At 37.1% G+C, this 72,089-nt stretch overlaps 3 protein-coding genes across 3 annotated transcripts; all 3 read left to right on the top strand.

Moving 5' to 3' along the window:
- The first annotated feature begins 27,518 nt into the window (after window positions 1-27,518).
- On the top strand, window positions 27,519-43,959 carry LOC140237184 (uncharacterized). Its single transcript, XM_072317125.1, has 11 exons — window positions 27,519-27,652; window positions 28,726-28,971; window positions 30,406-30,523; window positions 33,427-33,599; window positions 35,461-35,624; window positions 36,752-36,923; window positions 37,673-37,788; window positions 39,255-39,429; window positions 40,221-40,331; window positions 42,064-42,212; window positions 43,599-43,959. Exons 1-11 carry the CDS (start codon window positions 27,520-27,522, stop codon window positions 43,845-43,847), a joined length of 1,806 nt encoding a protein of 601 aa, XP_072173226.1. The 5' UTR covers window position 27,519; the 3' UTR covers window positions 43,848-43,959.
- A 3,826-nt stretch (window positions 43,960-47,785) lies between these two features.
- Window positions 47,786-53,282, top strand: LOC140237187 (uncharacterized). The gene is made up of 3 exons (XM_072317129.1): window positions 47,786-48,106; window positions 50,833-51,011; window positions 51,936-53,282. The coding sequence occupies exons 1-3, from the start codon at window positions 47,915-47,917 to the stop codon at window positions 52,471-52,473; spliced, it is 909 nt and encodes a 302-aa protein (XP_072173230.1). The 5' UTR covers window positions 47,786-47,914; the 3' UTR covers window positions 52,474-53,282.
- Window positions 53,283-56,531: 3,249 nt separating this feature from the next.
- Window positions 56,532-64,779, top strand: LOC140237186 (beta-1,3-glucan-binding protein-like). Its single transcript, XM_072317128.1, has 10 exons — window positions 56,532-56,617; window positions 57,086-57,231; window positions 57,910-57,984; window positions 58,712-58,772; window positions 59,359-59,541; window positions 60,243-60,320; window positions 61,246-61,363; window positions 63,042-63,116; window positions 64,099-64,243; window positions 64,531-64,779. The coding sequence occupies exons 1-10, from the start codon at window positions 56,563-56,565 to the stop codon at window positions 64,777-64,779; spliced, it is 1,185 nt and encodes a 394-aa protein (XP_072173229.1). The 5' UTR covers window positions 56,532-56,562.
- The last annotated feature ends 7,310 nt before the right edge of the window (window positions 64,780-72,089 follow it).

Below are 72,089 nucleotides of genomic sequence, written 5' to 3'. Positions count from 1 at the left end.
TTTTTGTTTGTGTGTGTGTGTGTGTGTGTGTGTTTTGCTTGTCAGCAGATGAAACCCGGAAGTGGCACGAGAAACGAAACATTTGGGCTGAGGGGTTTTGTTTTTGTTTTCGTTTTTGTTTTGTTTTGTTTTGTTTTTGCTTGTCAGAAAAAAAAAAAGAAATATTTTTGAATTCCTTAATCCGTCCCTGAAAGGTATGAACTACTCTTTCCCTGTGTTAAAATCACCACGTCAGACATGTCTGTTTTGGAACTAAAAAAGCCTGGAACGAAAGCCAAAGCAATACTAGTTGAGGTGATCGCCGAATGATTGACAAATGTTGTATGCGTTCATGGCTTTTTCATTCAGAATTAATGAATACTTAATGTACTTCAAAAACATCATTAGTTGTCAATTATATAAACCAGTTTTCATAATTTGTTTTATGCAAACATCTCAACAATGTTTCTGTCAGTTAATATGGCTACATGACTACATTGTTCTCTTTTGTCAATGCAGTTGAATAATGGGTTTTCCAACCATCTTGTCCACCCCTTCTCTCTTTCTTTTTTTTCAGGCATGGTGTAGAAAGTCAGATACATGGACATTTAAAATGAAAGGAATTGCCCTGACACTACAAACGTTACGCTTTTCCGAGAAAAGAGTGAAGTGACCTGACTCACTTTCGTAGTCGTACGTAATACTGCCCTCCTGCAGCTAATCGTCTCTGTGGGCTTTGACCTTTGATGTATGCATTGATCTATTTTTGTTTTGTTTTCTCTTATTTTCCTTCCTTTTTTCACCCCTCTTTCTTCTGTTTTCCCGCACTCTTTGTAGTTGTAAGCGCTTCACCACCCTTTTTTCCCTTCCCGCTGAGGTACCCACAGATCATACAAGCATAGTATTTTTAGTGGGTGTATCTTGTGTTTTTTCTCGCAGTGTTTAAAATGTATGCCTCTCCTTGTACTGATCATAAGACAGGAACACGTTGCTATTCCTGGCTGTTTGTGTTCACATTGGACAAAATGCATGTGAGCTCACTTTCACATATTCGTTGTAGGTCCTACATTCTGTTGGAAAAAAATGAAAATAAAGTTTGAATTGAATTGGATTGGATTGGATTGAAAAAAAAAAGAAGACGCTTCTCCCTCTTTGTCTGTCACGTTTCACTCCAAACTAAGACTTCAGTAAGTCAGCATCACCTTTGGTTTAGCTGCCTCGTGGCGGGTTCCAAAGATTACCTAAGCTAGGAAACACAGCCAGAACATTCTTGCTTTGCAGCTAGCACCCGGGTTACGCCAGCATTCTACAAGTGACAGATTAGAAGTTTGGAAAAAAAAATGTGTTGTCCCAAACATGTCAGTGAACAGCGGGCAGGGAAAATTGAATGATTTATTTATTTAAAAACACTTTTGCAGAGCAAAGTTGGTATATCCTCAAATATGTTCCTTAATGACGGTTTTATTTTTGGTTTCCTTTGGAGAATTTGCAAATATTTTAAAGATTTACTATAGTTGTAAAGGGGAAAAAAACTTCTTACGATAAAACCCGCACTTACAATCAAATTGAGATTGAAAATTAGCATGAATAATAGAGATAAATAATTTGACCGTTACTGTTGGCACTGTAAAATGGACTGAGGATTTTCCTACAATATATATGCAACCCTTACCTCCTCTATAGGTTTAGGCTATAGATTTGGTTTAGGTTTTGGTTGGTCTGTTATTGCCTTAATTATGAAAATGTGTAGAGTTAATATGTTTACCCTAGTTGACTGGTCATCATTATTAATTCTCTCACATAAACCACCACCACATCCATCACAATCACTCCAGCATGCGCTATATAAACTCCTTACACTAAGTAATGAAGACAACAGACATTTGATTTATGTGGATGCCACATCATATTAGGGTCTTGCAAGTCTGATAGGTTGAAACCATCAATTTGGTGTATCTTAATTATTTCCTTAATTACTCATGCAAATTATCAAATTAGATCAAATTAGATAATTTCAGCGAAACGCGAAATGGGAGGAGGCGTCTCCATGGTTTGGATCCTCAATGTTAAATGGCAGCGGCGCTCCAGGCTTGGCTCCAAAAAGGGGTCTAGAGTGTTCGTCGGGACGTCCAATCTCCATCAAATTTGTTCGGGTACTCGGTGTCGACTTTGAATACGCACTAGGAACATGGGCACGACACGATGTAAATCAACGTCTTTTGTCGAAGTCCAAAAGCATCAATTGTAACTGCTGATGCGACATAATCCGCTCCCGGGGTCAGGAAAATCAGACAAGCATCTCAAGTGTACATAAGATGAAAATAGGAGCTGTAGAAAGTACGTGCAAAGTCTCAGGAAGGTAGCATATTGAAGTTTCACGTTGCGAGACTGATCCCCTTTGGAGATTCGTAGAAGTTATGCAACTTTTAAGATGCTTGGAACATTTCTGCTCCTCTGGAGTCCCGAGAAGAAGTCTCAGAAATGCATTGCTCGAAGTTAGCAGGGTTAGGGCAATATAATTGCTCCCTTCAGAGTCTAAAGGAAAAGTTGCTCTGGATTATAATGATTTGGGAGGCATGACTGCTCCCTTCGGAGTCCAAAGGAGAAAATCCATCCAGTTATCATTTTCTCTCACCTCCACATCTCATATCACCTCCATCCTAAACAATCTTCATTAATATTAAAACCCTCTCTCTACAACTCATATGCTAATTGGTTAACTTTACATGTCAGTCATTGGTGATTGTCAAGTACCATTGGTTGATTACATTTTAGGTTGGGCATAAAGTATAAAACAAATTCTGATTGGTCGAATATTCTTTGGCTCTGCCTATCTTCCTTCCAAACTCTTCCAGAAAAAATGATTACTAAGCCATGACTTGCCTTGAACTGTCCATTGATGCATCTGGTTTATTTACAAACCCTTCGAAGTGGTTGCTATTGTGGTTGGGGTAGAGGTCTGCATAATCTCCCATTTCTTTACTTTCTCTTCCATTGGGTTTCTCTTTACTCTGACCTCAGTCATTAATGATTCCAAGTTTTAGGACAAAGGTCGCCATTTACTGTGGGCTTGGCCGGTCAGTGGCCTAGACTACATTATTCACACAAGAAAGATAAACTTTGTTTTAGATTTTGCTATCTGTGTAAATGGGACAGCCTGTGGGAGTAATATGGGGGAATTCACATTGAAATATGATCTTTAGGTGTAGTAACAGACTGAGCTCAGAAACACTATGTGAATGGGCAGTTCCTGTATGATTCATAGATAAGGGATAATTTATAGTTTCTGAACCCAGTAGGGAGACCGCATGACCTCTAGTGAGAGCGCATGACCTCTAGTGAGAGGGTGTTGGTCCTGAATGAACATATTGAGAGATAGATGGAACAAAGCAATAGCTTAAGTCAAATGAATGTGCTTCCAGTTTGTAAATGGGCACAAAGGATGGAATAAAATCAAAGGACTACATAAACTGGTATTTGGTAAAGCCCCTTTAATAGCAACTGGCTGGGCTATATATAATTATATTTGTATGCCTTACAAGCTTCCTGTTTGAAGACGGACCTTACTCAAATTTTGTGCAAAGTTTGAATATATTCTTGAAACAGGCCAAAGTGAAAAGGTTCCGCGCCATACACGTTAAGCACTGGACACTATTATGCTGGTATGCCAGACTATTTGACTGCTCGATATAACGTTCTAATACTAATCATTAAAGTATCAATTTTCTTTTGGACACGAGGTCACTGATGGAACACACAAAAATCGACACTGGTCGCTAGCCGATTTGGCTTGGTCTCATTCACTTATCAACGAAGGGTAGAAGGAAATGATTGACTTTGATTAGTATTGATAAAAATCGGTACTAACAGATAGGTAAGGAGGTTTGTATAACGTGCCCTTGTGAATTTTCATCCTTCAGGATGCCTCTGTAATAGGGTACACGTCACGTCACGACACCGACACCCTCGAGTCATACAGCCCACGAGTTATACTACAGCTCACAAGTCATACAGCCCATGATTTAATACAGCTCACGAGTCATACAGCCCATTAGTTCGACACTTTATTAAAGCCAACAAGGCCCACGAGACCAACACATTGCACGCATTAGAGCATAGCAGAAGAGCCCAGGAGCCTGTGAAGTCACAGAGGTTGGATATATTATGATATTAAACATTCCAATCAACTTTCACGAGGTGATTAGAGAATGTAATAGTCATTGCGACAGACGGTAATGATTATAGTGGGAACCGCCATCATGTTTTCAATCGAGTGCGATTCAGGGAACTGTGTCCGTGAAACAAATAAGGGGTAAAGACGGAATTGCTACTTGTAATCAGGATAGAGGGAAATGAAACAGCAAAAAAGAGTCTTCTGCAGAAAGGAAATCAATCCTTATGACAGCAGAAACTAGCTTATAGCTTGGCGGCACTAATTTATGGACAAAAGATATTTCTGTGTGAAATGTGAGTTTTATAAAAATTCTCCTCAGAAAGTTAAAAAAAAAATAAAGACAGTTATAAAATTCAATTTAGCCAACTTTCCAGGGTACCATGTGTAGATACACTCTTCTGCCATAATGAAAGCTGGCAAGAAAAGGGATTTGAATTGTCGAATCTGCAAATATATCCTTTTTGTCACAAAGAGACTAATGAGGAACTTTTCATATTTTGTTGTTGTCCTTATACAGCATATATAGAATTCAACATATCTATTGGCATTTCTAATTGAATGAAAGTGCACAGCACTTGACTTACCTCTGTTAGAAAGCAGTGAAATAGTGTGACCCTTTAATGACGTGCTCCAGTAACAAGTCGACAGGTCTGGTAATTTTCGTTAACAAAAATGAAGAAATGTCGCATTCAGTTCATCCACACTAATATTTGGATGAACTTGTCATTTAGTGCGGTGTAGTGTGTGTGTGTGTGTGTGTGTGTGTGTGTGTGTGTGTGTGTGTGTACGTGTGCATGCAAGATACTCTACTGTGCGAGCTTAGTGCCGTAATGGCTGTTGATGCAGAAATTATGGGTATTCATCTTCCACCAAGGACGTTTTTGCTCTTCATTGTCGTGGATTCCATGTCGCGTGTAGGGTTTCGGTGATGAGACCTTAATTCATGCTGTATGTTCAATGATGTCAGATTATAGACATCAGAGACAGTGAAACTTATGATCATACAGTGCACTATACAGGTATAGCAACAAGCATGACGCATAATCAGTTGTTCTCCCATTCCCTCTCTCGAACCACCTCGATGCTATGTGCTGGCATCTTTTATGTTTTCCTTCTTATTTGGAAACATTCCCTCAGCTGTAAACAGTATCTACAATTAACTTTGTACATTGTCGAGTGGCCTACAGTTCTTGATGTGATGTCTTATTGATAACACGCACTCTATAACACATTTTGTGATATCGCGTGACTACGAACCTTCCTCTCAATTGCGTCCAAACTACTCCATTAGTTAGAATTGATAAAAATGTAAAGACCACACCTTCAAAACCGTGCTTCCAGGTTCTGTGATATTCAAAATCACTAGTAGTCACTTGTATAAATTGCTAAATTTTCATTTTCAAAAGAGCAGTTACATTAAAGGTTGTTAATTTTGTCTCGGAATTGACTTTCAATGCAATTACTATAGTTCCTATCGAACAAGGGCGATAAATAATGCAAAGTATACATGAGAGTAAAGAAGTAAAGAAGACAAGCTATATAAAGTATAATAGATGCAAAAAGTATGTAGGGTCCTACAAATGAATGTATAATAGTAGAAGACAAACAATGTACATGCGTACTTTGTAGGAATGACTTGAAGAAGTAAATAAAGCGACAGAAAAGAGTGATCAAATAAAAACACAGTTTGCAAACGTGGATCATTCGGCAAACAAGATTCAAGAAACATAACTATTTTATCTAATGTTGAACATAAGCATACTTAGTATTGTCAACCATCATGTTACAGAAAATTTCAGTAAGAAATTAAAATTAGAAGCTTACAAATTAATAGAGATAAGGGTCTGTAATTGTTAATATATGAGTAGGAAGAACTTTTGCAATCTTTATTTTGTTTAGCACAAGGCCAGCTGTATGCGATAGGTTTGTAATAATGTACTAGAGGACCTACTATTTGAATAAAAAAGAAGAAGATGAATTTATGTTTTTGGCTGAACAGCGTGCAGATATTTCATGGTTACGGGAGTAAATGTCGCAAGAGCAAATGTCATGGAACCCTTGCCCTGCCCCCCATTCATTGAGCCCTTTCTAATTCCCTTGGAGACCCCCAAATTCACCATCTCGCACCAAAATTATAGCATCGCTATGGATCAAAATGACTGTTAAGCGAGGATAACATCAGATTTTAACCATAAACAATTCGCGTCTATATCTGTCAAACAAATTCTTCCAAGTTATTAGTGAATACGCAGAGAATCATGATATCTCCCAACAACGTACATGTATGCATGTCAATGTACTTTACCACATAATAGATGTAGTAAAGCGTAATAATGACCAACTGAATATATTCCATACCTTCCTCGAAATTAAACAAAAAGAAGTTCCTACTTTCAGAATCCAAGCATAATGTCTTGTTTTCGTTTAGTTTCATTTTGTTTTATTTAGTTTAGTTTAGTTTAGTTTAGTTTAGTTTAGTTTAGTTTAGTTTAGTTTAGTTTAGTTTTGTTTAGTTTTGTTTTGTTTTACTGAGCATTTCCCTGAGGTATTTGTGGTGGCGGTCTACTGTACAAAATCGCTCGAACTGTCTTACCCCCATTCACTCTCGGAACGTGGAATAAACGGACCACGCGCGCACTGCGCCGTGCGCTGTGTTTTGCTTTGTATTGTTCTGTTTTTTATTCGTCTTCACCCTATTCCCAGTCGATATCAGGCCAAACGATTTCACGAACAGGGTACAGAGTTCATGTTATTATTTCGTCTTCGCAACTCTTACGCAGAAACGTGTAAAGAACCGTATTCCGACGGACAGCAGACAGACTGGAAAACTGGGGTACAAGAAAAGGCAAGTGTCTGTAGAAGCGTCGTATGGCTTTTATGTTTAGTCGTGTTTGTTGGGCATTTTCTGGTCCATACATTGTATGAGCTTGCGATTGATTGTAGGGATAATAAAAATTGACAGTTATAGGAATACATATACTTGTCATCCATCGATCATTGCAATGAGGTGTGCTATAGGGACTGACACAAGAAAGAGAATGTGCAATAATGCAGCGGGAACACTAGCTAGATATGCTCACATAATAGTGCTCTCTGGCAAACTCATTTCCAATGGGGATCACCATTCTATAGATGTTACGATTTTCTCAGTCATTTCCGTCAGCTTGTGTGGTTTCAATGTGCGCGATGAAGCATAGGCGACATTGTGTCGCTTAGCACATGTTTTTTATGGTTTGAAAGGAGATATAAATATGGACACATCAGGACAGCTCAACCATGTTTTTCTCCCGTTCCTGATGGATAAATTCCCCCTTAAAGATTCAGACCTTGCAGAAAGATTTGCGAGCGAAAGTTTCAGGAAAACTGCGAACAGTCCGTTCCAAAATCACAAATAGTTATAAGTTTTGGGTGCCGCCCTCTCCACCTGGGAATTTTACAACTCATCATATAAAACATTATACTTTTAGAATATAACGAAAAAACAAGTATAAATGGAACTTTAATTGAGAAGAAGAAGAACCCCCCCCCCCCAATTAACCCAATGTTAATCTTTTGACATACACATTCCCTCCAACTGTAACTTTCTGTGTCGGGAATAGAAACCAGGAATATTGCCCCCTTCTTCCCCGGGAACAAGATGTCCCTAATATTTTTTTTTTTTTTTTTTTTTTTTTTAAATAGAACGGTCTCTAATGAGGTCTCATGCAGGCAAAACAAAGTTGATCAGCCTGAGCAACACCAATCCCGTTCTAAAGATACTAGAATTAATCTGTAAAAAAAGAGAGAATCTTTTGAAACTAAATCATACTAGCCCGTTAAAAGCTGACTTGGTAATCATGCAGTGTATAACATACCAAGCTATTAAATCACGAGGATGTCGCATCTTCAAAAATAGGTTCATACACTAACCTTTGATTAATCACTCGGGGGACTTCCGTTTTTTAATCTTTTATTTGCTTGTCTATGTCAAGTTTGCTTTCTGTCCCCTTCTCCTTATCCCCTTCCCACTCCCGAAAGCAAAAAACGAAAGTTCATATCATAAATTTCACAAAATCGTGACTAACAGTGCTCTATGAAAAGATTAGACTTTTAACTTTTTGCGAGATACCAAGAAACCAATTATGAAATAGTACAAAATCAACATACCATTCGAAGAGGAATTCAAAGCTTATTTCATAAAAATTGGTTTTGGAATGGACGAGACATCCGAAAGCAATGTATAACAAAGCGATAGTAATAAAAGCTAGTTGGGTCCCACTTCTTTTTAGGATCACTCCATTTTGGATATCTCAGCCATTTCAAAACTAATTTCATCAAATAAATGTTGAAATCATCTTCAAATTGCATACTCTTTCTTAATTTCTGAGAGATTCCTGATTACCTCACCAAAAATGTTAATGTTAATGTTAAATTAACCTGAAGTTAGGTTTCCATCAAAACTAAACAACCCCTTTAAATTTGCCCATAGCGTAGGGCATCTATACGTATTTAATAGGCTCTTCAGAATTTTGCAATACACGGAGTTCCATCGGAGGCAGTCTCGTCTGCATGCACTGTGATGGGGAGAATGAGCACACGGATTTCCATTTAATATGAGGCATTCTCGGCTGCGTGCACTGCGTGAGGAATGAGAATGGCTGTGTAGCATGATGTCTGCTTACCCTCAGTAAGTCAAATTTACAGATCGGTCTTCCAGATGTCAGTTGTTAGTGGGCGTTTCCTGTATTTCAACTTTCACTCTTTATACCACGTATACCATGCAACCAATTTCAGTTACCAATTATTTGTGGAAAAAACCGAAATCATCACTGAAATACAATTATAATAAATAAATCATTTGATATGAAACTCGGAATGACTTGGTTTAGGTGGAGCTGTATCCAGTATCTCTGAAAGTGGTAAGTCAAAATCTCAGTGAAGTTCGGTCTTGAAATGGGGAAGTCTACTGTGACAGGGTCATTTCAACTGTGTTTTCTACGCCATAGCATATCCTAAGCAATTTACATTAATTTCATGTGGAGAATCCACGTATTAAAATCATCACAACATGCATGGAAAGATAAGGGTTATACGGTCAGGCTTTGTTTTCGTGTTCTCCTATTACAGGGAGCATTTCAAGTACATAGAAATAAAGATGTCATTCTCATATACTATACCCATTTGTAGCTACTGAATGATCTATACATATACGGGTGTGTTTTAGATGTCTAGTTTATGTGGCCACTTGGGAGACTGAACTCCACATCTGAAATGTTTTAAGGTCACGTCCATGTCAAAATTTGATGTGTATTTTTTCCATGACAACAGCAACTACAGAGCAAGCCTGCCTCCACGAACAGTAAATGGGCAGTTTTACTCATATCAAATTTAGTTGCTGTTTGTTCTTATTGTCCCCGCCGAACGAGTTCGAGCAGGGGACTATGAAACGGGCTCCGTACGTGTGTGTGTCCGTGTGTCCGTCCGTCCGTCCGTGTGTCCGTGTGTGCGTCCGTGTGTGATCAAAATCTTCAATTTGCTACTTCTCTGTCATTTATGAGCCAATTTTGATTCTGTTTGCTTTATATGATAGCACTACATGGGAGCTTTGAAACTTCTACACAGAATTTCAGTCGTGACCTTTGACCTTGACCTTTGACCTATATTGTACATTTTGCTACAAAATGCTACTCCTTCGCCATTTCTAACCCGATTTCGATTCCGTTTGCTTTATATGATGGCACTAGGTGAGGGCTTCAAATCTTCTACACAGAATTTTGACCTTTGACTTCTTTGACCTTTGACCTTGATTTTTGACCTGTATTGTACATTTTGCTACAAAATGCTACTCCTTCGCCATTTCTAACCCGATTTCAATTCTGTTTGCTTTATGTGATGGCACTAGGTGAGGGCTTCAAAACTTCTACACAGAATTTTGACCTTTGACTTCTTTGACCTTTGACCTTGATTTTTTACCTGTATTGTACATTTCGCTACAAAATGCTACTCCTTCGCCATTTCTAACCCGATTTCGATTCCGTTTGCTTTATGTGATGGCACTAGGTGAGGGCTTCAAAACTTCTACATAGAATTTTGACCTTTGACTTCTTTGACCTTTAACCTTGATTTTTGACCTGTATTGTACATTTTGCTACAAAATGCTACTCCTTCGCCATTTCTAACCCGATTTCGATTCCGTTTGCTTTATGTGATGGCATAAGGTGAGGGCTTCAAAAATTCTACACAGAATTTTGACCTTTGACTTCTTTGGCCTTTGACCTTGATTTTTTACCTGTATTGTACATTTTGCTACAAAATGCTACTCCTTCGCCATTTCTAACCCGATTTCAATTCCGTTTGCTGTATGTGGTGGCACCAGGTGAGGGCTTCAGAACTTCTACACAGAATTTTGACCTTTGACTTCTTTGACTTTTGACCTTGATTTTTGACCTGTATTGTACATTTGCTACAAAATGCTACTTCCGGCGGGGACATATATTACGCACCGCGTAATTTCTACTTTTCCTTGTTTTCATTTGAGATTTAGCACAAATTTAAAGAACAAATTGGTATCTATTTTGTAATGTTTTTCTATTATATTTTTATTTTCATTTTAAAGTAGGAGTCTTTACAGTGTCGCAGACATGCAGATCTAGAATGCTATAAAACTGTTTCAAGTGTAATAAGTTACAATACACTCATAAGTTCTGTTACGATTTACATTATTTACTCATGATTACATGAACGTGCATCTCTAAATGAGAACATGCAAGTAAGTTCACGAAATATGCGGATTCAGTAAATGCAGAAATCTTTGAGCTGAAGACAATTGACCAAATCTGTGTAAAGGATATGAGATCCGGAGAGTTTGGTAATTATTCATGCCACACTCTTTGTTGATAACTCGTTAACAATGTGTAATGCCAAAATAGAAGAGAATTTCACAAATCTGTTTTTGCATGAACGTTCCAGTCAGCCACCACCTATTACTTTTTGATAAGTCAAGGCATGCACGCCTTCACCCCTTCTGGAAAAACTATATATCAAGTGATTTTTTTCCCTGCTGTCGCTGAAAAATAGTGCAAAGAGGTTCTATATGTAATAGAGTAAGCGCTCACCATTCAGTGCGTACAAATGAAAACGGGGCCAATTGAACAGTGGCGCGCGCGCACGAAAGAGGTCGACTACCAGAAGCCCGAACCCGGAAGTGCCTATAGTAATACACGTAAAGTACAGTTTCGAAGATGGGGTTGGGTTGGAAAAATCATTCTAATTTTAAGGAAAATCAATATTTGTCCATATCCCTCTGGATTTTATAAGTGAGATACATTCTCAGCACAGTATGTGTGTTTTGATGAAAAAAGGACTTGCTCTAATGTGTCAAATGTGCCTTAATATAAAGCCAAAATTGCCAAACAGGCATTCATGCATTCATACTACATAATTATAAAGATTGCAGAAAGGTACTAGTGTATACTCTTTGGTATGGGAATACTGATTTCACATAATATACGTCACTTAGAAACATCAGACACACATACCTACAACACACACTCCCACAAACATACAGCACACACTCCCACACACATCCACAATAAACACACACACACTCACAACAAACACACACATACGCACACACATGTACACACCAAACCACATTCTTTTTCAAATTCCAACACACGCACACACACACACACACACTCACAACACACGGTGTGTTGTGTGTGTGTTGGAATTTAAAAAAAATGTGGTTTGGTGTGTACATGTGTGTGTGTGGGTGTGTGAGTGTGTGTTTGCTGTGGGTGTGTGGGTGTGTGTGGGAATGTGTGTTGTATGTGTGTGGGAGTGTGTGTTGTATGTGTGTCTGATGTTTCTAGTGAAGTGACATATATTATGTGAAATCAGTACTCCCATACCAAAGAGTGATACACTGTACCTTTCTGCAATCTTTATGTATTATGAATGCATGAATGCCTGGTTGGCAATTTTGGCTTCATGTTAAGGCACATATTTGACACCTTAGAGGAAGTCCTTTTCTCATCAAAACACGTATACTGTCTTGAGAATGTATCTCTCTTATAAAATCCGGAGGCATATGGACAAATATTGATTTTCCTTAAAATTAGAATGATTTTTCCATCCCAACCCCATCTTCGAAACTGCACTTTACGTGTATTACTATAGGCACTTCCGGGTTCAGGCTTCTCTTTGAAAATGGCGGCGGGTCGTTCAATATCATTGGCCCCGCTTGCTATATGCGAGCGCGCGCTATAGAACCTCTTTGGGTCAGCTATAAAGAAGATGCGCAATTCAGTGACGCAATTCAGTGACTGCTATCTAAACATTCGTCTGCAAAATATAGCTTTACCAGTTATAACACCACATAGTGAATGAAAATTGATTTCTTGATTACAATGAAAATAGATTGTTATACCACAGATTGTTCTCGGCTGTTTCTTGTTGTTATTATTATTACTTATTATTCTTATTAGTATCATTATTGTTATCATCATCATCATCATCATCATGATGATTATTTTGATTCAATCGGCTCTTCGAAACAAACCCGGTGAATTACGGTGATAAAAACAAGATCTTACTGAGTGAAGTTAAAATGTACAATTGAGTGGCGGCTCTATTGTCTATCTTAACATTCGTCTGCAAAGTGAAAAAATAAAATAAAATAAAAACTCCACCCATTACCAAACACCACATTAAATGAGTTTTTATGACAGGATACTGATAGTTTCAACACTAAGGTATCACGTACCCTTGATCATGATATCCGACTGTTTAAGGCACTTCCGCATTAGTATTAAGATATCATTGGTCTAATGTATGATCTAATACAAACACACACACGCACACATACACAAACAAACAAACAAACAACTCATGAATATACAGAGCAGTATTATTCGTCAGTCATAACCAGTCTTCAAATATCGTTTTTTTTTTTTCTTCTGAATATGCGGGTGGCATACTAATAAAACAGTACTAATAAGCACAGTGATAGTCAATGTGGAAACAATGTTCTAGATGTGGGAAAACAGAAACCAAGGATGAATGTGACAATGCTTCCAATTACTTGTTTGCCCCCAACTGATCTATAGTTTCCCTCGAGATCTCCGGATAAATTACATTCAACTATATAGTATTGTATATCTTTTGTAAAATTGTCGGTGAAAACAGTTCGAACCTTCCTGCTTTTACCTGATAAACTTCGCATTCATCTGTTCTACTGATGGATTTTGGCATTTTGTGTTAAAACAATTCTTTAGAATAAGATTCGGAAACTGAAAAAAAAATGAAAACATCAATTCCTCTTTATTTATAAAGAGTTTTATCGCAAAAGGAGGTAACTACCTTCTTGTTAAATTGAGATATTTGTGATTAAAGCTGCTAAAAAAAAACAATGATAACAAATGATCTATCTGATGATGGACTTACATTGAAATGTTTGAAAATGACGCTTTTAGCTCATTCTGCAATAAAACTCTTTATATATATATATATATATATACCATGTTTCATATTTTAGATTTTATATCGGGATACAAAACAACCTTTAAAGGCCCGGGACGTCATATCCTGGTCCTGTGTCCTCAGCTGATGTGAATAGATATGGGTCTTCACTTCACAAAATCCAGGAATTGATTCCGTGAAATATGAATCAGAACAATGTCATATTCTTCCCGCCTTTCCTGATGACATCAGCAGTAAAGGTTAAAGAAAATAAGCGTCACATCAACTGATGGTTTGCAGCTTGTCAAAACCACGTGAATCAGCTAAACAATTAGCAAAGCAAGTTTCAAAAAAAAAATCCACACTTTCTGTTGTTCTGCTCCCCCCCCCCTCTCTCTCTCTCTCTCTCCTGGAGCATCATGCACATTACAATGACTATCTCATACCATCCATAGCACTATTATGAGGCGTAATCGTTTGAGACCTGTTTTGCTGTTGCTTTTGTGAGTTCATGCATTTGTATAGGTAAGGTGCATACAATAAGGCATTTCAATGCTTATTTCAGTTAACTTTCGTATTGATAGATTAAAAAAAAAAACTCACAAAAGCTTTTGTAGAAAAGAAGATTGAAGGTGTCCTTAAAAAAGTTAGAAGTGACATGAATAACAAATTTTCGCTATATCATGTTCTCATGAAACACTTCAAGAATACGTAATTCATAAAGCTATTCAAAACAGCAGAAGTTAACTACAAATGGAAGTCAAAGTAGCCCGTTAAAGGGGAAATCGAGTCCAAATATACGTTTACCTAATAAAAAAGAGTAAAATCTTACCAGTTCCACGGGAAAAAATTGACTTAAGTCAGATGAAAAACAAGGCGGAAGTTATGACATTTTAAAAGGTATTAGCCCACATTTGTAAACCTGCAGCAATTGGTCTCATAGTTAGTATGGAGTTTGGGTATGATTGCAGTAACACCTGTGCAAAATTTCGTTCCAATTAGTCCATTACTTTCATAAAAATAAATGAAAATGCACCGTAATCCGTATGCATGCGTATAACGCTCGCTAGCTCCGGTCCACGTACGTGTTACATGTACAATGTACGTAGCTATAGCCCGCGCTCGTAATTCGATTTTGGGTCGGGTTGACCCGGTTTGAAAATTGATTTTAAAACGATGATTTTCTCTCTTTTATCGAATGGTATAGACAAAGAGCGACAGGTGAGGTATGTTACTGTTATAACTTGTACTTGAAGTCATATTGAACCTGTTTTATGCAGTTTTGATTTTCGCGGGTTTGCAAATGTGGGCTAGTACCTTTAAGTAATACTAATTTCTGTGAAACAGATCTTGTACAGTGGATATGAATATGCAAATGAGTGAGCTACCCATGTCATAACCCCACAATTTTCCATTAATCGTGTATACAAAAAAATGACAAAAAGTCATTTTTTTTTTTTTTTGAAAACAGAAACATGATGATATTCCTGATTGAATAACTTCAGAATAGTGATCAGTTAGATATACGAACATTTGAGCCTCGGGCATAACTGTTTGAATGAAAAACCGAAAATGTCAAAATATTTGGTTCAAAGTATATGCAAGTTGTGAGGGGATGACATGCTCACTGAATTGCCGTCTGCATATTTGTATAATTGTTGACCGTTCAAGAACTGTTTCCTGAAAAAAATGGGGAAACTTCAAAATGTCATAACTTCCTTATTTTTCATCCGATTTTGATCGGAATTCATTTGATTGTCGTGGATTACAGACCTTTATAGAGGTGTCCTGTAGATTTTTGAAGTTGCAAACTTGGAAAGAAAGTTGCTCATTTTTCAACAAAATCTGTCTTTAATGGGATACTCCATAGCTACATACCCCTTATGCGTAGCATTTCTTTTCAGGGTGAGAGATGCCTCCTTTCAATATCATGTATTCCGCATTTCCATTATCTTTTACACATTTCTGGTTCAACTATAGCTCCTCCGTTCCTTACATTCACTATGATTACTGCTGTGAATGTATTCCTACAGAAATTGTACAATATCAATATTGCAATATTGCAATATTTCAATTTGCAGAAGCCCTACCCTATTCATTCTTTATCCCTGCCTTTTATACATATTTGTTCTTGAGACTCTGCACATGCGGGACGCACCTGCCTGTGCCCATTCTGCACTCCTCCCAGTATACGTCTCTGTCTCTGCTGTCTGTTATTCTTGTTATGTCGGGCAAGTTATGCTCCTCTATACGCCCTGGTAGGGCGCTGAACTGTGAACACTTCTTAGGTCTTATTTCTCTTCTATTCTTACTTCAATGTAACCTTTATTTTGACAATAGGAATATTGTATCATATTATTATTATTATACTATATTTGCGTGAATACGTGAATACATTACTGTAATCTATAATCATGTACACGTGCATGTATTTATTGTGAGTTTGATCTGGCAAGACTGGTATCGGAAGGTTTCTATCACCCTCTCTATCTTGTTCCTTCTGTCTCTCCTATTATCCCCCTTACCTACGAGCATCATGTTGGACCCCTTCTTTTATTGCATTAAGGTATTGTATCATCGGTTGCCAAAGGGTCAAGCTTTTAGCTTATTATTGGCGACCGTTTTGTATGGTAATTCATAACATATGTTTATATGTCACAGATGTATTCGTAATCAAAATTGTTGAAACTGTAGAAACTAGCTATGTATATGTAATGAGTATCATTTTTTATATATCATGTTTGTTTATGTCATGTTTAAAAAATGTAAATGGTGCCATACGGAGAATAAATCAATCAAATCAAATCAAATCAAATCAAATCAAATCAATAGAATTAAGTATAGTAGAGAGAGACTGATACTAGTAAGCACATACAAGAATTTCCGTGTGGACTTGTCTGTGACATTAGTTTAAGTGTAATAATAACTAATCATAGGAATGCATATTATACGCTTTATAAGCCTTCCACATACACACAGATAGATAAATACACTCAGCAAAAAAAAGAAAGTAAACACTTTTTCAAGTTCATCTTTCTCGTAGATTATTTGACTAATAGTAATGTTTTATATACCATGTTAAAAGTAATTCAATTGGGTATCAAACTAGTAGGCCAATAATAAGGGAGATTTTACGCATGAGTGAACACATTCGTTTTTCTCTTCCAAGGCACAAAAGTAAAAATTGCAAAAATGGACAAGTTGTTATTCATGCGTATGTGCGCTTCCATGTAACCATGAGAACAAAAGACAAATTCATCACAATAAGAATTGCGAATTAATGTGCAAAAATCAACCTATGATCTCTATAATGTCTCTGCAACCCTCTAAAGATAAAGAAAGGGAGAAATAATGGAAGGTAAATGAAGAATCTTCACTCAAATCCATAGTTAAAACACGTAAGAGAAGAAGCAATGGTAACAAAGATGGTAGAAATTTGTAATGTTATTCAGAATTAAGAAAAATTCATTTTTTTCTTGAATTTGTCTCTTGAAATTCCTTGATTAAAAATGAAATGATGAAATTCTGTCCATTTTATGACCTTTGCGGCTTACTTCCTATGTCATTCAGAGTTTCAGTTGACAGAAAATTCATAATGTTCCCCCTTCAGTTTCCCCACTATGTTTTTTTTTTAAAGAATAGAAAGAGAAACAAGGGAACGGAAACTTATTTCTGCAATTTCAGTCATGTCTATCATTACCTTTAATTGGTCTTTTGTTATCATTGCTATCTTGGGAGCATTTGCAAACGAATTTCAATTTGACAATTTCTGCAATTTTTACATTTCTTCCTTGGAGGACAAAAGCGAATGTGTTCACTCATGTGTGAAGTTTCCCTTTCTATAAACCTACCAGGTTGATAGTCAATTAGATAACCTTTCATATGGTATATTACACAATGATTTTTATCTATATCTTCTATGAAAAATATAAACTGGAAAAATTGTTTACTTTCTTTTTTGCTGAGTGTATATAAACACACTGATGAAATGCAAATACACTCGTGTATTACTTTAAACCAACTTTCGTAATAAAGTTACATATTGCATTCAGTGTATATGTATTGCATATCCGGTACGAATGAAACTCACAAAACCTGCATCTGGTTATTGCATTCATATCTATAGAGTATTCATACTTTAATCGAAAAGGATAGCTGGTTCCCTCCTCTCCTGGAAAACGGCAATGAAAATAACATCTTTCCGCGATCACTGTGAAGGAAATGTTGCTTTGCTTTTTGTTGTTGTTGTTGTTGTCGTCATTGTCGTTTTTCTTTTTTTTTTGGAGGTGGGGAGGGTAGGGAATTCATGCATTCATCCTCTACGCGTAATAGTTTTGTATATTGAAATGTCTTCCAATTTAAATGTAAAGAGGTAAATTCCTTGTAGTGTCAGAGGCTACTTGATCTAGACCGAAGTAATAATAAAATGCATGTGTTCATTTGTCTTTGCATCGAGAGGCCATTACTATAATTATACTACAGACAGCTAATTATCGTGCACCGGAGAGAGACACAGAGAGAGAGAGAGAGGGAGGGAGAGGGGGACATATGGGAGAAACTCAAACGTGATGATACTAAAACTCATCAAGGAAAGATGGTTCGAGGTGATTTAAAAGTGAAATGTCCCCCACGTAGCTCCATACTACAGATCGGTAGCAGTACACACGTAACAATACAAAGCGCACAGGTATTATAGGAAATCATTGGATTATGGGCTTTTCCAATGTTTCGCTAGGACACACTCCCCAAATTTACTTGGGCAAATCTTTGAATAATCACCGAGACCCAGTTACCCACTGTGATGCACAATAGGTGTGCTCGATCAGCAATCTCTTTCAATACTTGTTTTGAGACATGATGCATAATCTATTTGATTAATGTGCACGCAGGGATAACGATGAAAATGATTCAGATCACTTGTGCGTGATGTGACTTTACGCGAAATGCCGTCAATACTCACCGAGTAGAGTGGAACTCTCCGCGCAGATATTGAACAGGCAGTCGGTGTCATTCTAATAGCGCAGTATTATCACACACTTTTTCATCATGAGACTTATCATTCTTGATTAACTTTCATGAGAGGAAATAGACTAATCTTAACAGTTCATAAATCTGCCCAGAAATTTGTGTCTGTCATGAATTAGTACATGTATAGTTTTCTGTGTTCAATCATATAACTAATTGATATTGGCCTCTTTATTTATTATATTTATATAAATACATATAAATATATATTTTTTTGGGGGAGGGGAGGGCGGTGTGATTCGGGAATGATATTTGCGGAGAATTATGATCACCATTATTCCTATCATAGAAGATGATGACAATAATAATACTATTGTAATTCAATGAAGTTTACGTCTGTCAGACAAGGACGCTTGATCATGACCCTGACAACAACGCGGATATTGATAACAGTACATTTACGTATAGAGGTAGGCCCTACAGTGAGATGCTGAAAGAAGAAGAAAAAAAAAGTATGATGTATATGCTACAACCATACAAAACTTGATGCGCATTACGTATAGAAGGAGGCGAATACCATTTCAGAGTGCCAAATTGGTTACAAAGTCCCCCAAGAGTAGGTTTTGATTGCATCGTTTGATTGATTTAACCAGCTATCCGGTAAGGGATACTGTATCAGTGAATTTTGAATGTCAGGAGGAGCACTCAGCAAGGTCACGATTGGCACGTAAGGTGAAAAGATATCATTACCTTAAATGCCATGCATTTGTTAATTCTTATCATTATCACTATTATCATTTTCATTCATTTAATTTTATAATTTGTTTTTGCTGAAATCAAGCGTAGTGATCTGTGAACGGAAGTCAAGTGAAAGTTCTTTTCGTGCTATCTGTTTTGCGGTCCAATTTTTGATTTACGAAAATTTGTTTCAGGGTAGTCCCAGAAATGACAGCATAACAAAATTCGACACGAGGTGAGAGTAATTCGTGGACCACGTGTTTGGTTGCTTGGTTGATTCATGTTTTTAGGGTTTTGATTTGATTTGATTTGATTTATTACTGCATTTTTTACAAAGCATATACAACATAACAAACAATTTTCCAGTACTATAACATAATAATAATTATATTCAACACAAGATGAATAGAAATACAGTCACAATGTGCCAATAATCAGATAATGAAATATTGTATAGGTGGATTATAATCATACGAAAACAATTGGGAATTCATTGATTATTTAATCGAGTTAATTCATACAAAATGCAGGAGACCGTCATCTTAAGCGGAAGCTTGAGTTTGATGGCGGCCTCAGGAAAAGCATAAGGCTTATATTTCTTTACAAATTATTTAATACACATCAAATTGTGTAACCGCCTAGGGTAGCGACAAAATGCACCAGTGCATTTTGTAGGTACACAGAAATTTTGCATCGTATAAAGCTGAGAGTAAAAAGACCTTTAGATATTTGAGAGTTGGTCACCGAAAAAAACATATGACTTTCAGAAATAATATTATTCCTTTATTTCGTACTTTCTAGACTTGATTAGATTATTATAAAATTATGTAAAAACATGCATTACCCCAGGCAAGGATTCCATTATTTCAAAACTGTAATAATTAACCTGGATAAAGTGTCATTCATACAAACGAAAGAAGATGATATCTCAACCTACTCGTCAAACCTATATTGCCCCAAATAGATTTACAAGTATTATTGGTATTGCATGTCCCTGAAAACGTGTATCACCATAAAAAAATCTTAGAGTTTGATTAAGGAAATTTCTTCCGGGGAAGTACCACAGAGCGCATTATCCAGTGCCTGGAAGTCTATTTAAATAGTAGTTAAAAACACATATTTTGACTTTTCAATACCAAACAATGTGCGTAAGTCCACTTCTGTCTTTTTTTTTTTAAGAATTGTATAATTCATTATTGACTGTTCTTGTCAAAACATTCGGGTCAGGGTAATAGTGAAGAAAAGGTTATAATGTTGTTAGCGGTGAATGATATATAAGAGTTTTTCTGAGGACCTATGAACAAGTGACCGAGCAAGCTTCTATTAATACTTTGTATGTTCAAGTTGGCTAACAGAAAAAGAAAAGTTTCATCGTTAGTATTCATAATTTTATGAATACGTGTTTATGCTGGTTTACTGTTAAGTAGACGCATGGTGGACTCTGCAAAGGATCATTTGAATCGAATTTATGTTCGAATTCTAGTGCCTAGATATTCTAATTTACTCGATAAAACTTCACCATAGGGACTTACATTTTTGTTTCGATGATCAGAGTCAAAAGAGTATGTTTGACTGTATCATAAAACACATCACTATCCCCAGAGTTAAAAGCGAAAGTGATACTATATCCCTGGTTCAAAAGGAAACACTTAGTACGGAAGTTGGCGGACTTTCAAACTGACTTTCCATCTGGACTTCATGTACATAGGAATACATATGCCTTGAAAAAAAAAACGATACACACAAACACAATTATGACACATACACTACAAAACACGGGAGACAGCTTGTATATAATCTATCAGATGAGAAACAATCAAGGAAGCTACGTTGGGTACACACAAACCTGGCTGGTGTCTGTACTGTAATATAAAAAAAGACCCAACACATACAAAAAAGAACAAACAAAATAAACAAAACACACACACACACACACACACACACACACACACACACACACGCACACACAACAAACAAGAATAAACTGTACCGGTAAAGCATTTGCCAAATGATGACATAAAAATATAACCTGGCAATTGCCCAGTGGAAATAAAACCAATCGTCTGAAACACCCCTCTTTTAGTTTACCCTATTATGCCATACGAGACGAGCCTTTTCTATACGAGAGTATTCACATTCCACATCCAAGTAAACCAACTCTGTTTCATCTCTGTCCTAACATTTGCAAGGGGATTGTTTCCTAACCTCTACTCCGATGTCCTTAAAAAGAACTTCGGCTTCATCATTTCAATAAAATTTGCACGTAATTGATGAATCTATGCTGAAACATGTATGCGCCACCTTTACAATTCAAAGAAAGGATGACGTAGATTTTCAAAATGTATTTGCACGTGCGGGTGTTTTAGAGGAATTTAACCCCTTCATTTAGTCCTCTATTACCGGTAGTTTTTATTAGGGTGTTATTTATAATTCATCATGCCGGTCCCCCCCCCCCCCCCCATTTATGTTATGAAGTACGCAAAAGACGAAATGATGTGACGGCTGGCTAAGGATGGTCCGTTGATTTCACAGAATGAATGTGTCACCACGAGCATGTCACATCAGTCACCATGATCACGCAAACTTCTGCTGTATGGGACAGGGGAATTTCAAACGAAGAAACGATTTGCACAGGTGCAAAACCATATCTGAAGCGAAGATTTATTAAAAAATAATAAAAAAGTTTCATTGTCAGAAAAAAGCCTCCCTAACGTGAGCCATACTACTGTGACCTACTGAACCTGGTGAATAGTGGTAACGATTGTTTTTCTCTTATGCTTGTATAACAGTATGGTTTTTAAGAGGATCATGACGCGCCATTTCCCTTGTCTTCTGTGTTGCTACTGATCGACAGCGGCAAATCTTTTCTTCTTCTCCTTTTCCCCATCCTTCTCCTTCTTATTTCCGTCTGATTAACAGTGTTTTTATCTCTTTTCTTTTCTGTATCTACAGAGCTCCGAAATATGTTTTCAAAGTTTCTTATTTCGTCACAGTGAAACGTTTCTTTCTCTCCTCTTGTTCTTAGCAGACTTATTTATATAAACCTACTAAAATCGTCAGGCGCCAACGGCATACCTCCATTGCCCCTGAACAGTTTCTATTTTCTTCCACCATCATGCGTGCTGTGTTTTCCTGTTTTTTCCTCCTACTCAACACAGTCTGCTGTGGAGGTAACAGCTCGTCAGGTAAATCATCCCGTATGTAATGTAAAGTAATGATTTATATCCTTGCTTCAATGTCTCTCGCACATGCAAAGACAATAACAGAGAAAGGAAACCCGTTAGAAAATCCATTCACGAAAATAAGGAAGATGAAATTAATGGTTGAACTTTAGAAATGTTTATTTCATTAGGCAAAAAAACTGTCAGCGTTTCTAGTTTATGGCTTTGAATGACCCTTGTGGAAGTGACTTTCGCATTTAGAGGGAACGCTGGTGCATGTCCTCACTCTAGACATGCAGCACTGGTAGGAGTGCTGCAGGAAAAAAAAAATCCATTAAAAACAGGGTGATAAAATTCATTTAGAAAAAAAAAAAATTACAAAACTCGGGACCAAATAAAAGTCGGTGTTCCCCTTTAAGAGTAATGATACACATCTACGATGTACCCGACTGTTATTCCTGGAACGCCCTCTGCACTCAGCAACCGTGCAATTGTGAGTAGGTAGAATGTGGGTAGAATCAGTAATGAATTGCATGTAGATAATGGGGTTTCACTCTTGCAAGATGGATACAGCTATGGTACAACATCAATTCCGTTACAAAACATTAGGCAGCAGTAATTAACCCGGAACGCGACGCGATTACAGGAATTTCCGCTATACTTTTTTTTTCTTGGTAATGTTATCAGTATCCACCGATTTTTTATCAATTTTTTAGGAATTATCTATGTTTTGCCTTATTGTGAAAAAAAAATGATTTTCATTAAGCTCGCTAGAATATGCAATAGTAACATTGTACTTTATTTTTTGTTGTAAATGTTATGTTGTAATGCATATATTTGTCGGAAATAAAATAAAATGAATGAAATATCTTACACAACTGCTTGCGATACATAAGCAGGGTTTCATCTTATAGATATAAACCGTTTCAGATACTGAACTACTCCGCTACTCCACAAAACTTTTGACCGCTTTTAGCCACTTTCCACTTAAGACACTTCGAGTGTGGGTTTAGATATCAATATAAAATGGTGGTTAAACATTACAGAGTTTACATCTTACACAGCCTCTTGCGATACATAAGCAGGGTTTCATTCTATAGATTAAAATGTTTCAAATTAAAAAAAAAATTACTGGACTTCTCAAAAATTTTGACCACTTTTGGCTACTTTCCACATAAGATACTTCGGATGTGGGTGTAAATATCAATATTATAGGATGATGGTTTAGCATTACAGAGTTTACAATATCTTACATCTTTACATACACTCTGTTTCAAATACTTTTCAAACATAATCGACTACTCCTCAAAACTTTTTGACCGCTTTTGGCCACTTTCCCACTTTGAAGATGTTTCGGATGTATAGATGTCGACTTTCATAACTGGTGTATTTTTATCAACAAAAAAAAAAAGAAGAAAAAAGCGAAGCTCTTCGAAGCAGCTGTAGTTGTTTTTGGTGCAATTTCGATTTCTGCAGCGGCATCAAATTTAGTAGATTTTAGCATTATTTTTACATGTTAAGGATGACTTGGTCGATTTCAAAGTCGATATCTGCATCAAATGTGACCCTTCATCACAAAAACAACGAACAGAAAGTCGCCAGAGATGAAATTTTAGTTAAGAGCATATTCTGAAAGAGCAGACTTTAAGCTTTAAAATGATGTATAACTCACATCAAATGGACTCTTCTAATCTATCTGAATACTGGAAAGAAAACACACACTCAGGAAAATTGCGAACTGAGAAAAGAGGCTCTGAAGTACAGTGTCTATTCAAGCGCTAAATCTTTACCACGCCGTGCTGGCTGTGCGATGGGACAATAAACCGGATATAAACCACCGGAGTATCAACAATGAAGAGATTATCAGATTAAGCTGAAATTAGGCATGCCTTATTAACACATTTTGTCCATACCAAATACCAACTTTCAAAGGGGTAGCATTATCCTTTCAAAAGTTATTTTGTTGTTCATTTCCATCTGTGAAGATGGCTGGATAACCCATATATATTCAGCTACACTAAGCTGGTCTTCCATGGGGTCCAGTTGGATGTAGGGTGGGATGTGGAAAGTGAAGAGTGCGTACAAGGTTTTTAAGAAATGAAAAGGGGATTCTAAAAACAAACCTAATCACACTATTCTACCAAAAAAAAAAATGTTCGGGATAAACTGCTCAAAAATACACTTTCCTACCCGTTTTATGATCCCAAATTATAGCACAATGGAGAAGAAGAATTGCTCTTTCAGAAAATATGACAAAGTCAAGTTCGGCTGGGTTGACCCATTTCACATATTTTCAGTCCTCACACAAAATCAGTGTATGCGACTTTTTGTTCGTTTTGTGATGCACGGTCACAGATATAGCTCAAGTGCATGTAACCCTGTTTGAAGTGGTCAAAGTTTTGACGAGCAGTCAAGTAGTTTTGAAAGTATTATAAGCATTATCCATCTGTAAGTTGCAACCCTTGTTTGTGTTGTGTTGGAAGTGCTTCTTTAGAGATGTTTTACTTTGTAAAACTGGTAATGCATTATTATCACTGCTCTGTGACAAATTTGTATTTAAAGCGATGCAATGTGGAAAAACAAAAACAAACAAAAACAAACAAAAACTACACAAAAACACCTATTTATTTGAAGGGGGTAGGCGATGAGGGGGAATAGGAGGGGGAGGGAAAAGGGTATGCAGGTAATTTCCAAAACCGTCATTTAAAATCCCGATCTCAAATCCTTTATCATTTGGTGTCATTTGTTTGTCATTTTATATTTGATCAAACACAAACACAAAATAATTCTTGCAAATGTTATGTATATCTATGTTTCTTTTTTTTTCAGATATAAGAAGAGAATTTCAGAATTTGAAGATTGAAACTGCAGCAAATTGTCATGGTGAATTGCTGCTCAATGTGTCTTGGAACCATCACAATTGCGAAACTCCACACTATGACGTGAATCATACAACAGGAGAAACATTAAATTCGACGGTGCGTACATTATCACATAATGAACTTGACTTGATACCACACACACATTTGAAGTAAACTAAGGCAGCTACAATCACAATGACGAATACTATCAACGCTGCGAATTATGAATACAACAATTTGATGTTGAGATAAACTATAATGTGTCGCTTCAAATAGTCTCGCTGATTTCACTAATGATTTGTAAACTCAATTTACCAACCAATATGCTACATCGAATTCCTGAAGTTTAGAAATTGAGCCGATCCGAGATTTGGATTATGGGTGGTACTGTTACCCTTGTTTATTTCCAAATGCTATGTAATTGTCCGTTTTCTCTCCACTTCTTGTGATTAGTCTTACCTTTCCCTCTCTCTGACTCGTAAAGAAAAATGTCACCTTATGAAGATTAAATGAATACAACAATATTCGTAGACCACATCCATACATCATTGAAGTTTGAGGAAAATCGAATAATAGGTTCAAAAATATTGTTTCCTTTTTAAAAAAAATTATTTTCAGTGCCGCCACCACCGAATAAAAAGACTCCAAGAGATTGTGACATCACTGCAGTGCAACGATATTAGGAAAATTCGAAGAGAATTCCACATTTTTTTTTTTTTTGACTGAAAAATACATTCTCGGTCGACGTTTTACTGGTGCATGTTAAAGGCGATGGCTAGTAACTGATCAGTGGGAATCAGTGGGAATGCTGGGGGATGATTGTTCCAATCTTTGTGGATTCATTTAAAGGGAACGCAAACCCAAAGAACAATGTGGATTGAGTGAAAGCAACAACATTAGTAGAACATGTCAGTGAAAGTTTGAGGAAAATCGGACAATCGATGCAAAAGTTATGAATTTTTAAAGTTTTGGTGTTGGAACCGCTGGATGAAGAGACTACTAAAAGTTATGACGTACGAGTGGACAACAATATAAAGAAAATATAAAGAAAATTCCACAAATATTCATTTTTCATGAAAATTACAAATTCCATCAACTTGATACTGACATATGTTAAGGGTAGCAATTATTCCCCCTGCTTTCTGAAAGCGGTTAGTCAAGTGCTCTTTCATAATGCTAGAAAAGTGGATTTTTGTTAAATTTTCTTTATATTTTCTTTGTATTGTTGTCCACTCATACGTCACAACCTCTAGTAGTCTCCTCATCCAGCGGTTCCAACACCAAAATTTTAAGAATTCATAACTTTTGCATCGATTGTCCGATTATCCTCAAACTTTCACTGATGTGTCCTACTAATGTTGCTGCTTTCACTCAATCCACATTGGTCTTTGGGTTTACGTTCCCTTTAAGAGTACATCATATATCTGTTGTGTGAAAATTGTTTGCTTCAGAACGGTCTCATATTCAAGTAATGTGCAGTTTAATGCCCCGTCACTGTACAGGCATGCTAGCCTGGAAACAGTAAACTGCACATTACTTGAATATGAGACCATTCTGAAGCAAATATTTTTACCACAACAATAGATATGATATAATGTACTCTAAAATGAATCTCACAATGATTGGAACAATCATCCCCCAGCATTCCCACTGATTCCCACTGATCAGTTACTAGCCATCCCCTTTAAGGGCAACATCATTTCTCCACTTTTAGAAAGAGGTCGGTCAAGAGTGCTTTGATTTTGCAGGAAATACTAAGTATGAAAACATGTTCAATTCTCCTTATCATTTTCTTTATGTCGTTGCCCTGCAGTGACGTCACAAACTGTTGTATTCCTCCCATCCAGGGATGGCGGCACCTAAACTGTTATAAAGATTCATAACCGATTTTCCTCGCTGACGTGTTCTTCTAATAATGTTGCAGTCATTCAATTCACACACACACACACACACACACACACACACACATATATATATATATATATATATATATATATATATATACATATATATATATATATATACATTCGGTGATTTGTCCTTTTAAGTGTTTTCCAGCAGACTTCTTTATTGGACCAAGACCACTTGTTTATTGTTGTATGACGAGCATTGCCATGTCTTATGCACAACTAGTTAACATCCAAAAAACAGATTTCACTCGTCTTTCTCCCTGTCACTCCTTCTTATCTGACAGACAGAGATGGCCTGGTCTTTAACACAGCCCTTCATTTTGATGTCAACAAATCTTCCAGATGTGCAACATTGTGTGAAATTGACCTGCATGGGAAAGGAGACCTGGTCTCAAAAAGTGTGCACTCTATATCCACCCAAAGGTAAGTTTTGGCTCGAAAGCCTGAAGGCTCGTGCACAAATGCCTTTACGAATCGTTACGAACGCCGTAAAAACGATTTTGAAACCATTTCGTAAGATCTTCATAAGACGGTCGTACGAAAACAGCGTTCGTAAACTTTTCTTAAACCGTTCGTCGTTCGCAGCCTGGTTGGTGGTCTTGTCCAAGATTTCTTTCCACATATCGTACGAAACCCCCGTTTCGTAAGGCGGTCGTGCGAACGACGTAAGAACAATGAAAGAGCTCCGCAGGATTTTTGAAGATTTCGTGGGGTCGCGAGATGATTCTGGAAGCCTCAAATTCTTGAGATGATCGTAAGAACGCCGTAAATTGTTCACAGAAATCTCTTACAGCATTCGTGAGAAAGCCGTAAGAACGGATATTCGTACGGCGTTCATACGAATGACTCATAATCTTCATAAGACGTTCGTAAGAACGACCTTCTTAAGAAGATCTTACAAAATGCTCTAACAATCGTTCTTACGGCGTTAGTAGCAGTTCATATAGGCATTTGTGACCGAACATTTCAGATCACGCCGTCACTAGGAGTTATTGGGAAAGTAATTTGGATCAACCAATTATAAAATATTGTGTGATCTGCGGAGAGAGCGTTTTATCACAAAGCCTAGGTAGTTTTTGACGGGATTGGTTTTATGTAACTAAATTAATTACAGCAAGAGAGGTTAGACATAATCAAAGTTTGTAATTTGCCGTAAGAGCCTTATGATGCTGTGAGTTTTGGACATTGAGTCTTGTTGAATATTGTGCATTACGAATTCTAGTATTCTAGTTGTAGTGATGCATAATTCTAATAGGCATTAGCACAAAAAAAAAAATGACTTTGATGTTGAAATGTCTGATATGAAATAATGTCTGTACGAAATCAAGCGTATTCTGGGGGTATAGAACTGATATATGTATGTATGATATCCAACATAAAAAAAGCAAAGTATAGTAGCAAAATATTATTTTACTACATTTTTTGGTTCTCTTGATTGATTAAGAGTATGTGTATGATCTTTTGTCATACGTCAATATTGCATCCATATCTCACAGAACTGTATGTTGCCTGTGAGAGAAACCAAGAGTTGCAGCTGAAGTGTGTGAATGAGTCTTCGGATCTCTCAGCTGGATCCCGCGTGATCTGGAGACACAACGGCACAGAGGTTTATGACGGAGTCGATAACTCGGGAAACGTCTCAGTGTTGCGTATACCAAACACCACGTGGAAAGATGCCGGAAGCTACTCATGTGATTCAGAAACGAACGTGACAATTAGGTCGTACAGTGTGCGTATAGGCAGTAAGTACATGTGAAACAAACAAATATACGAAACAAACTTATCAGAGCAGGACTGCGAAAGGCATAGCTCTATGGGGCGCCAAGTGTCGCATAGTCCCTTTCGTTACGAAATTAGTCATTTCGTCCACGAAATCGAAATGTTCGTATCCTTACGAAATGACTGTGGATTTCGTAACAAAATGATGATTTAGCCCATGAAATAATCATTTCGTCGACGAAATGTTCATGTCTTAACGAAATAGCAACGTTGCGAAATGACAACAATGCTTTAGATATACTGTAAGGAAGAATATGACGATTGTTTGTTTGTTTGTTTTCTCTTGTTTATTCATGTCGAACCTCATAGTCTCTCTTGATGTGTTAGTCTTGTTTCCTGTAGGGGCGTATCGTCGAGTCATTTTGTTGTATTTCCCTGTAAATTGTCTTGTTGCTGTCCCATTATTTGTTCATGTTTGTTTGTTTGTTCTCTTTGTCTATCTTATTTGTTTTCTTCGTCTCTTTGTGGGATGTCAACATTTTTGTTGTCCAATTTGTCTTTTGTTCCAAACTTCTTCTTGTTGTTTTGATGCGGTTTGATCAATAGTTTCAATGGCGTTCTTTTTTCCAAGTGGGGCTGACACTTTACAATCATTGTGTGTGTGTGTGTGTGTGTGTGTGCGTGTGTGTGTATGTGTGAATGCGTGTGTGTGTCTGTTTTAGTGGGTCCATCCTTTTTTCGCACAATGTATACTCATATTTCATATTTAATTGCTTCAGTCTCATTACGTTGTGTCGTTACTGTAAGTTTTCAATTATTGTTGTTTACCCCTGTCCAATCGCACAATGTGTACACATACATGCATTTTTATTTCTTCAGTCCCATTATATTGTATCGTTTCTGTAAGTGTTCAATTATTGTTGTTAACCACTGTTCAATCCATATTGTTGTTTTTTTTTACATTTGATTTCTGCCACTAAAGGAATTAGTAAAGTGCATATTATGTTATTGTAGAAAAATGAAATTAAATTCATGAATTCAATGAATTAAGAGGAACAGAATTGAAATAGATGAAAATATTTGACATGCCGTTTTCATGAACATACATAATATACTGTAGATTCTCATGAAATTATCGAAGAGCTAATGACTACAGGAGAGGACAATGATCATCGCAGAAATTAGTGAAATCGATGTTAATTATTCTCTACGGACATCATGTTACCTCTAAAAGTACGATTTCAGTTTGTCAAAATTTTGCATTAATCCCACTATGACTGTTAAGGTTGATTATCAACGTGTGTCAACGTGTCTCATTTAAGCGTAGGCTAAACTGGGTGTTGCTAGTGTTCTCGCGGTGAATGTATGGTGATAGGGTGTATCATAGAAGAGAACTTAGGATACAGTGACAGATGATGCAACTATAAGACATACATAAATAATCCTCATCTTTGCAGTTCCACCTCGAGGATCTTCATTGGAATGCCACTGTAATGACTATACAGTTCTCATCTGTACATGGACCGTGCCTGAGACAAACCTACCGACAAATGCCAGATGTGGCTATTTCCAAAGGTACAACTGTCTTGTGCGATAGTTCTTGTAACAAATTCGTGTGCTTTGATAATGCAATGAATGAATTAGATTATTCGCTAATTGATATTAGTAACTATTAATATTATTCATCATTGACATAGACACTATACAAAAACCAAACTCCCACTAGCTCGACATTACATCACGGGGCTTATAGTGTTGAGCTCGTGAACCTTATGTTTTAGCTTTTGTCGAGCTCGTCGGCCTTATTTGCCTATTTCGAGATCGTGAACCTGTTCCATTTCTTTTCTAGCTTTTGAACTTGTAAAGCTGGTTAGTGTCTTGCTCATGGGTTATATGACTGGTGGAAATATGACTCTTGGATATTTTTCAATGCCATCTTTGTCTATCATTCATAGGCCTTATGACTACCGCGTGTCTAGCTCGTGGGTTGACCCCGGCTAATTCACTCAATGAGAACATAGCAGTTAATATGAATTTTACACTCTAAAAACATCCGGGTCAGTCTGACCCGGAAAAGTGTCTGTTGGGGCCGCACTCCGTTCCGGGTCAGAAATGACAACGAATGGGGTCAGATATGACCCCATTCAGAGTCATGAATTGGGTCAGGGTGACCCCATTCCGGGTCTTCATGATCAAATCCCAAGTCATTTTTGACCTGGAACGGAGCGTGACCCCAACGGACCCTTTTCCGGGTCAGTTCTGACCCGGGTGTTTTTAGGGGTGTAAAAGCATTGCTGTAATGTTAGAAATGGCATGAATTCAACTGAATTTCAGCAGCCTTGACAATATTCTGGGACATTATATCTAACCCTTTCAGTGCAAATGAGTCAACTTTGCACAAATTTCACACACATACAAGAAACTGTTCGCGTACCTTTTGAGATATTCTTGCGAACGTTTAGCGCACGTTTGGGGGATGTATGACTTATACGTTTTCTACAAATGAAAATCGTAACATACATCTAAACATCAAACAATTATTAACAACTAATACAAACAAAAGAAATTAAAGACAAGCAAGGAGAAATAAATGTTTGATATACAAAAAAAAAAATCGTAGAATACACTTCTTTTTTTTTTTTTTTTTTCATTTGAACTATAGAGATTATGTGTTGGAGGAACTGCAAAAAAAAAGATCAAAGGCTTTACTAGTGGAGATATGTCCCAGGAAAAAAATGTAGGCAAGCACACGATAGAGAAATGAGAGAAAAAGAAAGGAGAAATAGAGGAAAGAAAAAATTTCAACTCAAGACAGCTTCCACCTCTCCTTGGGTACATTTTCTCCCATGATTATTGAAAATTTTTCGTTGTTCGCATTTCCGTCGCGTATTCTTCGTGTACGTAACATGCTGTACTTCAGCAATGATACACACGACATTCGCACATACGTCGTGGAAACTTCGCACAAATTGCGCAAGAATAGTTTTCGGCTTCATTGTCGGAAAACATTCGGAGAAAAACTTTTCCGAATGTTGGATTTTGTCATTCGCGTCCTTCGCAAATCGTTCGCGTGCTCTGTGAAATCCCACCCTTAATCCGAACATGAAAAAGGGTTCGTTAATCCGAACATTTGTGGCGTTATTCCGAGGGTTCGTTATTCCGTGGATTTGTTCATCTGAAAATGAAATTCGGAACCTTCGGAATAACGAATCTTCGGAGTGAAGAGCCTTCGGAATAACGAACTTTCGGAATAACGAGCTGCAACCGTTTTTTTTTTTTTTTTTTTTTGTTGCTCCAAATACCTGGAATGTATGTATGATTATCAAACTGTGAAGAAAATCAAATATTGTGCACAATGAAAAGCATCATCATCGCCACTCTTTATGCATCATTGCCAAGGTTTTCGTGCAGATTGTGTATAACAAGTCACTGTAACCAGGTAACTGAATGCTGAAGATGTAGACCTTCCTCACAATGTTTAATATCTAGTGGCGACTATAGCCTTTTGTGAAAAAATCACAGCAATTAACTTTATCCCGGTGAGGTGATTTAGTCACCACATTGCACTGCATAGTTTTGTATGCTGACATATTTTTGTATTATAAAAAAAAAATATCAATTCATTTTTACGCAGAAATAGGCCCCAATGTAATAAAAATTGTACAAGATCAGTCTCATGAAACATAGTGTTCACCAATGATAACTTACCTGCTGCTTGCATTTGTTCTTTATTGATCTGTGTAAATCAATCAAATCGTAGCAAGACGTTACGCGAAGACGTCCGAACATGGAGCACTATCGTTTACCACGCAAACCACTCCATCAGTTAAAATGAATAAATAAATGAATAAATAAACGAACAAGAATGAAATCATAAATCAATTGATCAATCAATCAATCATTTAATCAATAAGTACATACATACCTAAATGCATACATACAAAAAATAAAAATGGCACAACAAACAAAAACAGGACGTACAAAAATCGCGAATCATCTGTTCGTATGTCTAGTGTATGTCTAGTGTATGTGTGTCCATCCATTAATGTACAATGTTGTAAGTCCATGGTGTGCCTCGGCCATAGAAGCAGTATTTAAAAATGATATCATATCTTATCATATCTTTACATTGAATGGTAAGAGTGTAGCTGTGGTGGTCGAGAACTGAATCACACCAACTGTCGGGAACATAATAGCCATGAACACCTTTCTAACCAAGGCAAAGTACGCTAGAACAATAAACATCTCCACATGAAGGGTAAACACCAAGCATAGAATGAGCATTTGTACAGGTGTCACCCATCAAATATCAATCTGACATGACATGACAACATCTAGCACTGAGGTATGCTCTTATATCTGTGAAGGACGTGACTGGTTACAACAATTTTAAACGAATGAAAAGTTATCTTATTGTTTTGTCTTCATGTACGTTCTAAACTTACTCAGGTATATTACTTTTTCTCTTTCTCCATCAGCAACTATCGTGAACTTCAGTCATGCGAGTCAAGCAGTGGGGAGTATCGTTTCAACTTGACGGAGCACCGCATGGGAGGTACAGTGTATTATATTAAAATCCTGACAAGGAATGCTGTAGGGCATATGTCCGATCCAACATCTGGAAATCTCACCTTTTGGATTTCAAGGGATTGTGAGTTGAATTTTAATTCTGTTTTATATTGCCATCTACTTTTTAATATAAATACACATTTGTAACACATATATAGTATACGTATCAAAACATTGCATACATTTTTTTTTTCATTTCAAAACATACATTTGTTGTTTCAATTGGAGTTTTTCCTCTGTTTTTATTGTTATCTTTATAATGGTTTTAGTTGTCGTTTAGCAGCTGCTTAGTTCCGTCGTTGTTTGATACTTTTGAAACTCTGGAATGTTCCTTAGAACAATGGGAGATTTGAACCTATTTGTTTGTGTCAATCATGTAAGTAGCCCCTCAAAGTTTTGAATCGACCGAATGTATTTGAAATACCTGAAAATCACCAACATTTATACATCACCTCACATCTTTTTTTTTTTTTTTTTCGCATTTAATCATTCTGCTCCTCATCACTATGTCGTGAAAAGAAGATCAAGTAGGCCTAATTCAGTCTTCCCAGCAATGTGACATATTAATGGTTGGTGAAGACGAAAGTTTGGAGCTAAATAGATTTCTTGAAATTCTCCAAGAAGTCGAGACGACCTGTGCTATTATTTTTATCTAGTTTAGTTTATTTTTTCTGTTCATTCATCCAACAGTGTTGAGCTTGCAGTCTTTCATTCCAATAAAAACCCATGAGTTGAAAATTCCAGTGGTTGGTCAATATGAAAAGTGAAGAGAAATATGTTAAAAATATTATTGATTATAATACAGCAGGAAAGACAAAGATATTTCATATGCTTTTACCTTTTAAAGGCATAATGGGATGCAGACGAGACAAAAACCCGGCATTAGTGCTTTAAAATAGTTCAAATGTGAGTGAGGGATAGAAACAGCCACTGCCAAATTTTTGATATCGCTGTTAAGTGTTGTTAAATATACAAAATGTGAACAAGAGTTATCAATAAAAATTATTTTAGACTAAACCGTCTACATTTACGGTCTATTGAGGAAAAAGCAGATATCTCCTTATATTTTAGGCTCTATCGCGAAAATTTTATATGATAGGATGTTTTCGTGTTACAACAGACCTACACATATGCATTAAATGCCATATCTTGACTTTTTTCTTTAAATCACTGTTCCCAAAAGCAAACAGGACCTTTAGGGAATGACATTCTTGAAAGGGCATACATTATATAAGAGATAATACTCTAAATCATACACGAATAGAAAATGATACGAGGTTCTTTTGGTTGAATTGAGTTGTTCGTAGGTAAGATTTGCTCATATCTTTGTGCATCTTTCTGACAGTCAAGTTGATTTTTCATTGTTGGAAAGGAAGTAGTTGTGCTGGGAACAATTATCTTTCTGTTTAGAATTTGTGAGGTTGAAGAAAAATTAAAATCAATATGAAACATCTTTAAGAAAGCCATCAGAATGCATAAGTTCCCTAGACTCGATAAATCAGGAATGAAATTGAACAACAACCACAAAAAAGGTAGGCCTCTGTTGATACAAAACGTATACAATCAATACGTCTTATCTCAAGTGTCTTTATTTTAAGTAAATGACCTTCTACATTTTTTTTTTCTCAAATCACAATTTTTTTTTACTGATCTGTAGACCAGACTTCTAACAGAGAATATTGTATGACACATGACAATGCGTTCTATCAATAATTAATGCAATATGGAAATTATCATCAACAATCATGTTCCACTGTAATTATGATAAACTATGAATATTTTTGTTAGGACAAACCTTTATTTATTTATTTACATAATGAATGTGATTAATGGTTTATGAATACAATTTATTGTGAAATATCAGTGCTATTATTATTTGTATTATTATTATTATTATCATTATTCAATACGTGAATGTCTTTCATATTTCTTTGCATTCAAAGCGGAACCATATCCTCCGAAACAGTTCGAACTTGATGTCACAAGAATATCTCCTACAGAGCAACAGCTTCAAATTTCCTGGAATTATTCCCTCCCAGAAACAAATGTTGCCCACTCCACATGGCTGCAATGGCTGGTGGACATGTATGTGAATACGTCGAAGGAGGTTTGTACTAATGATGCTTATATACAAACGTGAAGAGCAAATCATTTTTTTCTTTGGTCTATACAGCCCCATGCATTTTTTTTTTTTCTCGAAAGTCAAGATATCAAATTTCCCTAATGAAATAATACGTTTCAGAATGTTTGTAAACAAAAATGTGCTTAAGAGAGAAAGAGTTAGATACACGCGATTATTACACGGACAGTGCAAAGTGGGTAGTGGTATAATGTCGACCTAGCGCTCATGATCGTGAGTAGATTTTATACGATAGAAAATTAATAATAAAAAAGAGCAACTTTTACAATTATTAAAGGACTGCTAGTTCTTTTCATTCCCTTGGAATAGCTGATTGTATTTTGGTTATCAGCATTTTTTGAAAACACACAGCAGGGAAGATCAACTGATTGTACCAATGTTGATAATAAAATGTCGCTGTTCACGTTGACATGGCAGGTATCAAAGGAAGGAAACCATAGAAATGTAGCAGAACTCTTGGGAAGTTTAACTTTGATTGTATTATCTTATGTTAAATTTACACAAATAGGTGTCATTTGTGTGTGTGTGTGTGTGTGTGTCAGGTGACGTCACTTCACGTGTCTGGAGTCTTGATATGCAACAAAGAACGATGCGCCTATCCAATGAATTAGAAATTTCGATGTGTTCATAACATGTAGCGAAGAGAGCATCCTTCTTTGAAGACCTGTAAAAAGTTGGGGAGATAATCATGGTTTCAGCGTATCCCCGTTACTGGTGAAATTACATCATTTTGTAGACTAGCTTTTTTAAATCGTTATCCTCACTGCAGTCAGTTAAGTGCAGGAGATACTGGCAGACGAAAAAAAAAACAAAAAAAAAACAACAACCTTCTAGTTCAAGTATATGGGCACACAATTCCATAGAATCGTGGGGCACGACCCAATCACTCCATACGTTACCAACATCATAATTCTAGAGCTCCTTTAAGCCGCCTTCAGAATGTATCGATATCTTTTCAAAATTGTCTACTTGACGTTGAGGGCCTTCTGTTTTGTTACAGATACAGCAGTATACTACCCCACAGTTCTTTGCAAAACACAAGTGCACATAGTTTTCATGACCACCATTGTTAAAACACATTTCATTCTGTACAGGAAAGTTTCCTTGGGGATATCACCTCTAAGACAACAATACAATCAACAATACAATACAATCTCGATGTTGGCAACGTTTGGTACTGTGTTAGGATCATGACTAAGCCGACGGTGATGAGTAGCAGGTTAGGAACATGGTCGGACGAGCAGTGCATTGCTGCTCCTCCAAACAGTAAGTCAATGTATCTCCATCCATTTTAGTTTTCCTTTCGAATATTTGCACGGTTTGCTCATTTTACAAGGTGATAAATTATCCATGTGCACGCAATACGTTAAGAAAAAGCAGAAAAGGCAACAAAAGTCGGATAGTCAAGACGACATGCTTGATGAAACATCCATGGAGTGTGTGTAGTAAGTAGTGAGGGAGAGAGAGAGAGGGAGAGAAAGTAAATGGTAATACAATACATTTTTTTTTTTGGCTCAAAATGCACCTTACCTTTACTGGTCACTGGGATAATTTTCCATGCTTTCGTTAGCACTAGTAGAATAGCGTGATTCTTTGAAATTCTGTGTCATCGCAAATTATCAGTGATTATTGTAGAGATCTTTATTTGACACAAGCACATAAGGCATACTGAAATCAACTAAAACTGTACATTATTCACTGACGAAATGATTGTCCAGACGAGTTTGACATTTATGTGCATTCAGTGAATGAATCGATGTACCTGTTTTATGGAAATTCCCGCTGCACAAACGGACTGACAAAGAAAAAACCCCATACAAACCACAGCTTTTTTGTTTGTTTGTTTGTTTGTTTGTTTGTTGTTGTTGTTGTTGTTTGTTTGTTTTTGGGTTTTTTTTTTTTTTTTGGGGGGGGGGGAGGTTACGCCTATATTTCGTTTCAAATTTGTGAAGTTACCGACCATGTGAAAATTGTTTTGCTTTGTTTTGTTGTTGTTTTTTTATTATTTTTTGAAGGGCCAGATGTTAAAGTGGTGATACATTCATGCGAATCTTCAACGACAGAAGACTGCTGCTGCGAGTACCATCCCGTAGACAATAGTTTCAGAAGATCTGTAACTATTTCCTGGAAGGTAAGAAAATGGTCGTAAAATACGAAGTGATGCGAGAGACAAAATTCGCGGTGATGCGAGGTAATGCGAGGTGCTCTCAGTAGAAACACGCTCTAAAACGCTTTGTGTTATATCACAGGAGGGGGAGGGCGCATAATATATATATCTCATTAATGCCTCAACTCAAAGTTCTTGGACGTGCAAAAAATGTAACAAGAATGCACGTAGACTGCTAAAACATGCGAATAATTTTCACTAAATTCAGTTTAGTTTTATTAAACTATCAAAACCTAAAAATAATGTTTCATAATCGTCCCAAGATTATGTCAACATATTCAGACGTATTCGCTTCTGCTTTTAATAGAGCGATCGTATCTGCAGTTAGGTCTGCTAACTGCATCCTGCTCCGCCAATCATCCACCTTCATAAATTTATTACATGTTTTGATTGAAACATTTCCAAATATTGCGCCAAAAGTGTGCATCACATCGTTTGATTACAATACTAACATCCAAATTCTCCGTCATGTGAAAGGGAATAACACTTCCCCTCTTCCCCTCCACTTCCATTGACTTTGATACACTTATTTCCCGAATATTCATATTTCTTATTGAAGATCCCCACAAAAAATGGGCACAAAAGTGATCGTTCAATATAAATATATCTTGCACATATCCTGTAAATATGCCTTGAATTCCCATGGATGATGGATCCTGCAATAAGTAGTTATAGAAATGAACTCATTGATCTCGAGATAAGGGCATTATCCACAATGATGACCGAAAGGATTACTCATATTGGATTCTTTGAAAAAAAAATGTAAAAGACGTACATTGTATTTATAAGCAACTTAACGTGGATTCTTTGAAAAAAAAAATGTATAAGGCGTACATTGTATTTATACGCAACGTAACATGGATTCTTTGAAAAAATGTAAAAGACGTACGTTGTATTTATAAGCAACGTATACCTACTTCTGGCGATTAAACAAAGTTCTACAGAGCAAGCTAGGATGGCCATCGAAGATTTCGAAGTTGTCGTAGCAATTGCAGTTTGTGAACGTCAAGTATAGGACCAGGTGGATTATTCGGATCTGTTGGTGTCATGGTTGTTTCTGATCCTGTTTAACAAAATAAACCTGTAGATACCACTGTTTCTTTGAAGAAAATCATTCGCGATTTTAAAACGAAAGGGAAATCATGATATCTGAAACAGACAAAAAAAAAATAGTCTACGCTCTTTAGCATATTAACCGATATTCACCTTTCGTCAGACCATAATAGGTACATGGTCAGACATTGAGTGGATACAAAGCATTTCGACGTGATTTATTTTCATGAGGAATATCAGCTCCTTGTATTTACGGATGAATAGTTATTGCTGCAACAAGGAATAAAAATTGTTCGTTCTTCATGAGCAGCTTAAAATACATGTGTACAATATTGTTATCACATTTTAATGCTGTGTTCCAATATTCATCTTGACAGGTTCAACCATGGGAGGAAGATGGTCCTGAGCCATTTCAGGGCGTGAAAGGATTCAATCTGTCAATTAACCGACTCAACGGCAACGGTCTGCAATACGATCGAACAATACTTCACAACCTAACAGAATCGAATCCAAAATATCTGTTTAATACGACGTTCAGGCGAAAAATATCAGGTAAACTTACAAACAGAATGGCAAAATACTTCGACGAGTTGGTAACATCAATCATGTATGCACCTCAACGAATGCTCTCACGAAATACCAGCTATTATTAGCCATCGGCATTCATTAAAAACAATGATCATATGCAGCAAATCATCATATCATTTCTACAAGATATTCAAATGCTTTTATCCGATATGTTATAACTGTGTTCACGTTAATGGGAATGGCTAGTAACTGATCAGTGGTAATCAGTGGGAATGCTGGGGGATGATTGTTCCAATTCTTGTGGGATTCATTTAAGAGCACATTATATATCTATTGTTGTGTGAAAATTATTTGATTCAGAGCGGTCTCATATTCAAGTAATGTGCAGTTTGATGCCCCGTCACTGTACAGGCGTGCTAACCTGGAAACATTACACTGCACATTACTTGAATATGAGACCATTCTGAATCAAATAATTTTCACACAACAATAGATATATAATGTGCTCTTGAATAAATCCCACAAGGATTGGAACAATCATCCCCAGCATTACCACTGATTCCCACTGATCAGTTACTAGCCATCCCCTTTATGATTGAAGATGAGCTCTAATTTGCATGGAACTATGAATTACTTTATTCGTATACAAAATATTTTTTTTTTTTTTTGGAAAAAATCTAATATCATAGCTTCCAATATGATAAAAAACCATAATGAATTTCAGAGGCTTTAATTGAAGTGGAAATGCAAAATGACTTTGCTACCGATGCACAGCCAAGTAATAATGTTACAAGTGAAAATTTCGCTCTTTTCAGACTTGCTGGCCGAAGAGTCATACCTGTTATATTTATCAGCGTTCAACTCCGCTGGATCTACCGACCCAGAACAAGTTCAAATCGTGCCTATGGCCCCAACAGGTGTGACGGGTATGTAGCCTCACTGCCTAAGGACCATTTATATCCATGTCGTTACATTGTGAATAAAATCCTTCTACACAGTTTAGGCCTCAGTGATGACAATCAAAAACTCTTCGGTCACCGCGCAGAGCAGATAGCGAAGATTAACGCTCAATTCTCAGGTTCAGCTAATGACCGCGTGTAGCGTTGGTATTCATCAGTGGTCCGAATGATTCAGTCTCCCAGAAAGAAATTCCAGTTTAATACAACTGGACCAGTTCAACTGGTTCAAATCAACCATGTCAAGTTGCAACTCTGGGAATTGTAATGGACTAACTGATCCAGTTGACTAATGGACCATTAGGCCAGTTGAATTCAAACTCCACCAGCTACGAAACCAGAGACTCCAACTCTCCCGGTTTCGACGGGAGATCTCCCCCCGAAAGCCCATTTTTGCGCAATCTCCCGTTCTCCCGTTTGAGATTTGATTTCTCCCGCCCTGGCTCTGTGTCTCCCGGTGGAAAGGATTTCTTACTTATTTCTATCGTATGTTGAAAAAATAAGCCTTAGATAGCACCAGAGAACATCTAGAATCTTAGGAACTTCGCGCTTCGCACACATCAACTTGGAGTCTCCCGTTTGCTAGGGGTTTCGGGCGGGAGAATCTCCAGATCAGAAGGTGCTTGGGGTTGGAGTCTCTGCGAAACCAGTAACCTTCCAACCGTACCAGTATACAAAACCAGTTACATTTCAATTGGTCTCCAGTAAACTGGAATCAACTGGAATCAAATGCGACCCAGTTGACAAAATTAATATTATTTTGAGTTATGTTGATGTTTGAGCGTTTCCCAGAACACATGTGAAGAACGAAGCACGTACGTGAAGACATTACTATTTGAAACTCATTGTCTAAACATTTTTTTTTTCGCAGTTGCAATCAAGCAATGTACAAAGGTTTATGTTAGGGCATGACTCGATAATAATTTTCATTATGAACTGTTTTGGAATAAAGAAGTAATATCACAGAACAGTAACACCTTTATGCTAGAGTCATGCACACACGGCCGGGTCACAAAACGGATTTGATCCGGGTGAAAATGAGCCGGAATAGTCCCGGAATGAAGGGGAATGTATGCTATATATAGTAACACACGGCCGGATTTCAAACCGGGTCCACAAGGAATTATAACCGTATCGACCCGGTTCGATCCGTAGAGACCCGTATTGACCCATATCGAACCGTATAAAAATCCGCTCTTTAAATCCTTAACTGACTCCTTTTCGACCCCTATCAACCCATGTCAACCCGCTTCGACCCGGATGTAAACCTTGTCGTCATCCGTTGCATTGAAGGCAATGCGGCATACTGCAAGGGTCCATACGGTTTTACGTTGCGGGTTGCAGCGGGTCGATGCGAGTCAATGCGGTTCCAACCGGGTCAATGCGGATATCAATACGGAATTGAAATTCGTGAGAAAATTTTGAACATGATCAAAAAATTTTCATCGCCGTATCGTAACGCCTGGAATCCATCAGGAATTGACACGGGTTACAATGCGGGTCAAAGCGCGTCTCTACGGCTCGAACCGGGTCGATACGATTTTAATTCCTTATGGACCCGGTACGAAATCCGCTCGTGTGTGACTCTAGCATAAAATGATTATCAAAATAACCGTATGAAGCCAAATAAAGGTATACAGTATTTGAAAGTACAGTGTATGCCCAACTGTTTCTTTCATGTACCACTCTCTGTGTATTCCAGATGCAGAAACTGATACACCAGTCGTGACCATCGCTTGTGCTGTTGTCATCCCATTAGGCCTGCTCTTCATTGTAGCCCTTACCGCATGTACCATCAAACAGTGTCTCGAACACAATTCTCAGCACATTCCCGATCCTTGTGTTCCACAGGTAAGTTTAGGATGAAGCGGGAATATAAACCACCAGACTATAAACATGAAAAAAAAAACATATCATCATTGGTCGGAGGTGATATCAACATCTTACTTTGGTTGATGAGGCATCGGCGAAATAAAAATTACAAAGCATTCACACGCAACCGTAAATTCGCTTCCTAGTGTTTTGTACTGCTTTGTGAAAAAAAACCCCAACCGATTAAATGTATTTAAATTACATAGAGGAGCTTTCATTCTGTTTCATAAAGATTCCTTTGCATCAAAGGCTTTTTTCGCGGCATGCAGAAAACAAATTATTCAGTGATTAGTAAATCAATTGTGACGTACACCGAGAGAAATGTTATGTTCTCATTAGCTGTTAAAATATTTTTGTTTTTTATTTGTTTTCTTCCACATAATTTAATACATGCATCAGAATTCGTTTCAGTAATACCTTAGAAAACATCAATAATTTCATATAGATTACAATCTGCATGATTTAAAAAAGAAAAGATAAATGTGTACATTGATTCCATCGCCAAAATACATTGTGTTACCAAATTTGCAAATAATTACCTAAGAAATTATGCAGAAAAAGGACTGCCTCTGTAAGCGGATACTTGAACACGTTACAGCCCAGGAAACCTATATACGTACATTTGTATACACATTTATTTTAGCAGAATGGAGAAAAAAATCTGAACAAATTCATAATGCATTCAGTTTTCGTATTCTAACGCATAGATGCTAAAAATGGTAAATTATGATTATGATGAAAGGGTGATAAAAAGATATGAAGATGAAGGTGATGGTGATGAAATGAATTCATAGCATTAAATTTGAAATTGAACTTTGAAATTAGTAAATGGTCCTTTCCCTTTTGATTTTGAAGAGTGGTGACCCATCCACATGCTCATGTCGTGTTTAAAAAGGAAACCCTTATACACAAGGAGTCGAATCTATAAACACACTTCATTGTCTTCGCGTCTGCAGCTCATGATGTGACATTATAAGCAATTAACCGAATAAAGTCACTGTACATGTATCTTACAATAACTATAGGCTCCGACTGAGGATAGAGAATTGACACCATTCACTTTTTCTTTTGTATATATTTTTGAGCTCTCTGGGGTCCTCCTTTAAACAACTACAAAAAGGGCCCAGTCTAATCAGATTCACACTAAAGTTAATGCTCCGTAGTTACAGTACAATAGAGTGGTAAATCTTTTTTTTTTTTCAGTGTAAACGGAGAAAGAGAGCTAGCCGTTTGTAACCATTTTTTAATTTCTAAGAGACGGTTGCTCCCTCTATAAAGAGAATCCCTGTTTCAACTCCAGCACTTATACCGTCAAAAAGTCATCATTATTTTACAATGGTATTTATTTGCTGTTGTCCCTACCAGAAATGTCGGCTCGTTCCGAAGGCAAGAAGAGAACCTGAGGTGTTTGATACTCTCCGATGCGATGCAGCACGATCTGCCCTCGATTCTGGTGAGACAGAGGGCTCGAGTCCTACCAACAGCAACAACCAAATTAGTGTGGAATATCTTGAAGTGGTGTATGACGAACAAGATACTGTTGGATACCAGTATAATGACTTGATTGAGAACCCTTCACATTATGTTAGGAAAGTCATATATTGCAATGACTAAAATATCTCAATCAATCATAGTTTATTTACAATCAACGAAAATCAAAACATAGTACAAAGTATACATGTCATGAAATAATATTGTTCAAACATTTGCAAAAGATTCATGTAGTATCCGAGATAAATTATATAACATATATTTATATATACATACAATAATTAGGAGGAACAATGCATATCCTTCGTGGGCGTGCGGAAAATAGATTTGATTATGGAAAATAGTGATCCACTAAAAAGCAAAGCTTGTGGGACGTGGATCTCTAGATAAATAATGAGTAAATAATATATCATTCGATGGTTTTTTTTTTAATGGCTATTGTATTTAATATAGATTATTTAAGTCATTTCAGTGTAAAGATATACATGTAGTTATATTGAGATACGCAGGTCGGGAAAAATATCTCAGTGAATTCATTATATCCGGATTTCCCACACTGCTTCGCTATTGCCAAGGCTATTGGATATAAGTGGCGATGACCCTTCAAAAAGTTGTGGAGGAAGTGACATTGGAGTTAGAGGTTACCTTCTTCTCGTATCGCACCCACCTGGAGCGGGTGGAGCACGAGTAGTTGGTCCCCCGCCCGTTTTCGTGCATGCAGTATTTGAGGCCGACCACTTCACCAAGTTTACACCCTGCTGTTTGCAGAGAGTCAAAAGGTCGTAGACGTGAGTGGATTTCGACTCTTTCACACACGGAAGCCTGCTTCATTTCTAATATGCATATTATGACAGAGATGACAGAGTCCTCGGAACTAAAGAAAGTGCTTCCACTCAAACTGTGTTCTGATTTGTTCACGTTGTAATTGTCATTTCTTAGTGGGTCATGGATGATATCATGCTGTTCTTGTTGTCTATTGATGATAAGCGTCCATGAGATTTATGCACATCCGAATGAGTTAGATTGATTCGACATTTAATAAACAGCAAGGGTATACACAGCTAGTAGCAAGTCATCATAATCAATTAACGATCACCACGGCCATCTGAACTGTGTTGCTCATTTTATGTATTTTTTTTTTAATGAATAAGATCAGAGAATTGAGCTTGCAAACACCGGAGAAAGATAGCGAGAGTACTCCGTGGTTTATCTATGAACTCCACCTACATTACATCGTGACACACAAACACACACCCACAACAGAACTCCTTTGGCTTCGATGGGGACCAACTTTTCAAAGTGAGCCAAAATAAACAGGTCGAAGAAAAATACTAGAGCACTTTGAAATTGAAGCGCTCCAGAAGTAATGGGGCGCAGGTTTGTGTTGACATAACGAATTCGTGGAACTCACGAATTTTCATAAACACTGTTTTCTCTTTTCTTTTAGCACTGTATTTTTTTTTAAAGGAATGAAGAATATTAAAACCAAGTAATCATACATTGTATGGATATATAGAGTCATTTTTTCATGAATGATGTGTTATTTTGGAAACTTGTATTTCGCTTTTCTGGTGTATTTACAAATACTTTTTTGAGGAGTCTGTGTCTGACACAAGATTTAACGATATTGTTGACGTTCTTCTTTGTATCTTTAAACTCTCCCTCATAAATTGCTTGCAGGTGTATCCCAAGGTGTACATAAGAGATATATATATATATATATATATATATATATATATATATATGTATATATATATATATAGAGAGAGAGAGAGAGAGAGAGAAAAGGATAAATAGATGTGAGAAATGAAATGGATGAAAATTTAGAAAGATAACCGACGGCAAAGCATTTTTTTTTATTTCATAATGGAAGATTAAGATTCCATAATTATTTACTGAATAACCAGGTCGAAAAACTTAATGAGCTGGATATAATAGGCACTGATAGACACAGATAGACACAAGGATGTGAATAACTTCAGATATGGCACAGGACAACAGGAGATATCTTCTGAAGTATGTGACCGCGCATAAAAACCCCCACAAACAAACAAAGAAAAAAACAAAACAAAAACAAAGCACACCCGACATTACATAAGGCTTCAAAATAGGTGAAATGGGTCTACCCTGTCACTTCATAATTGTGTATACTTTCTGAGAGGGCAATTCTTTTTTTTTTTTGTTGTTGTTCCAGTTACCATATCGATTGCACACAGCTCAGCTTGGTGAGATTACTGCACTTGAATAGATCATAAACTCAAAAAAAAAAAAAAGGTCTTCAACTGCAACTTCAGCTGCAACTTCCGGTTTCATCACCCCCTTCCCACCCCCACCCTCATTTCGCCGGCACTGACATGTAAGAAGAAATAAAAACTGGAGCAGTAAAACGTATCGACGCTAAAAACACCCAACGCCAAAATGAAAGTAAAGAAATCCAAGATGGTGGAGGCGGTATGGCGGGAAATTTCAATGATAACTATAGATGACCATAACATACGCTGACAGATCATTAGTAGAATAAAAACTAAATTCAGGTGATGATAGAGAAGATATCAACCAAGTTTCGCTGTCCCCGGTAGTTAAGAAAAAAAAAAGAAAAAGAAAAGAAGAGGAGGAAAATACACCATAACAAAAACCAAAACAAACTGTTCAAAATATTTTGAGGTTCAAATTCTTCGATAAGCAATTTCACATATTCAAGGTGTTGATGGCCGTGGGAGAATACGCTGGGAGTTACTGCCGCAAACATGAGAGGACAGAACTAAATGCTCCGCCGAGGCCGCTGACTCATGTGTTTTGGGACTCCCGGTCCATCAGTTGGTTGCACTTATTAACTTGGGGAATTAAATATTTATACTTTCTCAATCAGTATACTTCCAAGCGTAGATTGATGTAATATACAATGTAATAGATAATGATTTGAGGTTTAAACAAGATGCAAACACGATTCCAAAGATATACGAGATTAACAAAACACGCGAACAAGCAAGCCACGTCCGCACAGTGGTCATAACTACTTAATGAAAATATAACAAGCTGTCCTGTCTCCTAACTACTCTACCGTCCTTGTTGTTACAAAATTACAAGAACTAGAAAAGCGCTCTGAGAGCGTTGACCTCCTCCAAGTAACTACTTTCCACCGATAATCTTGCTCTTCCACAGAGATCGGCGATTTCCACTCACTGAAAAATCGCCCGGTTTCCCAATATAAGAAGCCTTTGTTACGTCATAAACCCTCAGCTGCGCGGCGCGCCTCGCCCTAGCAGAAACTTTAGCACGGATGCTTAAATTAGTGCGCGCATGAAAACTTGTAATGCGCGGCTTGAACACCCAAGTTCATAGACCCCACCTGCCAAAATATCGAAAATCCTTCTTCTTCTTCTTCTTCTTCTTCTTCCGATTAAATCCGCCTCCTTCAATAGACTGAAGATTCTTGCAGACTGGTGCTATTTACATTATAATACAATTTATTTACAGATATTTACAAGCACATAGAAAATTTGACGAAAAAAAAAACAAAAAACAAAAACTAGCCACTGTGATCAACCGTTAGACGGTTTCGAAATGATCCCACAGATGGCGCTGAAACAATTTCTGACGACAGGGAATTCCAGTTCCTTACAGTTCTTGGGAAGAACGAATGGCGATGCGATTCAGTTCTCGAATATGGTACCTGATAGGAGTGTGGTTGCGAGGCTCTCGTTTCATAAAATCCACAAAAAATTCCGGACACTACCAAAATTTAATCCTCTTTTCCTTGATTCATTCTCAACCTTTCCTGCAAGTTTCAAGTTTCATCCCAATCCGTTCACAACCTATTGAGTTATTTTGCACACAGACAAACAAACAAACCAACGGCAAATGAAAACATAACCTCCTGTCTTAGCGGAGGTAAAAAAATACTTGTACATGTATACAAATTGAAATGGGAACGCGTGCGTTGTCCGTTATGACGTCAGACCGCATAGCGCCTCTGATCCTTGCGCGTGGCGCACATGATGTTGGGCACTGTGACGTCAGTCTACTTCGTAGTTACCACCACAACTTGTATCCCCATCGCTTAACCAATTAGTTCAAAATGAGTCGTGAAAGGCATAAGCAAGAAAACATTGATACTCACTTGGAAAGTAAAAAGACCCAAGCCCGGAACAGGGAGGACTTATCCTGTGAGAGCTTCCCACCAGAGATTTATGGAGTTTCTACAAGGCATTTCACAGGACGAGCCCGACTGGGCGAGCGCAGAGGCGTTCTTGAATCATCCAGAAATATGGCCATCCCTGTCCCAGGGTGTGGCGAGAGAGCTCTGGCTAGCTACATCTGCGGATTCCCTCGTGCCTATCCCCCACCTGGAAGAATACTCGGAGGCATTTAGACCACTTCAGGTAAAATTAGGCATGACACAGCTTAGCACTAGACTTTGGGTTTTTGTACTTTTTTGCTGAAATCATCAACATTCAAATGGTATTCACAATGCAACTGATTGACAAATTGCCCTATAACATCGACGTAATAACCACTGAATTGATCAGTGTTTTAGTAGTAGCCATGATAAAAAATCATGGGCGTACATACTCGAGCAGGATTCGAATCTACGACCTCCTGATCTCCTATTCACAATGCTTTACACACACGCACGACGTATTTACAATGCTTTACACACAAGCACACGTACACGCACGCGCACGCGGCGAAAAACTTTACTTGGCATTAAATCTCAATCTTGCCGGGGAAGCTCTTTTTCTCTCTCTTTTTTCTTTTTTTGAGAAACAAAAAACAAAACAGGTAAGCAATGGCATTCATTTTTTTTATTTTGTTAGCGACCAGGATGCAAAATTGATGAAACACTTTAAAATTCTTATCTGAAGCAGGTGAAGACTTTGACCATTCTTTTATTCAAGTATAATGATAATAATAATAATAATGATAATGATAACAATAATAATAATAATATTGAAAATGATGATTGTTATTATACACTCAGCAAAAAAAAAAAAAAAAAAAAAAACCACTTTTCAAGTTCATATTTCTCATAGAATATTTGGCTAAACGTTAATGTATTACATCTGCCATAATATGATAGTTTTACTTGCTATCAACCGGGTGGGTCAATAAAAAGTGAACAACTTCGTTTTTCTCTTCATAATTACAAAATTATAAAAAAAAGCAAAATTAGCTAGTTGTCATTCATGCGTGTTCTTCATAGGTGCTTTTTCATTTAACAATGAGGAAAACAGACAAATCTAACACAGTAACAAACATGAATTAAGTTGCAAAAATAAAGCTGAAAATGGCCTCTATAATATCTTTGAAGTCCGACAAATTAAAAAAAAAGCTAAAATAATGGAGGAAAATGAAGGATCTTCTGTGAAATTAACATTGAAAAGAAATAAGAGAAGAAGCAATATATACAAAAATGGTAGGAATTTGAAGTGATTTCTCAAATAAAAAAAATGATTGTAAATAATGTTTGATTCTTCAATTTCTCATGAATTATCAAATTAATAAATTAAAAGAATTAAATAAAGATATTTTGTTCATTTAATCATCTTTGTGTACTTACTATCCTTATGTCATTTGAAGTTTAAGTTGACAAAAAAAAATCTTATTTTCCCTCTTTAGTTCCCAACTCTGATTTTGTTTGAAGCTAAAAAGAGATAAAGAGAACGGAAAACTTACTTTGGCTATTTTATCAATGATTCGCATTATGTTAAATTGATCTTTCGTTTTCATTGTTATCTTGAAGGGCATATAACTACGATATATCTTGTTATTTCATGTCAGATAACCACATGTAGAATGCTTTGTATTCATTTGTTACTATTTTTCATAGTGCGTTATGCGATCATTACTACGGCAAAGGCCCCTGAACGTGTTAACTGTAGTAGCAGATTCATTTATTAGCATTACTATTACTGTAAACAATGGTAAACTAGTTTGAGTGGTACATATACAGTGTAATTTTCCCTTTTCCCCCTACCCTTCCCTCTCTCCCTCTCTCTCTCTCTCTCTCTCTCTCTCCCTCATTCTATCCAGAGTAGCTATTAAAGTATAGGGTCTCCATACCGTCAGGCCTCGGCTTATTTTGGAGACCCTTCTGCTTAAGTGCCCTAAGCTGTTTGTACTTGTTTGTTTTGTACTAAAAACCATCTGTCGATATACTGTTTGTCATAAATGACTTGTACACAATCATATCTGATGTAACGGAATTAAGCAGAAATTAAATCAAATCAAATCAAATTTCTAAATGTAAGACAACATGTCGATATTTGCAATTTTTACTTTTGTGCATTGGAAGAGAAAAACGAATGTGTTCACTCGTGCGTAAAGCTTCCCTTTGTATTAACATACTAGTTTGATAGCCAATTGAATTATATACCTTCATTACGGAGTATAATACATTGATTTTCATCAAAATCTTGTATTAAAAATATGATTTCGAAAAAGTGTTTACTTTTTTCTTTTTGCTGCAGTTTATGATATTATACTCTGTGTATGATATGCCTTATAGGTTGCAGACATGACAAAATACATTTTACCGACATCAAGGCAGTCAATGATAATGTCTGGTCATCATATCAAAAACGTGCATTTATAAGGAAATGGCGGAAGGAAGGGGATCAGAGCAGTCCCCAATGACTATTCACATAATATTCAATATACGAGCGGGTTTCAGACGTGCCATATCCTGCTTCAGTAAAACACAGTGGTCTGTAGAAATACGGATAGCGTCGGTTTTGTTTTCTTAAAAAACAACAACACGTATTTTTTTTTTCATAGATCTAAAATGCATGTGAACATAATAATCTTATTCTCAGGTTACTACTTGCCCATAGACAGTAGATACGTTCACACGGAAATACAGTATCGTATTATACAGGATACAAGTTACATCGCTCAGAGAAAGTTGATATTAATGACGTATCACATTTTGTTCCCTAAAAGAAAGAAACAGTGAAGATCCCCAATACATGTATATTGTTTTGCTCCTCCATGCACACTTGGTAGTACAATCATAGTAGTGCAACTACAAAACCAATAATTTTGATATTTCTTAAATTGCTAGAGAAGAGTTTATTCTTGTAACACTCAATGATTTATAATTCTTTAGGTTTTCTTCGAAGAGAAAGATCTGACGGGCGCCACGATTACAAAGTTGAAGAAACGGCAGAATATGATATTTCTTCAAGGGACTTCCTCAGAAAAGTATCATCGAACCGAGCGTCCTCGAGCAACCACTGTGCGACAATGGTTTAATGTCAAAGACTGGCGATTACCATGTTTGAAACCGTAAGCAATCTTGAATATGATTACTTTCTGTTTCTTGAACAGTGAAAGATATGACGTAATGAAGTTCATGACGGTATTTTGAGCATTCGGAGTACATACTCGTGCAGGATTCGAAAAGTATCGTTACTTTCAATCTGTGTTTAATTTGGACAATAGTCTTACTATTGTGGGGGCGCTGTGGCATAGTGGACAAGACTCCCGACTCCCGATCGGAGGACCCGAGTTCGAATCCCGCCCAGTGCTTATAGTATTACGTCCTTGGACAAGATGATTTAACCCACTGTGTCCCTCTCGACCCAGGTGTATAAATGGGTACCTGGCAACGCTAGGGTAATAATAATAGCAGGGCCCTCTGGTAGAGCAGTGGCAACACTGAAGAGGCTACCCTGGGTAAATAAGACCTTATTATTATTATTATTATTATTATTATTATTATTATTATTATTATTATTATTATTATTATTATTATTATTATTATTACTTTATTCTGATACAGCAATGGTTATAAGTAAGTATCTATATCATCAAGTAATATTTCTTTGACATGTTTTTAGATATTTGGAAAAAAAATCCATCCACATATTAATCTATTTCTAAAGATCACAGCATTTGACAAGTGATAATGTTACTTTCATTTACCTCCACTGGAGAAACTGCTATATTCAGGTCAAATAACTTCAGAATTGGCGTGCTACTTCTTAAAAGGAATATTGTGTTCTGGCTCTGATAATGATGGCAGACAAAACCAAATGGCTATGATGGCTATGTTCCAGCTGCTTTGCGGGAAAAGGAACACACACACACACACACACAAACACACACACACACAAACACTCACACACGCAAACACAACTCAACCCCAATCAACGACTTTAACTCAAGGATCATTACACTCTATAACTTTTTTGTATCTTTCAATGACAGCCACAAAGCTTACACTACCGTGAATTTGGACGAAATTGTGACCACTCCGAACGTCGTTTCAGAAATCGTCTTCGACCAGTCGACATCGAGGAAGCGAAACCCCTTCAACGAACTCAATCGTGTCTACGAAAGTGCAAACGAACGTTTTGTGAACAGCCATGTTCCTCTGGGCAACGTACAAACGAGGAGACTGCAGTTTGTCCTGTCGCATATTTACGCCAAACAGTTCGATGTAAGAAAACTACTGGGCTGCCAAATTAATCTCAACAAACGAAGAAACCTTAGAGGGCGCTCTTCAATAAAGATTGTCCTCGAGACTTTCTTTGCCAAGAAAATTTCGTGCGTCGTCACCTACACGACGACATTTCCCGGCAGCGCGCGAGCTAAGGAATGGAGACGTGAAGTGTCAGTTGATCATTGCCCAGTCGTCTTCAGATATGCCAAATTAACAGTAGACAAGTACGGTGTGATTGACGACGTAAAAACAAATCACGGAGAGCAATCGTTTCTTGCTGAACACAGCTGGCTAAATATCTAACTAGTTAAAATCAATGAGAACCGATGAAGTTTCGTCGATGGAAACCATGAACTTATTGACAAAGATATCATTTGACCCACGATTTCCTCTCTCTGGTTCAAAAGATTTCTTATTCTATTTATCTATTTATATGTTAGACATACAATGCCTACCTATCTTGCAAAGTTTCTAATACCATGTCTACCTAACAGTGAGTAGGCGGAACCTTGCATTCGTTTTAGTGACCAGACATCTTTATAGTAGGGCCTAATAGTGAAAGGACAATTATGACTTATTTAGTTACTAACCGGAACATAGATGTCATGGGTCATCATGAGTTCTCAATTATTACGTCACGCTGCCTGTTGATTTCAAAACTCTCCACTGTTCTGTTTCATTCCATATCTTTAGGCAGGGAGAGATTGAAACGTGACAAATTAGCCAGGTCTGTCTTCTGATCGTGGCTTAGTCCTTCTTTCAGTTCCTAATTGAAATCTGCTGCATTCATTTCACAGTGCCGTCAAGTGCGTATCCAGTGCTGTATAGGTCTTTACCCTTACTGATGTATGTGGTACTAAAGTGTAAGTATGAATGATCCCAGCTCAGGGTTTGTTTGTTATTTTTGCGGCATTTTTTTTTTCAGAATAAATTGGAAATAGGTGATCAATTTAGCATTAGACAACCATCGAGTCATACAGACACTGCTTGTATTCATTTAGTTATTCAGTAGTCTGCTAAGTACGAAACAAATTTTACATAATACGTACACACATGTATATAAGACGCCACATGAAGGTAATGGAATATACAAGACCTATCACAGACAACATAAAAACATGACAGATTTATCACGAGATGTGCTCACTCATACTTACCTAGCTTGTAGGAGCAATTTGACGATCAGTTGCAATTTAAGAATCTTGTAATAGAATCAAACATTGTCAGCCCTTAGATTGCAAGGGCAGATCTCGCAATAAAACATATAAGGAGATAATTATCGCTATTTTTCTCAATAAACCGTAACTGTAGACTGTTAAACTGAGTAACATTTCTACATTGGGTTTTTCTATTGCTAACTCACATTTTAGAACTATTTTGAAGAACTAATGTTGGGTTTCTGTTTCATCTGGAAATGGGAAACTATGTCTTTAAAAAAAAACAAAAACGTACATATTATAGGTTTTCCCGGCCAATTTCGCACTTTTGTCAGTTCCTTTTTATAAAAGGTTCATTCAATTTAGCGAAAAACCTCGTCCACTGCACATTCTGTCATTCAAAATTGCAACTTGTTCGTTCAATTTAGCATTTCGATCAATGAAATTTGCACATGTGCCTTTCGAATTCGTAAAACGGGCATTCAAATTGGCACGTGCCTTCGGTCATTTAAATTCGCCAGCACTGGCGGAAAATGGTATTTCAGTCATTCAATTTCGCGTATGGGCAGTCAAATTCCGAACATGTTCATTCAAATTGGCGTTATGTTATTTCTATTTTGAAAAGGTGAGAACCGTGATTTATACCTATTTAAATGTGAATTTTTGTTTCATCCACAAACTATATAGTAGAGTATCTTTGACCCTGAATAACTCAAGTTTGTTGTTCTGTAATGCCCCTCTTCATTCATACATGTTATCAGAACTATACATGCACCAGTACCATAGATTCACTTCACTTTCTTATGTCCAGTCATGGCAGCACGAGTTAGATACAGGCATATAATATATCTCAAGAAGACAGGGGAAGAATAATAGAAGCATTTGAGGGTAATCTTGACAAATTAATGGCTAGAGCTGATACAAGAACTCTATTCCTAATGATGATTAACGCAATATAGCACCCACCAAATGAAAATAATGAAACATGCAGATGAAAGAAATAATCACGATGTAAATTGAAACCTCCTTCTCCCAATTAATGTCAAAACAAACTTAAGATTAATGTATCTGTGAATGAAATAATGTTATCGAACATCATAAACACATACACATATTTTGAAAATACTGTTGCAAAGATGATATCAGAATAAGGAATGAATACAAAAATATGAAATGTTATGATGTTTGCAAACAAAACCTATGATGAGTGAAAATGAAAAAAAAAAGAATAAAAGCATTTAACTTATCTGCTAAATTGACTGCAGTAAATGCGAAATTGGATGCCCAAGAATGAATTCGAATGAACGAGCGCAGGGTTTACGTGATCACGTGACTATATCATACTAAATTGAATGAACAAGTTGCGAAATGGTGCGTGTCTTACGAATGTGAACTGAAAAAGTGCTGATTCGAATGATGTTAAAGGTAATTCGAATGCTCCAAAATGAATTTGAATGAAAAGATTATAAAATTGAAATACCGAACATGTCATCTAGGCTAATTGTGCTAAATTGAATGCAGCAAATAGGAACTGGACTAAAAAAAGTGCGAAATTGACCTATATTATATGTATGCCGTAACCCTTTTGTGCTTTGAGTGCCAATAGGCACATCAAACTCCATTACAGCGTTGTCCATACTGTCCAAAGTATAAATCAAATAATTGGCACGGAAAGTGTTAGATGTACTATAGTCTTTATAGATGCATTCAAAATAATCTTCAACGAATGTTAGGGGATCCACTAGTTTGGTGTACATGTACCACAGAAGATAATACCCTCTCAACACGATATGAATGTCCCCCCCCCCTTTTCCCCGAGGCTGAGCATACTTAAGAATTATTTGTTTTGACAATAAATTATTTTGACTGGATCAATGTGGGTAATGTCGAGGCAATGTCTCAAGAGGCATGGAACGCAAACAAACAAAAAACAAAAAACAAACAAACAAACAAACACACACACACACACACACACACACACGTGATGCGGAAAGAATATTGTATTATTGGAAGAGAGGACAACAGAACTTGAAGAAAGAAGAAGAAATTAAACTCCATTGTTCTTTGACCATTTCCGGCTGTGGGGATGGTGTACACTTTGTCCGATGTTGTATTTCAGATTGTGTTTAGTTACATGAAATGTGCAATGTATGATATTATTTCCGAAAATTCTTCTTGCAATACTGTTCTTGTCATGGTTGTCAGTTTTTAATCGTCAAGTTCTAAGTTTATGATGTCTTTGATGAGTTTTGTCTATGATACGTTTGTTTTGCCTTATCAGTAAATGTCTAGGCAACTCGCCAACTAGATATGGGGTAAACAGAATCGTTTGCTCCAGATGTTCGCTTCTCAGGGACATTTTTTTTTTTTTTTTTATCTGAGACAGACGAGATCCTCCCGAGGAGGGGGGGGGGGGGGGGAGAGAGGTGTGTAACGGTTTGTCTTAAATCTGCATTCTTTTACTATCGTTATTCGATTTACCAATTATGTATTGTTTCACATGTACCTCAGCATTCAGTGTTTCCATTCCACAGACCTATTTCTATTGCGCTTGTGAGGTTCCTTAATGCAGTGTAAAGGCAGATATTCGTTTTTGTGATGCATTTTTTGGTGCATTTTGTGCATTCCTCACATTTGCCGAAAGATTCGGTCATATTGCTATCGTTTCGATACCATTGTAATTATCATTTACTAGTTATTGATAAAACGACTTTATTTTGGTAATCATAGTGTTCTTGATATGAAGATTAAACTTGAACCCTTGAAGACTTGTGCAACTTAGACCTCCCCGAAAGTGATAGAATTATCAACAAGTTGATTGTAGTCACTCTAACGCACGAAGAAGAAGGAGAAGAAGAAGAGGAACATGATAATCACTTTCGCTATTTTTTCTTCATGATTATCATTAGAAGTATCTTCTCTATGACTATGGGTTCAAGGAACTGTAAAAGAGGATATCTTCTGCCCGTGGAGCATAATAGACCGTCAAATGATTCGTGTGACTTATCATTACGCAGATAAGTGTAGAGAAATGAACACATGGCGTGGCTATAGCGGCAGGATTTAATGGTACATCTTTATTAATATGTAACTAACATTAGAGATAGGCACGGCCACTTATGCAAGGTTTCATAACAGCAATATGGGAAGAGGCTATAGAAGCTCTGGTCTTCATCTTAAGTCGATAGATAAGACATTGCCGAGAGGACGCTCAAGACGCATTTCCAAAGTCGCAATGTGGTGGCCCCTGTGCATATTCTTACTTTGCAGCTGCTTAGCAACTGCTACAGGTGAGGAAAAAAGAAGAAAAGCTTTTGCATAATGTTTTTAGACTTCTTAGAATACGATTAAGAAGTTCTTAAAAGCCTTTCACTTTTTTTTGCTTTGTTTTTCCCCATAATTCTTAAAGTCAAACATAGACATATGAGTAATGATTAAGTTAGAAGTCATAAATGTCGTAATATTCATGATTGTCACATAATTACCCTTGACACAGTGACAGCGATGGCCACACTTTTAATCAAATAACCCATGTGGTCTACAAGTATAGCTGCATTTACTCAATCCACACAGACATTTTGGTTTTTGTTTTAGTGTTGAAGTTATTCGCTCGTGTAAATCATTACTTTTTGTGTGATTCCACTTTGCAGGCGGAATTGTAATTCCTGTTTGTTTTTTTTTTAAGCGATAATTTTATGTAAAAAAACAAAACAAAACAAAGCACATGTCATAATGATTGTATGTCATAATTCTTCCAGCTGAGGACTCTACATGCAGCAGTTACCCATGCAGCTCTTCATGTGATCAGAACCTGCCGCCATGCAACGGTCTCATCTTCCAGGAAGAATTCGATTCTTTCAACCATCATATTTGGGAGCACGAGATCACCGCCGGTGGTGGAGGAGTGAGCATTAACCCTTTCTGTGCTAATTGGGACAGAAACCCCTTAGCGTTTTACACTGTACAAAGTCCCTGGCACTGAAGTGGTTAAAGCACAAGCCCGACAATGTCTGGATCCTGAAATAATCTTCATCTTGTGGTTTTCCTCTTCGTCTTCTTCATATTCATTCTATACGTGTCTCCCTTCCTTCTTCTCCTGCTGCTCCTTCATCCTCTATCCACACCCAGTTTTTATTGCTCTAGCAGACAGGGATATACAGTATATAGTCTTCTTTTTTTTTCTTTGTTTTATAGTAAAGTGAAGAACTAAGTAAACTCAATCACTCATTTTTTTTTTTCGTTGTACACTATTGTGTGTGTTGTTCTTTTTTAATTTCTGGCTTTTGATCAATTATTCGAAACAAATATTTCGTAAATAGAAGTTGTCCTAATTTGCCATAGAGACACCTGTTGATGTGATTGACTGTATTAACATACAGTCATAATTGCCACATAATTGCCACAAGTATGACCATACTCATAATATGCATGTTTGCATGATGTTGAAAACGGATTTACAAAATCATCTGAGGATATTGCCGAGAGCTTGCTATGGCTGTGTTTCTTGGTCCGAAAGGGAAGAACGTACGTTTTTGGAAATATATACACATTGGTGTTGCTCTTAAACCTTCCCTTACCTCAGAACTGGGAGTTCCAGTATTACACCAACAACCGTTCCAACAGCTACGTTCGTGATGGCATTCTGTACATCAAACCAGTAAGTCGAAAAAGTGCAGTAAGAACCTATTACTGCTCTTTGCTACACAGGTTTTCGTTGGTGGGGTATTATACCTCACACGGATCTTCATCTATCATGCACTATTTTATTACATTACTACCTTTGCATACAGATTTTCTTACGGCTATCTATCTTAACTATCTACTCAAAGCGCGGAAATGAAGGATCACAGTGTCATAGTTGGGGCTTTAGACCAGGAATCTATCTATCTATCTATGATAGCCCTCTAGATTCACCTTAAATAGTACCTAACAAAGCTGGGGTAATAACGGCAAGATCCTTCAGACGAGAAGTCCTGTATTAAGGAGGCTACCCTTGATGTGAAAAGAATTATGCTGCTTTTGAATCCGTTCTCGAAGATTTCTACAATCCTCACTGACTTTGTACACCATCTTTTGTGTTCCCCTTCAGGTCATTATCAAGGCAAACTGGACCAAGTCAAAATACTGCCAAATAAAATCTCAGTATGGTGAAAAAGGGGTTCACCCACAAAAGAGTATAATCATTAGTTATGAAGTAATGTTATCATGTTGTTACACTGACCATCCTGCCACGACTGCCACGCTGAACATGTATATATGAGATACTACATTCTTTCATGATAATCCGTAATAATTGTCCGTATAGGCGCAGATTTATCATTTTTTTTTTGAGAGGAACCACCCTGCTGATCAAACGTGGTGATTATTTTGTATATATTCACCAGACTCTTACCTCTGACAAATACGGAGAAGAGTTCCTGTACAATGGAAACCTCAATCTGTGGGGTAAGATTTATTAAATATACCTTTTCCCATCTCAGGAATCGCATGAATAGTCATTCCATTGACGTGTCCCTCCATTGTTCGTACATTACATAATTGTTCATCTTGGTGATTCATTGCATTTTTTCATAATCTTTTAGTATTACTAATTAATCAAGTCGATTTGTTGCAATCTCTCGTTTGCATTCTTGTCATAATGCAAACAGAAGCTCAATGTCTTCAAAAAGCGAATTTACTGACAAAAAAAAAATGATGTTGTTCGGGAAGTTTTCGTAAGGGCTTTTCTCTAATATCATCATGTATTTGTGTTTACACTAACCCACATTCCCAACTATAATTCATTGCATTTAAACAAGCTTGTACTTTTACAACTGTCATGCCACCAGTAAGCGTGGTAAATCTTAAATGTGTTTCATGCCTGTATATAATTGGGAATACTACTGTATTTACCTGTGTGATGTTTATAAAAATCGTGACAAACATCTTTAAGTATGCGAAACTGTAAAAGTAAAATATACAAATATTATTCTATTATACTACTGTAATAAGATATAGGCCACGTATTATAACAATGCCATCCATTCCCCAGGTTCCTCACCAGCCAACCTTTGCACGGGTAACGCCTGGTGGGGTTGCGAGCGAAGTGGAAGTTATAGCAATATTCTCAATCCTATCCAGTCGGCTAGAATCAGAACCGTGAACACGTTTTCATTTAAGTATGGACGACTGGAGGTTGAGGCTAAGATGCCGTCTGGAGACTGGATATGGCCAGGTAATACATAGCTTTCTCCTTTTTCTTCTTCCACATGTCTTTCTTTATACTTTTTATTAGTATTCGGCATCACCACTGTTAGACTTAAACCAGTTTATTCTCTTTCAAAACGACTAAGTGTTCCAAGCAGCACTGTGAATGTCAATGTATCACACGGACATGACCTAAGGCAGTATTGCCATCTATATCTTTTGAACACCGATTGTTGAGTTTATTCAGGATATTGCTATTCAGTGTATTAACATGTAAACACACACCTGTGTTGATAACAAGACGAAGGCTAATAGCCAATAGTTGAAATATAAGATGTAATTAGTTTCTTTATAATATGGTACCAGAAACAAAAGTGACAATCTACCTGTAATGATTGTGAAAGTGACATGTCTTATGATGAATATTGTAGTAATGATCATGATTTTAGTAAAACATGTAGTAATGAATATCATTAACAAAACGGTGTTTTGCTATACATTTACGTCGCAGGGCATACACGTACGTATGGTTTAAAAAAAATATCTGTGTTTTCAAACTTTTCCTGTTGTAATTAGCACAGCACGTAATTGTTCTTTAGACAACGTTCAGCTACAACCATTAGTGATGCAAACATAATATGAGGTCACTCACAAATCACATTCAGCAACTACATTCTAAGATGTCAGCAAAAGGTAATCAAATGAAAGCGATTATTATTTCTTCATCAGCGATCTGGCTTCTTCCCAAACACAATGGTTATGGAACTTGGCCTGCATCGGGAGAAATTGATTTGGTGGAGTGCAGAGGTGAATTAAAACAAAATCACTCTATTATTTTTTTTTTCCACTTTCATTTTTCTGCATTTTCTTTCATGAACACGTCATGCAAACAGAAACGCAATGCAATAGACACCATGATAAAAGCATTTTGATACAGAATATTTTTGGAATTACACTTAATATTTTTCACCCATCAAAAAGTGATGTGTGCTGCGGAGCCATGGTTCGAAATAAATAGGCTCTCAAGATGAAATCAGTGTAAAATGAGTTTGCAAATTGATCTCTCATACTCAAATCGAGCGGATCATCCCAATTGCAGTCACAATCTCGAATAAATGGTTTCACCTGAATGACAAGTGCAGTATGCTGCTTTTGAGTCAACGAGCCTCAACCCTAGCAGCTAATCTATAAACTAAAAAATGTAGGCCTACATTTTGATGAAGAAAAATCTAACAATCAGTAGTAATCTTCTCTATAAAAGAAAAAAAAATAAGCAAACAAACAAATAAAAACAACAACAAACGTCTTCTCTCAGATGTGTGCCATTAGCACGTTCCACGAAGAAAATATTCAAAACATATTCCGTTGTCCGTTTCATACAGTTATGATAACGTCTACTATATACGTGATACAAGGCGTTGGGTAAATTCTGTCAAGACCTTTTGCTTTCATATCATCTTAAAGCTATTTTAAGACCAACACAAGTGTAAGGAATAATCGTTTTTGAACACAGCTCTCTTTAGAGGACTGTATAATGTCAAATTTTTACTCGCATTGTCATACTTCTTATTATCATCGAAAGCTTTTAGACCCAGAAAGAAACTATGAGAATATCCACTCAAGTATATAGGCCGTACAAATCTGATTCTCGTATAGACCTCCTGATGCAGCATGATTTCACATTCTACGAAAAATTTGTAGACATTACAGAAAGAGTATTTTCACCTTGCAGGAAACCGACAGTTATTTGACAGCAGCGGTTCTCCCGTGGGTGTCAGCCAAATGGGATCCACTATGCACTGGGGACCACTATGGTCGTTCAATGCCTACCCCCTCACCCACAGCACCAAGTGAGAAATCAGTTTATTTAGAATCGTATTCAGTTTGACCGATTGAAAAGAAAACAGTTGTGTATATATAGGGCATAAAGATGTGCAATTGTCTATTCCAACATCACGGTGTCATAATTAAAACGCCTCGGTGTATTGGAATGACAGTACACTGACACGGGATGTAATGGTCTGATGATAATGTGACTTTGCATCACAAAACCAACCCCAAAATCGCCAGACGTGGAATTTTAGTGAAGAAAAGATTCTAAAGAAGCAAACTTTAAGATTTAGAATGATGTATAACTCAATTCGCCTAACCTATCTAAATTTTGGAAAGAAAGCACACACTCCAGAAAAGAGTGAACCGAGAAGAGGCTCTGAAGTACAGGGTCTATTCAAGCACTCAATCATTACCAATCTGTGCTAGCCCGCGGTGAATTGGACAAAAAAAGTGAAAAGTATGTAAACCACCGGAGCAACAACAATGCAGGGATTTTTACATTTAGATGAAATTGAAGATGTTTTATCAACTCATTCTGTCCGTGATTAATGTCAACTTTCAAAGCAGTATAGCATCATCTGTTATAAAGTTATTAGAGTTGAAAAAAAAAGTGTGTAGGTTTTTTTTTTTTTGAAGAAATGCAAGGGGACTCTCTGATACAAACCTATTCGCACTATTCTTAAGAAAAAAAAAAAAAAACTTCGAGAAAAACTGCTAAAACACAATATCCTTTTCGTTTTATGATCCCGAACTTTAGCATAATGCAGAACAAGACTTGCTCTTTCAGAAAATATGAAAAACTCAAGGCTGGCTACATTGACTCATTTCACCTATTTTCAGTCCTCACACAAAATCAGTGCGTGAGACTTTTTGTTGGTTTTGTGGTGTTACAATATGTTACAATGACCTAACAGAACGTTTCGAAACCGCAAGTGACTTTTCTTTTCAAGACACGGCTGAAAAAAAAAAAAACACCCGACTTGAGCAATATGGTAGATACTACGATAGCTAAACAATAGTAAATGGGCAATGCGTTTATTATAGCATGTACATTTCATGAGATAAACGTCACAATGAGTCAAAATTATCCTGGTCAGTAACTTTGTGAATTAGTGAGAGGACAAAAGCAATCTGTAATCTATCAACCATAATTGTATCTCACTTATTCTAAAACGAGTTATCCATCAGTTGAGATTAAACATTTATCTCCCGAAGTGAATTGAATTCTAAACGAGGGCAGTTAATGCTATAGTCCAGATATCATTATTATAAACAAATCAGACATCTCTAGCGTAAACCTGAAAATATTGGCAATTGATAAAGAACATCTTAAATTACACTTCAAGGGGGAAAAAAAACTTACAGCCCATATGGCAACCTACTCCTGCTTGGGCTTGCATAGCAAGAAGATTCGCCTATATCCAGAGCGCACGTAGCTCAAAAGACTAGACAAAACTGCCCCTTGATTTTTGGCCCTAAATCTTGTGGAAGAGGGGCAATATTATTTGAAAATTTCATTGCTCAGATGTCTGGTATGGTTGATAATTGGCAATATAAAAGATGATTTAGATTTAAATTTTACATTCCCCAGCGGATCTGTGAAATCAGCTGTTAGCCTATCATATGAATCTATTCACGCGTGATATCAAAAGTGGTTTCAAATAGGAAACTTAATGGAATTCCATCGTCTTGCAGAACCCTGGACGGATCAGATACATTTGGAACTGGTTTTCATACCTACGCTCTCGACTGGACATCCACAAACATCAGGTTAGACAGGGCGTCAGTTTTACGGTCTTCTTCAAAGTCTTTTTTTTTAATCTTTTTATTTTTCAGGCCACCTCATTATAGTATTAAGGGTTGAACCAGCAGAGTTAATGCCTAAACGTATCGATACCCAAGTCAGCCATTTTCATAAGGCTTTACAGACGCATGCAGGGTTTTAGAAAGTTAAAAAAAAAGACTTGGAATTTCATTTGCAATGTATTACTTTCTAAACATGGCGGTTGTTAATTTTGATTATTAGATAAAAGAGGAATCAGTAATATTAAAGTTACACAAAAAGTTCCACGAAAATGATTAAAAATGAGCAAGTATCTTAGCACATACTGACATAATCAAAATGACCTTCCCGTATCAATGTTATGCGCATTCCTTGTATCATTCATCGACAGACATTTTCCATGTGAGGCATAGAGATGCAAATCCTACATGAGAAATGCGGCCTTTACAGTCAGAGAGAAAGCGTTTCAAGAGGAATACGTGTTCCAACAAATATAAACTCGCCGTAACAAGATGTCTACAGCCTTTACTGAAAGAGAACGTGGATAAATTAATTTTGACCCCTCATTGTCTTTCTACGATTTGTAGAATAATGGCTATCATTATATCCAAAGAGCTTCATTCACGTATAGCCCTCCTTTTGACAACAGGTTGATAAAGGGATCTACTCTATTCTATAGACTTTATACTAGACTAGACATGCTTTTTCCTATAACCTGATCGCAAGATAAACTTCAACTGTTTCAATAACCCTGAAGAAATCAGCCTAACAGAGGAGAACGCAGCCTGTCTATTATTCCTCGGCCTGAACTGCCTTCATAGTGTGTACTAGTTTAGCAAAGTACATAATTCACGCAAGTACCGCCGCTGAGGGCGTGTATATCGTATGAGGAGAAACTGCCGACCTTTTCCCAGTTTTCTTGATCATCTGATCTACAAGGTACGTCATATGTATGATGTGTCATTTTAGGTTTTACGTTGACTCAGAGCTTATTCTCACGGTCGATCCGGGAACTGAGGGATTCTGGGACTTTGCTGACTTCGAGAATGCCGCACCGGGACTCGCTAACCCCTGGGTCAACTCGGGAAATAAAATGACCCCTTTTGACCAAGAGGTAAGGCAGCTTGCCACCAATTTTCATTTCTCCCGTTCTGATGAAGTGATGAGGGAACTTTTTTTTTTCCTGCTCAGAACTGTATCCAGTAGCAAAGTTTGCTCTGTTATAACATTTTGTTCGTTTGTATAGTATCACATCACTCTTTAGAAACATATCGATTTTCCTGTTTTTTTGTCTACTGATATCATGTTTGTTATTTCTGCTTCTACAAGAAGTGTGAAGTATAAGAATTAACCCTTTGCGAGCACCTGACGAAGAGTATACATTATGTTCTTCTTCTTTAGTTCTACCTTATCCTGAATGTCGCTGTTGGGGGAACCAACTATTTCGGAGACTCCTTGGTGAACCAACCGTACAGCAAACCCTGGCTGAACACGTCGCCAACTGCCGCCACGGATTTCTGGGAGGCGAAGGATAGCTGGTTGCCAACGTGGAATCAGGGCGTCAACAACGGGGAGGATGCTGCGATGCAAGTCAACTACATCCGTGTCTACGCCCATGATGAAACCACGTATCATTTTAGGGAGCGCTAGATGCTAAATTGCATTTGGCGTCCTGATACGTTTTAAAGGGGATGGCTAGTAACTGATCAATGGGAATCAGTGGGAATTCTGGGGATGATTGTTCCAATCCTTGCGGGATTCATTTAAGAATACATTATATATCTATTGTTGTGTGAAAAATGATTTGCTTCAGAATGGTCTCATATTCAAGTAATGTGCAGTTTAGTGTTTCCAGATTAGCATGCCTGTACAGTGACGGGGCGATCGTTGACAGCCCGTTAACGATCGCCCCAACACTGTACAGGCATGCTAACCTGGAAACATTGAACTGCACATTAGGCCTACTTGAACATGAGACCAATCTGAAGCAAATAGTTTTCACACAACAATAGATATATAATGTAGGCCTACTCTTAAATAATCCCACAAGGATTGGAACAACCATCCCCCAGTATTCCCACTGATTCCCACTGATCGGTTACTAGCCATCCCCTTTAATCCCGTATACCTATCGGCCATATGAATGAAATTGATGATTACCAAAATAACTAGAAAAGCACTCTGAGAGCGCAGACCTTCGCCAAGCATGCAGCTTATTTCCACCACTGATTAGTGATTTCCACCCATACGTACTTAAATAGCATTGTGTGCTGGAAGTCGTCCGATTTCCCAATATAGAAGCCTTTGTTACGTCATAAACCCTCAGCTGCACGGCGCACCTCGCCCTGGATGGCAGAAACGGCAGAAACTTGAGCACGCACTTCAGTGCGCGCATGCAAACCTCAAATACGCGCAGCCTGTACTCCCAAGTTCATTGACCCTACCTGCCAAAATATCAAAAATCCTTCATAAATTCACCCTAAATTATTGGATCACTACCCAAATTTAATCATCTGTTACTTGTATCATTCTAAACCTTTCATGCAAGTTTCATCCAAATCCGGACAAACTAACAAACAAACGAACAAACAAACAAACGGTAACGAAAACAAAACCTCCTCATTTGGCGGAGGTAATAAACTATTGAACACTGCATCTGGCTGCACTTTTCCTTAAGTGCCAGGGTGCAGTGATTACTCTTTGGAACTGATTATCTCCTTAGGAAACAAAAACCTCTGAAGCACCACCCCAAAATGTTCATACAGTGCTGACAGTAATCGCCATTTCGTTCTGTTCTCTGATGAAGAGAGGAGGATAGAGGGATAAGGGACAACAAATTTATAGAGTGCTTTGAGACAGAGCTGTCATGTCTCATAAATGATTTGTCGAATAAAGTAGGCCCTTCTCCTCGTTGATCTTTTACCACATGTGGCAAAATTAATTTTGGTTAGATGATCAAGAAATTTTCGGGAAAAAATATACAGCATAAAGATGTAAAAAAAAAAAAGAAGAAAATCAGAAAAAAAATTCAATTCATATGAAATAGACCCTATTGAGCATTAATAATTATGTGAATATTTCACCGGCTTGGATTGCCAAAAACTCTTAAAAGTACGTTTCGGGCAAAACTGAAAAAAAAAAAAATTATCTTACATCTGTCACACTCTTACGTCCCTGCGACTGACCATCTGCATTCGATTCAATTTATTTACATGAATAAACCCATGTCATAGTGTGTCGACGAGGATTAATTTTATTCTTTACGATCTCAAACATAACATGCCTGGAATCGCTTATATTGAGTGTGTTTCTATGTGGGTGTGGGGGTGTAAGTGTGTGCGTGTGTGTGTGTGTGTGTGTGTGTGTGTTTGTGTGTGTGTGCAAGTCGCCATGAGATGAGAGAGAGAGAGATAGAGAAAGAAGGACAAAGAAAAAACGAGGGAAAGAATGAACGAAAGAAAGAGAGAGAGAAAGAGGGAAAGAGAATGAAAAAGGGAACGCGAATACCGACATAATCCCTTCCCTCGGTTCTCTTAAATGTATTGCATTATACAACTATATAGGACCATACGTCGGATGACCAAAAACAAAGAGAAATGTTGGGGTCTTACAATAATAAGAGTCTGTTTTGCAAGTTTAATAAACCATGTTAGCAAATAGGTGTGCAAAATTAGAAAATGAGAATAAAACAGTCAGTAAAACACTTTTATCTACAATCGCTACGAAAAAGAAAACCGGAGAATGTACTTTGATGATGAGCAGGATTTGATTTAATAACACCATCAGAACGTTCATGCAGTGGAATTTCTCTCCTACTGAGGCATAATCATAAGTGTTGCTTGAAGACCTGCGTCTGACGAAGTCATATAGGCTCAAGCTCAACTGCATTTTCCTCCATCTCCAACATTATCAATAGGATTAAGTATCAATGTGTATTGAAGGAAATTTAAAGTATGAAACAGCTGGTAAATGCGAAAGTTAGAGTTACACCTTCAACGTGAATTTCGCATTGCCAAATACAATCATTGTATACAAATGATTCAATATGTCAATTGTTATAGGTTCAAGTTCAACCGTATTTCTTTAATCCATCTCTAACATGATCAATAGAACACACGTACAATGTGAATGACACGACAAATCCTACATATGTGGATGCAAAATCTACAGTTGCGCCTCTAAAGTGAATTTCGTAATGTCAAACATATCGATTTCTATACTGTATTCTACAATAACATTGATAACCATGAGTGACTGTTTATTCAATTATTTAATTATTTAATTATTATTATTATTATTTTTTTGTACAAAGCTAGAGCTAGACATGATTGTAACTCCACTGGAATCAAGTGTAGTGCTAATTAAGTGCACAAGTACATACCTATTAAGTAAAAACAAACCAACATCTGCATGATTTACGTACATCGTGCTTCATTTCTATTACCAATAATGACAGTACTTAAGTATAACATCGGAGCGAAATGAAATTACGTTTTTCTTGTTTAGATATTTAAATCTGCACAACAAATGCATCACTAATAGATTTCAAAATTATCAGGAAAAAATTCAAAGTTAAGCCATTTCATTATAATGTAGAGTCATTACAAACAACAAAAGAGGACTACAATGCAGAAGATAGTGGCACAGCAACGTATGCATGATCAGTATCTACAAGAAATTCAATATTTCTCTCTCAAAGTTCTCCTGTGACAAGGTTTACATTGAAGGATTATAAACAGACAGACAGACAAACACCCATACACACACACAAGTCGTATAACAATATCAACCGCAAAATATCTCTTATTAAGTTATCTATACAAAGAAAATTAATTATTAAGGCCACATCGAAAATGTAACTGGGCTGGGCATCTGCAAATGGCCAACCCTAAGTATAATAGAGAGTGAGTTGTCTTTTGAGAGTATCCCAGACCTAGGAAATGCGATATACATGCAGATATACAGCCAACAGATGATCCGGGCGTTACATGAATAAGCATATACCTGTATAGAAGTTGTTCAAATAAAAGTTTTAATTCGACCGTGTTATATGCAAGTATATTGTACACTCTAGATGGGTGTTGGTCCTCCTCAGCTCATTTTTGTTCGATGTTTGTTTCAATAAAAGTTCATTTCAAAAGGCCATGTGGAATACTTTTCGAAAGAGTGAATTAAAATTACCATAGTGGACGTTTACGACTGAAAAAATAAAGGGCTTCACACTGCTAAAGGAGACAGGAAGAAAATGTGTATCAACGAGCCGTCTTTCGATCTTGACGTCTTCGACATAAATGTCTCGAACGACACATTCTAATGCAATGCTACTATTCTGTTTGTCTGCTTCTTCACACTCATTTATCAAAGCCATCTAAACAAGATGTGAATTTGCACTTTAGGACACTAAGGAGGGCGCGTTTTTTCGTCTCTCTCCTTTTACTTCATATCTTCAACAGCTGCCTCGTCCAAAAGACTCAAACTCCTATACTATTATAATAAGCATCAAATTTACCTAAACTTGGACTCGAGGCCTGTATACTAATTATGAACGCGGCGACAAAATCAATGGTCCTACATGAGCAAAAAATTATCTTTGTATCCAACCAGTTATGGTTTTTGGTACCCTTAAACACCACAACCAAGTAAAGTTCGATATAGGCAGAGCACGGGTGCATTCGGGTGCTCTAAAGCGAACTAAAGCGAAGTGAACCAGAGCGTGTATACCGTACCGAACTGTGCCAGATTTGAAGCGTTCGAATAAGTGTTGAAAGAAAGCGTACATTACGAGTTAATAGGGAGTTTTAGATTTTCGCGACGGGGACGTTCAGAGGAATTAAAAAAAAAAAACTGTTCTGAGCATGTGCAGTCGATCAATTTTTAGCTTGTGTCTGAGTTTTCCACTACGCGTTCTGGGCTATTTTTACGTCCGCACAATTTGCGTCGTAGAGAGCTACTCGATGTACCGATCATGTTGTATGTGGGCGCCATTTTATTTTTTATACGTTGCGTCCCAGCATAATCTAAGCTACTTAGATAACGTTTTCTCTGCACGAATCTTCAGCCTATTGAAGGAGGCAGACTGAAACAGAAGAAGAAGAAGAAGAAGAAGAAGAAGCTACTTTTCGACACGACGCAGGGCAGAGGAGAACGTCCTGCTCAAGCGTCGTCTCAAGTGTCCGCGCTGCAACTCTAAACCTCCCTCTTTCTTTCTTTTTTTTTTGTAGAAAAGGTCACGCATTTTTGTAGCAAGAATGTCATTCACCTGGCCCTTGATCTACTTACAGCTGTCCCGAACAAAGAGAATGACGTCTTTGCATTGTGACGTATGCACGTGATACGCGCATGCTTTACAGCGAACTTTTGGTACGCTGTTGGAGCACATCCGGAAGTGTTCCACTTTTGGCTCGGTATTGTACAAGTACGGTACGGTACACTTGGTCTTTAGGTGCGTTCGAGCGCTCCCCTGGAGTGGGTACGGTACTGTACGGTTCGCTTTAGAAGAGCGCTCGAACGCACCCTAACACGGAATGGTAAAGTTCGACCAAATCACACCTACACTGTAGGATGATTGCCAGCTCCTCGGTACTTAGAGCAAAATAGAGTTAATATCGATGCAGATGTTAAAGGCGCAGAAGTATTTACACAATACAAACATTCTACTGTGTTTTAGTATTTGATTTAGGAAAAGCAAGGTAACATAATCCGGACAATGTTTTCATGACGTGCTCTCCGCACAGCCAGCTAAAATACATGTAGGGACCTATATGCCCTGAAAGGAAATACGGCTGGTGTGATAAGCGATGTTCTTCATTTCAAAAGATTTGTTATTAGGAAACTCACTAGTTTTCTTTACCAAGATGTTTGTCCGGACTTTTATAAAGTTATTCCAGCGTTTCGTTTTTCCGAAGGTTCGTTTATCTGGAAAAACAACAACAACAACAACAAAGGCTCAGTAATCCGAAAAGTGAAAAAAGGTGCTCATCGAGGAACCCATGCAGAACCGTCGTTTTAACAAACATTTGGAATAGCGAACATTATTATCATTCCCTGATTAAAGGCCCATATCATTTTTAGATCAATACGAACCTTCGAAATAACGATCATTCGAACAAAAAACAAATAAAAAAAAAAACAAGCAAACGAACCTATGAAAAACGAAGATTCAGCGTAACCAATCTTAAAAATAAAGAAACTTCCTACAACAACCCTTAGGAATAACAAATCTTCGAAAAAACGAACCTTTGGAATAACGAATCATCGTAACAGGTGTGATTACAAAATTCTTTTTCACCGGATAAGCAATCCTCAGATGTCTGCTCTATCTAGCTGTGGTTTCCTACATACTGTGATGTGGAATGACACAAGATGACGACGACGTCTACTGATTAGGCGTAAGGTAGATTTGCCCCTCCACGACCGTGGCGTAAGGATTGTACTCTGGCTGCGGCGATCGCAGGGTGGTATAGTCTTCATCCTCTGCGCCCATTTGGTTATCGTTAGAGAATCCCGCGTTACGGTATGTCTGCGCATCTTTCTGTGTTGCATTGGTGTTTTCAGAAGTCCTGGATGGAGGAGATTTCCTTCTAAGACTGTTGTAACGAAAGGAAAAGTTGTAAATCAATACATCATCACAGGAAGCACATTTTATATACCTTCACTGTGAGGTAATTGACATATTTTCATGGCAATATCAGGACAGAAGGAAAATGAGTTGTTAGCATTTCAACTGAACCCAGCAACTAAAACATTTTATGTTCCAAGATATGTAATCATTTGAAGTGTATTACCTATGTATATTGATTGGAAATGAAAATGAAAAAACATGCATGTGAACATGCCTGTGTGAAAAGAAAAATGAAAAAAAAAAACACACACAAGAGGATATAAGTGTTATGTAATATATACACATATCCTTTTGTGTTTTTACGCTTAACAATTTCTTTCTTTGCTTACACAGGTCTCTGTGAATAAATGGTAGAGATTGGTAATCCACACAGACATGGCAGTGGATTTACTAGAAACATCATAATTTTTATTGAGCTTGTTCTTAAAAGTTCTGAAAATACCACACTGACTCACAAAAACGCCACCTTTGGTCATTCTTTGTTTACGTACCATGCGAAAACCATAGCTGCAACATTCACAAGTAAAGATACGCCCAAGAGTACCCACGGGATGAATGACGGGAATGAGGAGGTAGGAGTTCCTGGCGAAGCTGTAAAGGTTGTCATCAAAATAACAGAAGTTCATGTAGCGTAATATAGGAACCGGTCCGTGAGCAAGATTGTTGCATAGCTATAAAAATATCAACGACAGCAATCAAACGATGAAATCATGAATTCGATTATGACTCAAGACTTTTGACTTACATGGATCAAGTCAAAACAGTAGATTCTTTGCATGAAAATAATTTATACACTCTGAACAGTTTAGTGTGTACTTGTTAAAAATCTCTGTGCCATGGAGTTTTTCTAAGCATCATATCGTCGGCGGTCATCCGAACCGTTTTACATGCAATTTTCGCGTGAGAATGACATTTCGAGATAATCGCCTTCAAATTTTACCCTTTTTTTTTCGATCAAGATTGCTACACTATATTTTTTGTCTGGCATTTGCAATCTTAGATTTTTTTAATACCTAAGAATTTAATTCTTATTATACTCTAACGTGTAACGTATTCGTCGAATTGTATTGTTAGGAATTATGCGAGAAATCGCAAGAGATCTACATTTTTTTTAAATTCTTATTATACTCTAACGTGTAACGTATTCGTCGAATTGTATTGTTAGGAATTATGCGAGAAATCGCAAGAGATCTACATTTTTTTTTTTTCGGTTTGCAAAGACCATTGTAACCGTGTATACTCCACTTTTGTTGTCCGTGCGCACTGTGCATGTACTTGCAGTCAACGAACCGTCGTACATCACTGAAATTAAGTCAATGCACCCGATTTACGACGGTTC

The sequence above is a fragment of the Diadema setosum genome, chromosome 13 (assembly GCF_964275005.1).
Source record: "Diadema setosum chromosome 13, eeDiaSeto1, whole genome shotgun sequence".
Lineage (NCBI taxonomy): Eukaryota > Metazoa > Echinodermata > Echinoidea > Diadematoida > Diadematidae > Diadema > Diadema setosum.
This window is presented reverse-complemented; position numbering and strand designations above follow the sequence as displayed.

Bases quoted from the DNA above. Each gene is read 5' to 3' on its own strand.
- LOC140237184 (XM_072317125.1), top strand. From the start codon at position 27,520: ATGGCCTGGTCTTTAACACAGCCCTTCATTTTGATGTCAACAAATCTT. The intron at 27,653-28,725 runs GTAAGTTTTGGC...CATATCTCACAG, and splicing joins CACTCTATATCCACCCAAAG to AACTGTATGTTGCCTGTGAG. The intron at 42,213-43,598 runs GTAAGTTTAGGA...TGTCCCTACCAG, and splicing joins CCGATCCTTGTGTTCCACAG to AAATGTCGGCTCGTTCCGAA.
- LOC140237187 (XM_072317129.1), top strand. From the start codon at position 47,915: ATGGAGTTTCTACAAGGCATTTCACAGGACGAGCCCGACTGGGCGAGC. The intron at 48,107-50,832 runs GTAAAATTAGGC...ATAATTCTTTAG, and splicing joins AGGCATTTAGACCACTTCAG to GTTTTCTTCGAAGAGAAAGA. The intron at 51,012-51,935 runs GTAAGCAATCTT...TTTCAATGACAG, and splicing joins CGATTACCATGTTTGAAACC to CCACAAAGCTTACACTACCG.
- LOC140237186 (XM_072317128.1), top strand. From the start codon at position 56,563: ATGTGGTGGCCCCTGTGCATATTCTTACTTTGCAGCTGCTTAGCAACT. The intron at 58,773-59,358 runs GTAAGATTTATT...TCCATTCCCCAG, and splicing joins TGGAAACCTCAATCTGTGGG to GTTCCTCACCAGCCAACCTT. The intron at 61,364-63,041 runs GTGAGAAATCAG...ATCGTCTTGCAG, and splicing joins CCCCTCACCCACAGCACCAA to AACCCTGGACGGATCAGATA.